At 42.0% G+C, this 72089-nt stretch overlaps 2 pseudogenes; one reads left to right on the top strand and one right to left on the bottom strand.

The window, feature by feature from the left end:
- Positions 1–15663: 15663 nt before the first annotated feature.
- Positions 15664–15781, top strand: LOC124790411 (annotated as a pseudogene).
- Positions 15782–24736: 8955 nt separating this feature from the next.
- On the bottom strand, positions 24737–24854 carry LOC124790413 (annotated as a pseudogene).
- Between the last annotated feature and the right edge of the window lie 47235 nt (positions 24855–72089).

Raw genomic sequence — 72089 nt, forward strand, 5'->3', positions numbered from 1 at the left:
TCCCATTGACAGTATGATACCAAAGACTGGACGTCAGTGTCAAGATAAGAAGCGCACACCGATCACCAAACGGCACGCCAGTCGACGTGGGCAAGATTCCCTTCAACCACATTCGGTAACCAGTGCTGCTAAAGGAAAGCATAGATCGCCTTCGTGGATGTCAATTGCGTCGGCAGTATCACAGTAAGGACGTAGCTCAGTTCAAGGGAAAAGTGGCGGAAGTAAAAGAAGGGCGGCGAGACTTCCGATAGTTGGATAGTTGCTGAGAGAGAGTGTGGTGCAAGAGCCTCCAGCAATACGCTGGTAAGGCACGTAGGTCTATGGCGCCACATCGTTATGTGAGAGCCAATGACATGGGCTACCACTGAGTCAGGCACATGATACATACCTAAACCACCCATGCACCGCGGCAGAATGAGGGTTTCGTACCTCATCTTGAAACCCCAAGACTACTGGACCTGTGGTCAAATATGATAGGAGACAGTTTTTAGAATGAATTTTCTCTCTGTAGCGAAATGTGCGCTGATATAAGGCTTCGTGGCAGATTGAAACTGTGTGCTGGAGCAAAACTTGAAACAGGAACCTTTACGTTTCGCGATAAAGTATTCTATTGGTTGACCTATTCAAGAACGACACCCGACGCTCTTTCAGTGCTTTACATTCACCTGTTTGATTGTGCTACCTTCCAGATATCATCGATGTTCTGCCTGCATATCTTCCAGATCAGCTGAATAGAATGGATCGAGTCTTGAGAAGAGATAGTAAGATAAATATCAATAAAAGGAAAACCTAAGTAGTGAAGCGTAGTCGAATTAAATGTGGTAGTACGGAACAAATTAATTAGGAAGTGAAGCACAAAATGTGACAGTTGAGCTTTGCTATTTGGACATGAAAGTAGTTAACCTTGACCGAAATAAAGAGGGCATAAAATGTTGACTTCCAATAACAAGAAAGCGTATCTGCAAACTGTAACACTGTTAACAGAAAACATAAATTCAGGTGTTAGATGTTGTTCTGGACATTAGGCACATGCAGGTGAAACGTATGACGATGAGCTGTACAGACAAGTGCAGAATGGAACCTCTGAAATCGGTTGCAAAATAACCCGAAGATTAAGCGGGCAGATACAGTAACTAATAAAGAGAGACAGAGACCTTATTTGGAAATGAAATGTTGTCGATGGACAGTGCAGACAAGAACAAAATAGGCGCATTTGACATGTATGTGTTACGCAGTAATGCTGAGATCGAGTAAGTAATGATGAGGTACTACATTGATTTAGGGAGAAAATAGCTTCAAGTCAAAACCTGACTAATAGCAAGTACTGATTGATGGGGCATATCCTGACTCATCAAGGAATAATTAACTATAAGTTATGGAAAGTGTGGACCATCGATAGTAGTATTAGTAGTAGTAGTTTGCACATTTAAAGCTTACAATAGCTTTTCTGTTCATTCGATACTCCAATGAACAGATGAAGTTGTTGGAGATTTGGCCCACTATGGAAACTTCATTATTTCCAATCACATCCCAGGGAGCTTCTAGTGGAGCAGAAGATTTCCAATTGGAAATAAATGGAAGAGGCCTACACGTTCCAACATTTTCTTTACAAGGGACGCAGGTTTCTCTGTAACATTTGCTGGAATCTGGTACTTAGGACCTTTTATATATTACTTCTAGGGTTACTTTGTTCATTGTTACAATCAATAATCAAATTTGTTCTCTTTGTTTTCTTTGTAATCCACTGCACACCATACATCAGAGACGGGCGCGCTGTTGTAGAACCTTGTTATTTTCAGCCAAATATCCCAGTAGGCTGGCAATGGATCAATGCGTTTTCCATCGCGGGATATTTGAAAGGAGAATCGTTAGTTCAAAATTTTTTCTTTTAAACAAGGGAAACATTACTAAACCATTTTGTGGAACACTAGTTACTTATTATTTTTATTTTTTCACTTTCAATGGTCCACTCCAAGGGCTGGAGTGGGCTGTTAGGGATCCGGTCCATTAGAGACTCATGATTTTTTTCAGCCTCCTACCACACACTCTGGTCGTGGGGCAAACCAGTTTTCAACTGATATATTTGGGCAAATTAAAATCTTGTATGTGTGACTTTTATTTTGTGTTGCAGAGTATGACTCCATTGTAACTGACAAGGGGAGGCCGCCAATTGTGAAATTCAGATTCGATTCATACTGCGCATAATAAAAGCTCATGGCCAGATGTGTAATGTGGCAAAGCACCAAGATGCACTTCTCAGCCGTTGTCGAGAAAATCGACACTTAAAAGAAACCGTTGCGGAGTAATACTCTCTACGGATAACAATTTTCTACAGCGTCGTGGCGCAGCGGTAAGCGCTCGGGTTCATAATCTGAAAATCGCCGGATCGAATCTCGCGCCATGCAGTTTTTTTTATTATTAGTTTCTTGTAATTCATATATATATATATATATATATATATATATATATATATATATATATGTATATATATATACACTCCTGGAATTGAAATAAGAACACCGTGAATTCATTGTCCCAGGAAGGGGAAACTTTATTGACACATTCCTGGGGTCAGATACATCACATGATCACACTGACAGAACCACAGGCACATAGACACAGGCAACAGAGCATGCACAATGTCGGCACTAGTACAGTGTATATCCACCTTTCGCAGCAATGCAGGCTGCTATTCTCCCATGGAGACGATCGTAGAGATGCTGGATGTAGTCCTGTGGAACGGCTTGCCATGCCATTTCCACCTGGCGCCTCAGTTGGACCAGCGTTCGTGCTGGACGTGCAGACCGCGTGAGACGACGCTTCATCCAGTCCCAAACATGCTCAATGGGGGACAGATCCGGAGATCTTGCTGGCCAGGGTAGTTGACTTACACCTTCTAGAGCACGTTGGGTGGCACGGGATACATGCGGACGTGCATTGTCCTTTTGGAACAGCAAGTTCCCTTGCCGGTCTAGGAATGGTAGAACGATGGGTTCGATGACGGTTTGGACGTACCGTGCACTATTCAGTGTCCCCTCGACGATCACCAGTGGTGTACGGCCAGTGTAGGAGATCGCTCCCCACACCATGATGCCGGGTGTTGGCCCTGTGTGCCTCGGTCGTATGCAGTCCTGATTGTGGCGCTCACCTGCACGGCGCCAAACACGCATACGACCATCATTGGCACCAAGGCAGAAGTGACTCTCATCGCTGAAGACGACACCTCTCTATTCGTCCCTCCATTCACGCCTGTCGCGACACCACTGGAGGCGGGCTGCACGATGTTGGGGCGTGAGCGGAAGACGGCCTAACGGTGTGCGGGACCGTAGCCCAGCTTCATGGAGACGGTTGCGAATGGTCCTCGCCGATACCCCAGGAGCAACAGTGTCCCTAATTTGCTGGGAAGTGGCGGTGCGGTCCCCTACGGCACTGCGTAGGATCCTACGGTCTTGGCGTGCATCCGTACGTCGCTGCGGTCCGGTCCCAGGTCGACGGGCACGTGCACCTTCCGCTGACCACTGGCGACAACATCGATGTACTGTGGAGACCTCACGCCCCACGTGTTGAGCAATTCGGCGGTACGTCCACCCGGCCTCCCGCATGCCCACTAAACGCCCTCGCTCAAAGTATGTCAACTGCACATACGGTTCACGTCCACGCTGTCGCGGCATGCTACCAGTGTTAAAGACTGCGATGGAGCTCCGTATGCCACGGCAAACTGGCTGACACTGACGGCGGCGGTGCACAAATGCTGCGCAGCTAGCGCCATTCGACGGCCAACACCGCGGTTCCTGGTGTGTCCGCTGTGCCGTGCGTGTGATCATTGCTTGTACAGCCCTCTCGCAGTGTCCGGAGCAAGTATGGTGGGTCGGACACACCGGTGTCAATGTGTTCTTTTTTCCATTTCCAGGAGTGTATATATATATATATATATATATATATATATATATATATATATATATATATATATATATACTGTTAATGAATTGCTTATGCATCTTGGTGAAGGCGGATCGCTCTCCAATTGTACCGCCTCCATTTTTCCGTTTGTTTAACAGGTGTACCAAAGCTCTCACGTCCGCACTGATTATATATATATATATATATATATATAATTCCCGGCAATCAGTTGCAACAATTATGAATATAATAAGTTGTTGAAAGTCGTTTGTCGTGGAAAAACTGGCGACTTCGAACATCATTATGTTTTCCGCAAACAAAGTTGTATTTCACAAATGTTATTAATTGTCTTCATAATGTTAACCACGTATAGTTAACGGAAGACGTAGAAACGATATTCCGAAACGAATACGTATAGCGTAAGTCAAACATTCGAATTAGAATATAGACCCCACGAACACAAATTTGCTGTGGCAGGTATGAAATATAAACTCCGTTACTCGCTCGTTACAGTTGAAGGATAGATGTTGAATGGGCCGAAACGAGCCGCCGCATAACAGCGTAGTTGCCTGCTAACTTCGAAAGAAGGTAGATGCGGTTCCTAGCGCAACTTATAACATCGTCGAAAATCAGTGCGGACGCGAGAGCTTTGGTACACCCTGTTAAACAAACGGAAAAATGGAGGCGGTACAATTGGAGAGCGATCCGCCTTCACCAACATGCATAAGCAATTCATTAAGATTGAATTACGAAAAACTAATAATAAAAAAAATTGCATGGCGCAAGATTTGATCCAGCGACTTTCGGATTACGAACCCGACCGCTTACCGCTGCGCCACGACACTGTAGAAAATTATTAATCGTAGAGAGTATTTCACCGAAACGGTTTCTTTTAACTGTCGATTTTCTCGACAACGGCTGAGAAGTGCATCTTGGTGCTTTGCCACATTACACCTCTGACCATGAGCTTTTATTTTGAGCAGTATGAATCGAATCTGAATTTCACAATTGGCGGCCTCCCCTTGTGAGTTGCAAAAAGAATCATATATGCACTAGAAACACCTGGAAGAAGCAATACTTAGGGATTTATTTTCTCTTGAGCTCGCAGCATGCTATATGTCCTGTAATGACACAATAAAATAAAAGACGGTAATGTTTCATCCCAGGGAGCTTCTTGTGGAGCAGAAGATTTCCAATTGGAAATAAATGGAAGAGGCCTACACGTTCCAACATTTTCTTTACAACGGACAAAGTCATCGAGAAGGTTGTATATTCAAGGTTACTGGAGCATTTAAATTCACATTATTTGCAGTCAAATGTACAGTTTGGTTTTAGAAATGGTTTAACAACTGAAAATGCTGTATTCTCTTTCCTCTGTACGGTTTTGGACAGATAAAATAAAAGGTTGCGAACGCTAGGTGTTTTCTTTGATTTAACGAAGCCTTTTCACTGTGTTGGCCACAAAATATTACTGCAGAAGTTGGACCATTATGGAGTAAGGGGAGTAGCTTACGATTGCTTCGTCTCGCTTTAAGAACAGAAAGCAGAAGGTAATTCTCCACAGTATTGAGAGTGGTAGTGATGTTCAGTCCCAATGGGGCACTGTTAAGTGGGGCGTTCCTTAAGGGTCGGTGCTGGGGCACTGCTGTTTCTTATTTATATAAATGATATGGCTTCTAGTATTACAGGTGATTCAGAAATATTTCTGTTTGCTGATGACATCAGCATGGTAGTGAAGGATCTTGTGTGTAATATTGAAACAGTATCAAATAATGTAGTTCATGAAATAAGTCCGTGGCTTGTGGAAAATAATTTGATGCTAAATCACAGTAAGACTCAGTTTTTACAATTCCTAACTCACAATTCGACAAGAACCGACATTTTGATCAGACAGAATGGGCATATTATAAGCGAGACGGAACAGTTCAAGTTCCCAGGCGTTCGGATAGATAGTAAGCTGTCATGGAAAGCCCAGGTCCAGGATCTTGTTGAGAAACTAAATACTGCTCTATTTACCATTAGAACAGTATCTGAAATAAGTGACAGTTCAACACGAAAAGTAGTCTACTTCGCATATTTTCATACGCTTATGTCGTATGGTATTATTTTTTGGGGTAATTCTTCTGATTCAAAAAGGGTATTTTTGGCTCAAATCGGCTGTTCGAGCCACATGTGGTGTAAGTTCGAGAACCTCTTGTCGACCCCTATTCAATAGTCTGGGAATTCTGACATTGCCCTCACAGTATATATTTTCTTTAATGTCGTTTGTTGTTAGCAATATTAGCCTATTCCCAAGAGTTAGCAGCTTCACTCAGTTAATACTAGGCAGAAATCAAATCAGCATGTGGAATGCACTTCCTTGACTCTTGTGCAGAAAGGAGTTCATTATTCTGCTGCATCCATTTTCAATAAGCTACCACAAGAACTCAAAAATCTTAGCAGTAGCCCAAACTCTTTTAAGTCCAAACTGAAGAGTTTCCTCATGGCTCACTCCTTCTATTCTGTCGAGGAGTTCCTGGAAAAGATAAAAAATTAGGCAAATTCCAGTGATACATTGTTGATTTCCTTTATTTAAACTTAAGACTTATCGCCTGAATATGTTTTTTATATTTCATTTTATCTGTTTCTACTATCGTGTTATTATTCCATGTATTGACTCGTTCCATGACCATGGAGACTTCTCCTTAATTTGGTCCCACGGAACAATAAATAAATAATAAATAGGTTAATTGCTAGACGTTTCACATTAGCATTATAGCCATCTTCAGGCTATCTACAACCAGTTACGCTTCGTTAAAATATCTAAAATTGTAACTAATAATAAATTTGTTTTACTTTGTGTTAGTGCTTATTTCCATAGTGCATCGTGGCGCTGTTGCTGTCTTATAATCTTACTCTGCATAGGTAGTTTCCAGCTGCAGCCAAGTTTTTAAGTATTTATCTTAATCTCCATTAACTGCTGTTGTTCGCACATGTAAGCTAGGTCTCATATCGCTTGTACATGTTTCTGTGGTTTTGACAGCTACGATTGACAGCTAATCAAGCGATGCTGTATGGTTACAATTTGTTTATTCATTTGTCTATGATTAATCGTTGTCTATTGGGTAGTATTACTTTTTCATATTGTGTAACATACCTGCAGGTTTTTATTTTATTACGTAACAAATAAAAACACAGATATATACATACTACAAAAACACAACAAAGAATATAATACTATGTCATAGGTAACCGCGTTACAAAAAAATGCCACGCGGGATAGCCCATTAACTGCTGTCGTTTGCACATGTAAGCTAGGTCTTATATCGCTTGTATATTTTCTGTGGTTTTCACAGCTATGATTGACAGATAATCCAGCGATGCCGTATGGTTACAACTTGGTTATTCGTTTGTCTATGATTCATCGTTATCTATGGCGTGGTATTATATTTTTTGTCATTTTTTCATAGTGTGTACCATACCTGCATGTTTTTATTTTATTACGTAACAAATAAAAACACAGATATATACATACTACAAAAACACAACAAAGAATATAATACTACGCTGTAGGTAACCGCGATACAATGAAATGCCGTGCGGGGTAGCCGAGCTGTCTAGGACGCCTTGTCATGGTTTGCGAGGCTTCTCCCGTCTGAGGTTCGAGTTCTCCCTCGGGCATGGGTGTGTGTGTGTGTGTGTTGTCCTTAGCGTAAGTTGGGTTAAGTTAGATTAAGTAGTGCACAAGCTTAGGGATCGATGACCTCAGCAGTTTGTTCCCATAAGAACCTACCACAACTTTCCAAATTGACAAAGAAATATGGATAAACAAATAGTAACCATACAGCATCAGTGGATTAGCTTTCAATTGTGGCTGTAAACAGCACAACAATATATACAAACGATAAAAAACGTAGCTTACATCTGCAAACAACAGAAATTGATATAGATTAAGATAAATATTTAAAAACTTGGCTGTAGTTGGAATCGACCTATCCAATGGTAAGATTATAAGATAGCAACAGCGCCACGATGCAGTACAGAAACAAGTACAAGTATAATATAAATCAAAATTATTATTTGTTACAATGTTACAACTTTTAACAAAGCGGATTTGGTTGGAGATAGCCCGAAGAAAGCAATAATGCCGAAATAGATCTATTGATAATGTAAAACTCTAGCACTTAACAATTATAGGAGCATTCTGGTACATTACCGTATTTTGCTTTATTTGATAATGGGGGAGATGATAAGGAAGATTCACTGAAGTACAGCTTCAGGCAAAGGCAATGTGAGAAACGGCGGTTTATACACTAGAGATAGATATCTGTGATCCTTACTAAAAGTTACTCAAATCTGTCTAATCCATATGATACTGAAGTAACAAACGGTTTGTACGAAATGTAACACACATATGTGACTGGTGAGACAGTGTAACAGAAAAGCTGAAAAACCTTAGATTCGAAGAAAGTCACAGTATTTTGGCATAAACCAGCAAGAATAAAGATTTAAGGGGAAAACGACATAAAGCACTCTTTCACGCAGGAAAATTCCCAGATGTTTACTATTTCCAGTGGTGTAAGAAATAGCGTTAGTTTCCTTGGTAACACCTGCACCGTCTTGATCTATATATTGATTCGTATTTAAATTCAATGATCCGTTATTCTCAGTAACTCCTAGTACTGTGACAGTTTCATGTATTTGTACTCCGTGTTACAGTTTGTCGTGTAGCGTCCTACATCTTGTTTCGTCTTTTCTTAGAAACTTTCCTAACTCTCTTATATTATATATTATATATATTTTGCTATACTAGATTTTAGGTTCATACAACATCTCATTCTCTCTATACATACATCTTCTAGTTTTTTGCATTCATTTCTTCTGGTAGGTGTTATTGACTTGACTCAAGTTCTTAGTTAAATTCAGTATCAGACATTACCACGTTTTCGTGCACTACTATGATCTTTTTTTTTCTGTGTATCTTCATACAGACAGTAATTCTAAACCCATAATTTTGTGTGATGTCAGTGCTGGCCATGAAAGCTTACACTGTATGGGCATAGTTTTATCCTTTCAAATGTCCGCCTGCTTCACGCATTCGTCTTGGCACCTCTCTTCCTTTCTTTCAACGGTTTTGCTTTATCTTTATCACTTAGAGTTTGATTCATCTACAACAAATGAGATAAATTAAATACATTATAAATATGAGGAAATCTATCAAGAACGATGCTTCGTGGAGACATTACACACAGCGCATTCGTATACGCTCGCTTTCTGCTACAGCTTGTCAGCATAAAGAATGTTAACATTAACTATGTACACATTTTCTATAAACTGACTCGTTCCGCATCATTTCGGTAAAAGAATTATTGAAATGATCTAGGGAATATGTAACTAACCACTCGATCTACGAAGAATCGCTAGGACATCATTTTCGTTTCTGTTCGTAGCATCATGGTTGTGACTTCAATAGTAAGTGTCACAATTTCCCAAATTGCTATTCTACTGGAATTCTCATTAGGATTCAATTAATAAACGTTGATTAGGTCTGCTCCTCCTCATGTATCTTCTGCGGCGGTACGGCATGGCTGTGTGCTCCGTGCGGCTGCCTCGAGTCGAATGAGCCTGCAGCTGCCTCAGAACAGGATGTATTTCCTGCCCCCACTAGCGCGAACAGCGCCAGCGCGCCTTATCAGTGTTGCGCAATCTTGATTTCCCATCAACACGGGCCTAGTAATACTAGGGCCCGTGTTGCGCGGCTGCCTCGTCCAGCGGCTAAGTCCCGCTCAAGGTCACCCGCCTTACACGGCGGCATACAAAGAGTGGTAATTACTGGCAGCGCGAAAGGTGCAATCGCTTTTCAATGAACACAAAAGTTTTAATGCATTTTACTTGAAAGCCGGCCGAGATGGCCGAGCGGTTCTAGGCGCTGCAGTCTGGAACCGTGCGACCGCTACGGTCGCAGGTTCGAATCCTGCCTCGGGCATGGATGTGTGTGATGTCCTTCGGTTAGTTCAAAGTTCTAGACGACTGATGACCTGAGACGTTAAGTCCCATAATGCTCAGAGCCATTTGAAAAATTTGTTTTTCATTTGAAAAATTACTGCACGATAACTAAATGGCGTCAGAAGGAGGTAAAGACGCTTCATTGCATTTGTGGACTTGTTTCCGATTGTATAGAGCGAGATCTTGGAAATCTATATGTAAAGAAATTGAATTTCGTGGATGATGAGCGGTATGGTATATTCGATCAAAACAAGTGCTGCTAGCTAATTCGTAATTAGATAAACGACTAGTTTATGTCAATAAGGGATTTAGCCAGGGCAGTAGACTATTAACGCTGGTGTTCGGTTTCGAGGAAAAAACAGTAAATGAGTTGGAAGAGATGAGTAGGAGCAAACACATAAGTCTGCCTATACCATCACTAAAGTCGGCAGTCAGTACAGCCATTCTGACTGTAGTGTAGGGATAGCGTAATATAGAAGTTGGATTAAAAATAAATGTATCTAAAATGAAACTGCTGAAGAGCACTCTAAAGGACACAAGTGGCTGCTTAATAGCAAATTCTGAAAACAAAGAATTGCAGAGGGAGGTATAAATTGTATTATCTAGATAGCAAGATAAGGCTAAATGGCCTTAACCAGAGAGATATCGTCAAACAAATGGTGATGAAAAATAGAATTTTCTTCAATAAACAGTGTGTCTATGAAATTGAGAGATGAGCTGTTGAAAAACCATGGACTAAGTAACTGGTATTTGAAAGAAAAGCTGTCACTAGAGATTTAATAATAAATTGGACAGAAAAGTACCGAAGGATTTTTGAGAAAGGTGAACTCAGGAGTTTCTTACCAGAAGATATGACTGGTTATTGTATGTAAGATACCCAAGAATAGTTAACCTGGTACAATTAGGGGCGTTATAAACAGTAAAAATAGGGGAAGACAATATTAGAATTCATATAGGTCAATTCCATTACTGAGAGTACATGTCTAACAACAAGAAAAACTATCAACAGAAGGGTGATTTATAAATAAAATAAACGTCATCTATGCTGTAATGGACAAATTACTATTTGACTGCTACAGACCTCCGAGATTACGTCCCAGGTGAGGTGACAGAGAGCATTCTGCACATCTAGAGGTACAACACCAATGATAGATGATGGTGACGAAATAATAAATGCAGCCGAAGCCTCAAAATCCTTAGGTGTCCATATTGATGAGAATTTACCCTGGGAAAAGAAAATTTTGGAACTCCTAAAACAACTTCGTTCAGACAAATTTGCACTTCGAGTTATTGCAAATCTTAGGGAGAGACAAATCAATAATTTGACACATTTTACACAATTTCATTCAACAATGTCATGCGGAATAATGTTCAGGGGGAAATTATATTTAAGAAAGAAAATCTTCATTGCTCAAAAATGTTATCTAAGGCTAATATGTGGTGCACACCCATGACCATTTTGTAGACATGTGTTTGAGGAGATAGATATTCTGATTATTGCTTCACAGTATATTTATTCCCTCATGAAGTTTGTTGTAAGTAATCCGCTGCCATTCAAAACGAACAGTGAAGTACATAATTAAATTACGCAGCATAAAGGTTGTCTTTAGCGCAAAAAGGGTTGCACAATACTGGAACCAAAATTTTTGATACTTACCCAGTGATATAAATGTCTTACAGCGAAATAAAATTTGAAAACATACTGTAAAATTGTCTCCTTGACAATTCCTTCTATTCCACAAAAGAATTTCTAATACTGTTATTTACAAAAGGTGGTGGATATTAATTACTAACTCACATTTGTATATTTAAAATAGAAGACCTCATATAAATATTCAGCATGTAGTTAAAGTTAATTTGTGATGTATATCTAAAATGACCGGTTCCATATCATTAGAATTTACCGAGAAAATTATCTGCGGAACATGAAAGTAACTACGTTGAGGACGGGGTTAGGGCAAAGGAATGAAAGATTTTTACGGTCATCCTGTTACAAAGACATTGGGAAATAAAATGATAATGTGAAACATATGTTATAAATCGTACCAAAGTGAAGAATTAAGACAGATTTTGTGAAGAAATGTAAATGGGTTCGTGTATAGATGATTACTTTCAATTAGACTAAGTTGTGTGTTATATTATAAAACATAATAATTTGGTAGGACCAAGAGATTTTCCCTACCATCAGAGCGAGCCTTGTTACCTAGTGAGAGTTATGGGACGGATAAGAGTAGATCGTCCTTCCACGTAACAGGAAAAAGTGGCTTTTCTTCAAGCTCAGGAGAGAAATTTCATGAATAAGGAACGACGATGCGGCAGTAAAGAAAGTCGTTGTAGGCAGAAAGAGGTACCTGAGATAAAGGTCCATCATGCTTTGAACAGAAAATAAACCGATGTGTCAGCTGCGGACGTTGTGCGTTACAGAGACAAATTCCCGGAAAACAGTCTCAGGTGTTTAAACACAGAACTAGTATCCCTAATAATGTATCTGAGATTCTTCTAAGCGACTGAGTCTCGTGAGAGAGCACACAGATCAGTGGCAGAAAGGAGAGATTTTAACTACCTGTAGAAGTCAAATCATCGAAGACGAAAATTTTGCATGATTGGTGCATGGATGAGAAAGAGATTCTGATGTGGCTTTGTTCGACATAAGGGTGAGTTAAACCTGTCGAATGCAAATCCAGAGTGTTAAAACAGTATGGAATCTTGCTCGATAGTATTAATAGATTTATAATTGAAACGTCATTTTGTCGAGAAACCATCATGAAGGGCATTCAACTTAGCTGAATATAAGAGCCACTTAATAAATGGATGTATTTTTCACGAAGTGAGGAACAGTTCTTTTTCTAATGGAAACGGAAGAAAAACAGTTCGCAATACTGCGGTTATTTTGCATCGTTTAGCATAACGTGAGACCTGACTTTGGAATTAATACTGCTGTTTGGTTACAACAATTTATGTGAAGTAAAATATAGTAATAAGGTGTTGCGAATTTAAAAATGTTGCTGTTGGCTTATGTTCTTATCCATTTCCGAGTTTTAACGTACTTTTGTCCTTTCTCTTGTGTTCATAATTGTTCTTGGGCTCTATCTAATTTGATTGAAGTTTAATCCTCAATTAATAAATAGATATGTATACAGGTTTTTCTGAAGGAAGTTTCACATTTTCATTTTCTATTTTGTTTATGAGAGAGAGAGAGACGGTAGACAACTACCACATGTAACTGGGAGATCTGGAATGTAAAATAGTGTATGTAAACACGTGAATGTTAATTCAAAATATGAAACATAAAATTCAATCGATGAATGTGTCTATGAGTGGGTCTAACAAATAGAACAATAAATAAATGTCCAAATACTCGGTGAAAAAACACCGGTAAGTGTGAAATAGGAGTATATGCAACATTCTCAACATAGATAGGCTATAAATAATGTAGTCTCATTTCCATGGTTTAAAAGTGCTGCTGCAGCAATAGTTATTATCCGAGTAACTCATGCAACCAACGTTCTCAGTTCTTTGTCTCACCACACAATTTTTGCTGAATAGGCCTTCTTGTAGTACCGTGACATTAATTCCTTTTTAAGATCAGTGTTATCATCCACTCTTTTCTTCTTCTCAATGTTTCCCAGATAGTTCTCTCCTCGCACATACTGCGGATAGCCTCCTGATTTCTTATATTAGCATTCCATCCGATTTCCAAGGTATATTGGATATAGTCATAAATCAGTTTTATTTCATTGTATGACACTGGTGCACTCTGAAAAGGTCCAGAGACACCACTGTGACAGGACGGCTTGTCTGGCTTAGTGTGGACTAGGATTCTCCGCTGACAAAGGATGTTGTGCAACTGAAGAAGGATCGACGTTGGTTACAGTGACTTCTGTACTGAGGATCGATAAGAATCATTTGCGGCGTCGTGGAGACTCCGGTTGCTGACTGCGAGTTCTGCTGCTGTCGTTAGATTCCTGCGTTCGCTGGTGGGAGTGAGTGCGGCTGACGTCTATGGCGACGTCGGACCGCGGCGCTCTCCGAGCTCAGAGTGTAGTGACATCCTGTTGGTATCCCTGCGAGGGCAGAGACTGCTGCATCATCTCATCGTTCTCCCAGACTGCAGCCAAGTGCAGGGCTGCCCCTGGCACCCAGATGCTTAGGAGGTAGGCAGTGGCTCGTGTCCCGGCACACGTAGAAGCATCTGCGTCGTAGGTATGACGCGGAGTAGCAGAGGCTCGATGTCACATCACTGACCAGCTGGACGAAAACGACGAGCTGGTTTGCATGTCTTTAAACGCTGCTTTCCGTGATGCTCTCTGCTTCTTACAACGGGCAGAGTGTAGCGCCGAACCGTCTGGAACGTGTCGGTTACACCCCAGCTGTCGTAACTGGACTCCAACAACATTGCAGGCAGCTTCAGGCGTCGGCGGCAAGTGCAGCCTGTTGTCACAGATACGTTGCGATGTCGCTGACACCGCAGTCTCCTTGTCGGCTTCGGCCTAGTTTCATCGTGGTGCTTCTCTGTTGTTTCCAAGTTTCTTTTACAACTTTATCCGATTGCAGTTTGGTGTAGTTTTGTAGCGAGTTGTACGAATCCCGGCTTTCCCGAGTGTGGTCAGTTGTTTACTGTAGAGCTTTTTAAACAAGACACGAGACTGATACAAATTTGCGGTAGCATTTGGATACAGTAATATTAGAAATCACTATGTCTTGTGTCTCAGCTGGTCGTAAGCAGCTGATCAAACCGCTATAACGATATTACATGATACACTCAAGTGAGATGGTAGATAAGTGAGCATATCTTTTTCACCGCGTTTTTTGACGCTAATAAAATTCACTTGTTGTTAAAATTTTATTGATAGTAAAACCAGTTGTAGATAGCTGATATTAATTTAATTTGCTGCGCGATAATGTTAAAACTAATGCCAGGGGCATATGCCACATTAAAATCAGCATCAACTTAAAAGTAGGGTTGCTGTAGCAATCCGCTATCATGGAATGGAATATTTTTTAAAACTCTGTTTGCGAGTTTCGCGCATAGCCCATCATCATGTCGACTGTGACCAAAACGCATAAGAAAATGAAGTTTTAACAACTAGCTGCTGTTATTAGCGATCAAATGCATAAGAAGTGAAAAAGACGTGCTCAGTACTTACATAATTATCACCTATCTCCTGCACGACTTTATGTGGCATATTAAACTAATAACAGATTAAGTAGTTATCATGTCATCAATTACAAAAGGGAGTTTTTCGGAAACAGTGAAGTCACAGAAGAAAACCAATTCATAAAATAAGTTCGATACCTACTTCCATAGTTCGACATTCAGTTTTGTAATATAATATTCATGATAAGGAGGCATGAAGTCTCATAAAATCGTCTTTCGAAAACGGATGGAAGTCATGTGCTACGGTATACCTAAATTCTGCTGAGACAAATTTCAATAACACTATAAAGCAACGATATGATTCCTTACCCTTCCTCAAGTTTTTAAAATGAGTTCTTGGCTATTCTCATATCGAAGGCAAAACATAACTTACATTTTGAATGATGAATACACTACTGTATGAGCAAAGCATAATCTAAATCACATATCCTCTTTGCTTAAAATGGTTTCGGCTCCTTTCTACAGCTTCGTGTATAAAATATGTAGACGTTAATATCTGACGATGCGCACCACATGATGCCAGTGGTAGTTATTATCGTCTACATATTTTAAATGTAAAACTAGCTTAATGGCACCAAAACTGGCCATGGCCAGAGAATGATATACCGTGAATCTGCTTTGCCAACGGCCGTGTCTCAATGGTAACACCGGTTCCCGTTAGATCACCGAAGTTAAGAGCTGTCGGGCTGGGCTAGCACTTCGATGGGTAACCGTCCGGTCTTCCGAGTGCTGTTGGCAAGTGGGGTGCACTCAGCCCTTGTGAGGAAACCTGAGGAGCTACTTGATTGAGAAGTAGCGACTCCGGTCTCGTTAACTGACATACGGCAGGGAGAGCGGTGTGCCCAACACATGCTCCTCCATATCCGCATCCAGTGACGCCTGTGGATTGAGGGTGACACGGCGGCCAGTCGGTACCGTTGGGCCTTCCAAGGCCTGTTCGGACGGAGTTTAGTTCAGTTTTGTGAATCTGCTTTACTTATAGCTTAAAAACGTATAACTTTTCTGTGAAACACAAACTGAATTAGTGGGTCTGTGAAGAAATATGTGGACGAGAACTCGGGATGAGACAGGAAAAGTCAGCAGGTAAAAAGTGAAACAGAAGTCGTGCCTCTAGCTAGGAAACATTACCAAAGAGGTATTACTATCTTTGCCGGGCAGCAGCGCCACACAATCTCAATCACAGTGCTAAAACAAAATCTTTCCAACGCTCTGTCAAAGAAATAACTGAAGAAAAACAAATTAGAATAAAAGGTACAGCTGAAAACTGTAATTTCCATTGTCTTTATCGTTTGAGACAAAGTCCACACTAAGCCACACGAGCCGTCCTGTCACAGTGTTGTCTCTGGACCTTTTCTTCTTGAAGGAAAGTGTTTGAACCATATTCATTATCTTTTAACCATCGAGCCGTGAATGTATTATTGTTTCAGAACGCCTTTTCTTTTGACGTTGGAGTTGTAAGCTCTGTTTTAGAGACAACTTCATTTCAAACAACTCTGTGGTCAGTGCTTCCGTTGCTGTGGTAATACTTTCTTCTAGCAAGAACTCCGCAAAAAGATGTATTTCGAATCGATTTTATTAAGGCACTACCGGCTTCGTGACTTATAGTCACATCATCAGGTGCATATAAATTTTAAAACATGGTAAACAACTTGGGGAAGAATACGAAAGGTTGGCTGGGCCCTCTACATTCCTCGCCACGCTGTTTATCATCTTAAAAAGTTTATATGAACTTGATGATGGGGCTATGAGCCACGACACCGGGAGTGCAGTGTCTTAATAAAATTTGTTGAAAATGCAGCTCTTTGCGGAGCTCTTGATACAAAATTTATTACTACGTCTAGCAATTCCACGCTTCAGAGTAATTTGCAACCAACCTTCATAGTTAAAACCGTAATGTCAGCAGGGCAGATAGTCAGTGACTGAGAACTTAGGTGAGGGAAAACATATGTATATACATATGAAAACTTGGCAAACAACATTCTACACCGTTTCTGTCTTCTGAATTCCAAGGTCATCATAGGATAATTCCAGCGACTGGCAGACCAGGTTGAAAATACCAGCTTTGCTCAGGGACTTTCAACGAAGGCCTAAATCTGCAGAGCCTTGTTCCGGGAACAGACCTTCGTTACCTAGTTCTCAGTCGAGTGGAAAGCTTCAACAAGAAATTGCGAAGGTTCTGTGGCTTCCTAGATTTGCGCCATGGGGTTGATCACCAAGTGGATCTGATCTACATTGCCCACCAAGATGCTGACTATATGTGTGGGCTGTCCACAAGTTTTTAGGTTAGGTGACTCTACCATTTAAGACAACGTTATTTCCAGGAGATCTTGAAGTATCGGCGTAAGATCGAAAGAAATGACCCTCACAAGCTAGAGTATTAAATTCTAGCAGTTAACTGTCGAAGTATTCGCAACAAAGTGCCAGAAGATGATGCGCTCCCTAAAAACGGTGAATCTAAGGTATCACTCGGTACAGGATGCTTGTTAAAACCCGAAGACGACAGCGGTGAGATATTGAGGGCATATTTAAGCATATATCTAAAGGATGGGGTAATTGAAAATGGAGGTGGTGTACTGTTATATTTGTCGCAGTAGACAAGAAACTTAAATCCGCTGAGATACAAACTGAAGCTTTATGTGAGATGGGGAAGACTCGGTATCGGGGGTGTGGGCGGGGGGGGGGGGGGTTGTAATTAGATCCTTCTAGGAGGTACTAAGCTTACCTCCTAATGAAAGCGAAAACATTAGGAAAAAAATCAGTTTATTACCACGTTACGTTCCAAAATCAAACCGTATTCATCAGAGGTAACTCCAATGATCCAACAATCGATTGGGTTATTTGCAGTTCTGTGAAAGATTGCTAAATGCCTTGTCTGAAAACTACCTAGAGCGGACTTTCGTGATGGACATAGAATAGACCTGATCTCTCTGAGGATGTCCGAATCGAAGTTGCTATTAGCGTTCAAGAGGCAGTTGTAAAAACACTAAGTAGTAAGGTACAGTGAGGAACTACGACATGTATAAGATTTATATGTTTATCAAACTAGATACAGAAGCAGGAGCGTCATATCTCAGTGAGGAGCTCGAAGCTTTTAGCTGAGGACAGGAGCTCAAGTTTAAAAGAATAGTTGACCAGGCGCTGGATATATATGTACCCAATAGAACAGTTCATGATGGGTGGATGTCTACATGGTAAACAGGCACTGTAAAAAATTTAGTAAAGAAACAGAGGCATGGCATAACTGACGTAAAAAAGCATGCAGGTACATAGATGTGATGAATGAAACATACGCTCTGAGACATAAAAAAACGATGCACCACCAGGGAATTAGCGGAAAGGGACGTAATCGGTAGATCTGATATACATGTACAGACAAAAAAATGATTACAATATCAGAATAATTGGATGATTTGTTAACCAGAAAGAAATTCACAAACTGAGCAAGTCAGTAGCGCATTGGTACCACCTCCGGCCTTACCCAAGCAGTTATTCGGTTTGGCATTGATTGAAAGAATTTTTGGATGTCCCCCTGAGAGATATCGTGTCAAATTCTGTCCAACTGGCGCTTTAGGTCGTCAAAATCTGGAGGTGGTAGGATGGCCTCTCCATTATGCTCCAAACGTTCGCAGCTGGGAAGAGATGCGGCGCCCTTGCTGGCCAAGGTAGGGTTTTGAAGTACGAAGACAAGCAGTAGAACCTCTCGCAGTGTGCGTAATGGACGTTATCTTGCTCAAATGTAGACCTCAGATTGCTTGCAATCAAGGACGACAAAACGGGGAGCAGATTATCGTGAGCGTACCGCTGTGCTGTAAGGGTGTCTTCGATGACGACCAAACGGGTCCTGCTGTGAAATGAAAAGACATCTCCGCCCATCGCTCCAGGCAGTCGGCCGTATGGCGGGCGACAGTCAGAGTGGTATCCCATCACAGTCCTGGGTGTCTGCAGACAAATCTTCCCCGGGGCTCAGTTCGAAGCGTGACTTATCGCTGAAGACTGTTCTGCTCCAGTGAACGAGATCCTATGCCGAAGGTGTGTCAGGAGACCCTCCGGATAGCGGTTAGATACCAAACTGACAGTCGCCCGTCCTTCGGTCTGTCAGTCAGGTAGGACCCCTTCGTATCCCATAAAGTTCCAGGATTGCAGCCGGATAACGTCGACCCCCCCCCCCCCCCCATGAACCATGGACCTTGCCGTTGGTGGGGAGACTTGCGTGCCTCAGCGATACAGATGGCCGTACCGTAGGTGCAACCACAACGGAAGGGCATCTGTTGAGAGGCCAGACAAACATGTGGTTTCTGAAGAGGGGCAGCAGCCTTTTCAGTAGTTGCAGGGGCAAAAGTCTGGATGATTGACTGATCTGGCCTTGTAACATTAACCAAAACGGCCTTGCTGTGCTGGTACTGCGAACGGCTGAAAGCAAGGGGAAACTACAGCCGTAGTTTTTCCCGAGGACATGCAGCTTTACTGTATGATTAAATGATGATGGCGTCCTCTTGGGTAACATATTCCGGAGGTAAAATAGTCCCCCATTCGGATCTCCGGGGGGGGGGGGGGGGAATACTCAAGAGGACGTCGATATCAGGAGAAAGAAAACTGGCGTTCTACGGATCGGAGCGTGGAATGTCAGATCACTTAATCGGGCAGGTAGGTTAGAAAATTTAAAAAGGGAAATGGATAGGTTAAAGTTAGATATAGTGGGAATTAGTGAAGTTCGCTGGCAGGAGGAACAAGACTTTTGGTCAGGTGAGTACAGGATTATAAATACAAAATCAAATAGGGGTAATGCAGGAGAAGGTTTAATAATGAATAAAAAAATAGGAGTGCGGGTTAGCTACTACAAACAGCATAGTGAACGCATTGTTGTGGCCAAGATAGACACAGAGCCCATGCCTACTACAGTAGTACTAGTTTATATGCCAACTAGCTCTGCAGATGATGAAGAAATTGATGAAATGTATGACGAGATAAAAGAAATTATTCAGGTAGTGAAGGGAGACGAAAATTTAATAGTCATGGGTGACTGGAATTCGTCAGTAGGAAAAGGGAGAGAAGGAAACATAGTAGATGAATATGGATTGGGGGGAAGAAATGAAAGAGGAAGCCGCCTTGTAGAATTTTGCACAGAGCGTAACTTAATCATAGCTAACACTTGGTTCAAGAATCATAAAAGAAGGTTGTATACCTGGAAGAATCCTGGAGATACTAAACGGTATCAGATTGATTATATAATGGTAAGACAGAGATTTAGGAACCAGGTTTTAAATTGTAAGACATTTCCAGGGGCAGATGTGGATTCTGACCACAATCTATTGGTTATGAACTGCAGATTGAAACTGAAGAAACTGCAAAAAAGTGGGAATCTAAGGAGATGGGACCTGGATAAACTAAAAGAACCAGAGGTTGTAGAGAGTTTTAGGGAGAGCATAAGGGAACAATTGACAGGAATGGGGGAAAGAAATACAGTAGAAGAAGAATGGGTAGCTCTGAGAGATGAAGTAGTGAAGGCAGCAGACGATCAAATAGGTAAAAAGGCGAGGGCTAATAGAAATCCTTGGGTAACAGAGGAAATATTGAATTTAATTGATGAAAGGGGAAAATATAAAAATGCAGTAAATGAAGCAGGGAAAAAGGAATACAAACGTCTCAAAAATGAGATCGACAGGAAGTGCAAAATGGCTCAGCAGGGATGGCTAGAGGACAAATGTAAGGATGTAGAGGCTTGTCTCACTAGGGGTAAAATAAATACTGCCTACAGGAAAATTAAAGAGATCTTTGGAGAGAAGAGAACCACTTGTATGAATATCAAGAGCTCAGATGGAAACCCAGTTCTAAGCAAAGAAGGGAAGGCAGAAGTGGAAGGAGTATATAGAGGGTTTATACAAGGGCGATGTACTTGAGGACAATATTATGGAAATGGAAGAGGATGTAGATGAAGACGAAATGGGAGATAAGATACTGCGTGAAGAGTTTGACAGAGCACTGAAAGACCTGAGTCGAAACAAGGCCCCGGGAGTAGACAACATTCCATTAGAACTACTGATGACCTTGAGAGAGCCAGTCATGACAAAACTCTACCATCTGGTGAGCAAGATGTATGAGACAGGCGAAATACCCTCAGACTTCCAGAAGAATAGAATAATTCCAATCCCAAAGAAAACAGGTGTTGACAGATGTGAAAATTACCGAACTATCAGTTTAATAAGTCACAGCTGCAAAATACTAACGCGAATTCTTTACAGACGAATGGAAAAACTGGTAGAAGCGGACCTCGGGGAAGATCAGTTTGGATTCCGTAGAAATATTGGAACACGTGAGGCAATACTAACCTTACGACTTATCTTAGAAGAAAGATTAAGAAAAGGCAAACCTACGTTTCTAGCATTTGTAGACTTAGAGAAAGCTTTTGACAATGTTAACTGGAATACTCTCTTTCAAATTCTGAAGATGGCAGGTATAAAATACAGAGGGCGAAAGGCTATTTACAATTTGTACAGAAATCAGATGGCAGTTATAAGAGTCGTGGGGCATGAAAGGGAAGCAGTGGTTGGGAAAGGAGTCAGACAGGGTTGTAGCCTCTCCCCGATGTTATTCAATCTGTATATTGAGCAAGCAGTAAAGGAAACAAAAGAAAAAATCGGAGTAGGTATTAAAATTCATGGAGAAGAAGTAAAAACTTCGAGGTTCGCCGATGACGTTGTAATTCTGTCAGAGACAGCAAAGGACTTGGAAGAGCAGTTGAACGGAATGGACAGTGTCTTGAAAGGAGGATATAAGATGAACATCAACAAAAGCAAAACGAGGATAATGGAATGTAGTCAAATTAAATCGGGTGATGCTGAGGGAATTAGATTAGGAAATCAGACACTTAAAGTAGTAAAGGAGTTTTGCTATTTAGGGATTAAAATAACTGATGATGGTCGAAGTAGAGAGGATATAATATGTAGACTGGCAATGGCAAGGAAATCGTTTCTGAAAGTATTTGTATGGAGTGTAGCCATGTATCGAAGTGAAACATGGACGATAACTGGTTTGGACAAGAAGAGAATAGAAGCTTTCGAAATGTGGTGCTACAGAAGAACGTTGAAGATAAGGTAGGTAGATCACGTAACTAATGAGGAGGTATTGAAAGGGATTGGGGAGAAGAGAAGTTTGTGGCACAACTTGACTAGAAGAAGGGATCGGTTGGTAGGACATGTTTTGAGGCATCAAGGGATCACAAATTTAGCATTGGAGGGCAGCATGGAGGATAAAAATCGTAGAGGGAGACCAAGAGATGAATACACTAAGCAGATTCAGAAGGAGGTACGTTGCAGTAGGTACTGGGAGATGAAGAAGCTTGCACAGGATAGAGTAGCATGGAGAGCTGCATGAAACCAGTCTCAGGACTGAAGACCACAACAACAACAACAACGTCGACTTATTGACACCATATTTAGGCTGACAACCATACAGACATCTTCAGATAAGTGTTTCACATTGAAGATTGCTTGTTCACTTCGCTACCTTTATACCAACAATTGGCGCGAAGACGTATGAGCAAAAGCAGCCGTTAGAAGGGCAACAGCTGTCGAGTTACACGACTTCGAATATTGCTCCATCTGCTGCGTGCAGGCGCATGTGTAACATGATTACTACATACCCGCTCTCTGTCGGAATGCACACTCGCCGAGTTAAAACGCAAATGTCAAAAATTAATGAAACTAAATCTCGGTAGGAGTTTCACAGGTTATGAAATGTTTTGTTCTTCAAGAAATTAAGAATTGACCAGGTCCCACGCCTTATGGAGTTGAAAGCCGCCATCACAGTTAATAAGAACTCGTGCCAAATGTATTTCCACCGATTCCTTAAGCGATGTGAATTAGCAGTCTCCAGTGTAAAGCACTTACCTAAAGATAGGTGAATGGCTATCAGCCGAAATATCGTGGTAAGAAGTCTACATTACTCGGTTTGCAACTTCAATAAATACTCTTTGCGCAGGAAAAATTTCAATACTCACAGGAGTCCTTTGCTTGTCATCTGCAGCCTCCATATACTGTGGTACGGCTACGATACTCTGTGTCCCATTCTATTGCCCTTCATGGCAAGTCATCCCTTTTTTTGTCATAGAATGTATATTATACAATTTCTCTAAGAATCAAAATAGCCTTTGTTTAAATAACCAAGGCTCGCGAAATCGATCTTATCTACACTGTCCATCAACGTGTTGACTGTGTATGGGGTGTACACAAGTTTTATAGGCTACAGTGCATAGTCATGTGGATACCTCTCTTGCAAACAAGTCCATTTCCTGGATTTCCAGCATGATGGCTTAATTGCTGGACAGGAACTCCTGTTAACGTTTTCAGTATTGAAACATCTAAAACTTTAAGATTCACTTTTTCTTCAAATGATGACTGACGGTTGTATTAACACGAAACTAGTCATCCAGGCGAATAAAAAGTGAGACTTGCAACTTCGGCTGTTTCTATATGGAAGTCCATTTCCGAACTCTATGTGATTTCGGCCAGAATCAGCTACTGGGTAATTCGTGTTTTATATTCGCCACGCTCCATCCGCCTCAAGTTTCGTAAACATCGCGGTGACAATGCCACCTACAGAACAACCTTGCCGTCATCGCGTTTAGTACGTATGCTAACGAACTAGTGTTACATCTACGATGACAAACTACCTGTGATACTTTGGCACTTAAATTACGGAAATGTCTCCATTCTATTTATTTTAACGTGACACTTGTCATTTTTATGAGCTGTTACAAAAAAAAAAAAAAAAAAAAAAAATGAACAAAATATTTGTCGTAATATCTACAAGTAAAAGCTAAAGGAAACAGCACAATTCGAGATCACTAAGAATAGGCGTCTCACTATGTTGTTTCACTGCAAAAACGTAATTGTACATCGCTTATTTACAAGGAATAAACAAATGAATGTCATCGTATAGTGCAAAATAAACAATTTATTGCTGTTTTTTCTTAACAAAGTAGAAGCTATAAGATATATACAAAACGTGTCAGGCAAAAGTATTCTTTAACAAATTGTTGGCCGGTTATTTATCATTGCTATGCAAAGAATGTCTGTTTACGACAATTTCTCTTAAAAAATGCAGCCCCTTTGTAGTGTGACCTTCGTTTCATCTCATCTCAACATCTGGTTATCTACTTCTTTTAGATGTATACATGGTTCTTTATCCTACTTGATCAGTTTGGGCCGGCCGGCGTGGCCGAGCGGTTCTAGGTGCTACAGTCTAAAACCGCGCGACCGCGAGGGTCGCAGGTTTGAATCCTGCCTCGGGCATGGATGTGTGTGATGTCCTTAGGTTAGTTAGGCCTCTGATGACATCAGAGGTTAAGTCCCATAGTGCTCGGAGCCATTTGAACCATTTGATCAGTTTAGTTTTTAACGAAATTGTTTAGTACTACATAACTTTAAATGTGCATACTTCGTTCCTGGATCACATATGCTGAATTAGCAGGGCAAGAATGTCCCATTAACATAAAGCACTCCGTCTACAGGCCACGAGTGGCCTACCGGGACCATCCGACCGCCGTGTCATCCCCGGTGGAGGATGCGGATAGGAGGGGCGTGGGGTCAGCACACCGCTCTCCCGGTCGTAAGATGGTATTCTTGACCGAAGTCGCTACTATTCGGTCGAGTAGCTCCTCAATTGGCATCACGGGGCGGAGTGCACCCCGAAAAATGGCAACAGCGCATGGCGGCCTGGATGGTCACCCATCCAAGTGCCGACCACGCCCGACAGCGCTTAACTTCGGTGATCTTACGGGAACCGGTGTATCTACTGCGGCAAGGCCGTTCCCTCCCATTAACATCCCAGGCAAACAATTACCTGCCAAATTCTTTAAGACTCTGCGCTGATTATCTTTTTGCTGAACTCATTGGGTAACATGTTCATCACAGCATACTGATAAGATGCAAGAAGTACCAAGTCATCATTTGGGAAACAGAGACTGCCTCTATCTCCTGCAGCTATTGAACTACATCAGGGTCGGCCACGGCGTGCCAAGCGTCAGCCAGGATGGAGCGTCTCAGCTCCGTCCGTTTCTTCCCGGAAGTCCTCGGTACAGCGCGGTATTTCATTTAGCTTTGCGGTGGGGCCTGTTTCAGTCGGATCGACCCCCTTCAGTTCGGCAGAACCGTGGTGAGAACACCGTTCACCCTTTGCTATTTCTTCTTCTTACGACGGACGTAACAGGTCCAGTCGCCTGTTTGCATAAAAAAGAGGCTGTCTAGCGATCTGTCACCATAAATCTTCAAAAATGGATGTGAATGGCAGGAGAGGGGGATGAGTACGCTTAATATCTATTACACAGTTTATACAGTTGCGTAATCTCCCAGTACTGCAGATTTGCTTTGGAAACCACATTACAGCGGCAAGACAAGAGGAGTTATAAGACTTATTTGACAATGAAAGGACAAAGTTACAACGGTCAATATCGGGGGTTCATTGTTCTGTACATCAAGAAAAACTTTGTTCTCTATTTGCAGGCATGGAGCACTTCAACAAATTGAAGTGAATTTCTGAAGTTTCGCGCGTTATTTCGTTGTCTATTTAAAGGTTTTCAAAGGAACTGAAGGAAGAATATGGGCACTTTATACAGGGTGTTACAAAAAGGTACGCCCAAACTTCCAGGAAACATTCCTCACACCCAAAGAAAGAAAATATGTTATGTGGACATGTGTCCGGAAACGCTTACTTTCCATGTTAGAGCTCATTTTATTACTTCTCTTCAAATCACATTAATTATGGAATGGAAACACACAGCAACAGAACGTACCAGCGTGACTTCAAACACTTCGTTACAGGAAATGTTCAAAATGTCCTCCGTTAGCGAGGATACATGCATCCACCCTCCGTCGCATGGAATCCCTGATGCGCTTATGCAGCCCTGGAGAATGGCGTATTGTATCACAGCCGTCCAGAATACGAGCACGAAAAGTCTCTACATTTGGTACCGGGGTTGCGTAGACATGAGCTTTCAAATGCCCCCATAAATGAAAGTCAAGAGGGTTGAGGTCAGGAGAGCGTGGAGGCCATGGAATTGGTCCGCCTCTACCAATCCATCGGTCACCGAATCTGTTGTTGAGAAGCGTACGAACACTTCGACTGAAATGTGCAGGAGCTCCATCGTGCATGAACCACATGTTGTGTCGTACTTGTAAAGGCACATGTTCTAGCAGCACAGGTAGAGTATCCAGTATGAAATCATGATAACGTGCTCCATTGAGCGTAGGTGGATGAACATACTGACGAAACTAAAATGAGCTCTAACACGGGAATTAAGCGTTTCCGGACACATGTCCACATAACATCTTTTCTTTATTTGTGTGTGAGGAATGTTTCCTGAAAGTTTGGCCGTACCTATTTGTAACAGCCTGTATATTACTGCGAAGTACGTAAGTAAAGAGAAAGGGCAATCTTGCAACAATTTTTCGATTTAATGTGCGCTGCTGTTGAATTTATGAATAAAAAAGAGTGCAGGAACGAAAATTAGAACATCCGGAATGGATTGCGGAGTTCGCATTTTAAGTGGACTTGACTGCACACTGCCCATAGTATTACACGCGCAAGCGAAGTTGACACTCGGCGCGTTAGCTGATGGGAGCGACCATAAAGGCATGTCCCATTTACAGTCGCTCCCATCAGCCACCGAGCCGAATGTCAACTTTGTCTGCGCAAGTAATAAGACACTGCAGAGCGAGAAAAAACTTATTTCTTATTCGATGCGGATGCATTTAAAAAGAAAATTGCATCGTAGAAAACAAAATTCTGACAAAAAACGCAGTCCTGTTTCCTAAGCTGACAGGCGTTAAGGAAATCACGCGGATTCATGGTGACCGTGAAAGAACTACGAGGATAGTTTTCTAAACGTTATTGAAGACACTGCGACTCCTACATCCGTTTTCGAACTGTTTTCAAGACATCGTTTCAGCTGAAGACTCCCCTGTGCATGTCCAGATGTAACTGATTTATCTGGAGTATGATTCCTGTGTTTTACTTCAAAACTGTCCAGGATGTACTCATTGTTTTCCTGAGGAAAATAAATAAGCTACGATTACGTGGGTACCTCAGTGAGAAAATCTGTCTGCCAACAGTTTGTACCAGATAAAAATTTTATTGTGCCTTAAGCGTGCCAAAAATAATTGAGTAATAACGAAAATTTGTTTCGTTTGCGATCCGTGTTGTTGAGAAATATGAAACCATAACGCATGCAGTACGACTGCATTGCCATTTAAATATGGCGCGTTGGCCGTTTACCCCTCTTCCTCCTCAGACATCATGGCGCAGCGGTGGGGAAATGTACAGTCTCAGCGCTATGGCACGCGGCCCTGGCCACAGTACGCGAGACGAATTCTTGACCACCCATAAACCGTAGCATGACAACTTATCTCTTACATCACTCTGTACAGTAGCAAATTCTGTACAATAACTGCACATTAACCATTTGTTACACACATAGAAACACTACCTTGTTATGTAATGAACTTGAGGCCATATTTCGTCAGAAATTTCATACACATTATTTCTATTTCCTACACACGAGACAAATTCCAACACCTCTATCACACCATGATGTGCACGGCTAGAATAAATTGCAGGATCACCTATGTCTGTCAAGCTACGAAGTCTTAACTTCTTAACTAGCTCAAAATTCTGGCGAAGTGAAATACAACTTGAACTTGCAATACCAAAATCGATCCGCCAAAATTGTCTGTTTGGACTTTCTTTGGTGGGAAGAAACTGTGACCACATTCAATTAGTTAGACAGTACTCTGACATCTATATGATTTCCTCTGTTTACTGGTGAAAAGCGAAGCTAGCCTATTTCATCAGTTTGCTGGGGTATTTACAGATTAATGCTATGAATGAAGCAGTGCTGTGATAGTGATTCAGGTTGTGGTTGGGTCTAGCTTTCTTAGTGTTACTGGAATGCATGCATGAAATTTTCTTAACGCCAAAAAAAAGAAAAAAAAATGTTACATTGCTTTCAGAGGAAGAGGAACTCCACGTTTTACAAGCTGGTTTTTCTCAACTGAATGCATGCATTTTAAGGCACGGAAGATGGCTACTGTTGTTGTAGTCCATTTGAATTCTTGGAATATTAGTTCATCAGCAGAAAGATTCAGCCATGAATTTCTCACACACTTTAAAATATAGACTGACCCAATCACAAAAAAACTATTTTCTTATCCGGTATTTAGGGTATACATACCGGATCTTTACTTCTGGTGGGTCACATAAATGGGAAATTGTCTTTTTATTTACAACACTATTATCATCCACAACAGCAAGGACTGTGAATCTTATATCATTAATTCCAGTAACAATGCACTTTACCACTGACTCGGATAATTACTATCAGCATTTCCCACTGTTAATACACTGATCAGCCAGAACACTATGACCACCAATCTAACCACCTTTGACACCGATAACAGCGGCGACGCGTCATCACTTGGAACCAGTGAGGCCTCGGCAGGTCGCTGGAGGGAGTCGGCACCATATCTGCACACACAGCTCACCTAATCCCTGCAAATTCCGGGGAGGGGGCGATGAGCCTTGACGCTACGTTCAATCTTATTCTTGGTGTCTTCGATCGGGTTCAGATCCGGTGAGTTGGGGGGGGGGGGAGGGGGCGGGGCAGCACAACAACCGGAACTCGCCACTGTGTTCCTCTAACCACTCCCTCACACTTCTCGCCTTGTGACATGGCGCATTATCTTGTTGAAAAATGCCACTGCCGTCGAAAAACATGATCATCATTAAGGGGTGTCATGATACGTTGCACAAGCTGCATTGGTCCCGTGGATGCCCAGGTGAATGTTACCAAGAGCATAACGGAGCCGCCGCCAGCGTGTCTCCGCCCCGTAGTACAGTTCTCGAGGAGCTGTTCTCCTTGGAAGACGATGTATTCGCGCCCTGCCATCGACATGATGAAGAAGGTATCAGGATTCGTCAGACCATGTAACGGTTGCCACTGCGTCAACGTCCAGTGTCGATGATCACGTAGCTGCCGAGGCCGTGGTGTTATCATTGGTACGTGCATAGATATTCGGCTGCGGAAACTCGTGGGTTAGCTTGTTAGGTGCACTGTGTGTTGAGACACACTTGCAGCTTTCCCGGAATTAAAGTCGGGTGTTAGTTCCGCCACAGTTCGCCGCGTATCCTACTTTAACAGTCTGCTCAGCCTACGACATCCGACGTGTGTCATGATGGGTGGCCGCCCAACCCCACAGTCTCTGGCCATGGTTCACCTTGGTTTCACCACATGTTGAAATTCGCCACAGCACTCGTCGAATATCCGACAAGTCGTTCATCTGGGCCATTACAATCTGCCCGCGGTCAGACTCAGATATATCGCGCGCCTTCCTCATTCTTCACACGGACAGCCCTGTTACAGATACGACATGCGCCGCGCGTGTGTCTGACTAGCAGTCATTCCTTACCACATAAAGCTGCTATCGCCTGGATGGGTTTATATCGATAGTAAGTCGGTGGTAATAATGTTCTGGCTGATCAGTGTATATTGACAACATATTTCAAGAATAATACAAGTCTGAAATCGCTTATATATACAGCAGAAACTACAACACTGTCCTGCTGATAATGCATCTGTGGCTTTACATGAACTGTATCCATTAACAACAAGACTAGTTTGTCTTCTGGGCCAGAAATGGAAATTCTCTCTTTACATAATGTAGAAAATTTTCTTTCTTTTCTCTTAGAGGATCTGTGTTTAATTTCTGGTGAAAGAAGAATGAGATTACCAGAGCGCCTGATAAATTTCTGTGCACGTAGTGAAACAGAATATAACAGGGACGAAAATATGTAGTCTCCCAGCAATAGCGTGTCACAAACACCTTGATTGTTCACACTATCTGTTCGTTGAGGAATGTCAAATCATTATGTACTTGTGTCTCCAAAATGATTGAGTACATTACACGATGAACGACTGACTGCTTGCCAGGTAAGTGCTCTACGAATGAGCAGTGTATATTCTGGATTTTTTTCCTACCTCGTTCATACGCGGTGTACCACTTTAAAGGCATGCCCAATGGAAATCTAGTATTTCATGAACGTTTTACTTCCACATCATCTAAGAAACAGATAAAGTTAAATCATCATCAATATTGACGCAAAACCATATTCTTGGCTGAGATTCCTTAACTATGTAAACACCTTTTTGTTTTCTGCACAATAAACCAACGAGAGAGCGGTGTTTTGGCATTTAGTTTCGCTTTTAGTTCATTAATATCTCAAACAGCACCCTGGCGACGAGCTTCAGAAAGTGTTTCCTCACTGTTTTCAAGTGCAAAAACAAGCTGTTCATCTTATTTTTTCGTCCTTCTGTTTTCTGGACACTCCTTCCTTCTTGTAGTTTTTGATGTATACGATTGATATTTCGGATACAGTCATGTTTCAGCTCCTGTAACAACACAATATTTACAACAGTTTCTTTTGGACTATTTATAAACACTATTTATAAACAGACAAAACAGACCTAATTGATTACAGCACTAGATTCTATTGATTATTAATTTATTCTCTGTTGGAATGTTTACGAAATATCGAAGTGATTACGAATGACTGATCTAGTCTTCGGTAAGCATGCTGTTAACAGCCTTGCCGTTTTACTATAACATATATTGGCTTCTCGCTGCACATCCTGCTGCTGAAAATGGAGTTTGCAGATCTAGAAGATAAAAATGATGTGACACTATCTCGCAATACCATATACCAATACACGCCATTAAAATCAATTAATTTACTTTGGTTATCGTGACGTATTTAAAGACAATCATATCACTTGCTCTGGAGTTACTCGTTGGCTGACACTCAACTCTACAGACAGCTCGAATGCATTGTTGTCGTTCTGTTTTGGCTTCTGGGAAGGAAAGCATGTGGACTTTTAGGCCGTTTCTATAGTTCCCTATTGGATCGAGGCACTGTACATCTGTAAGAAATTTTGAATAACACCAAACGCTACATACAGTAAAACCTCTCACACATCGAAAACGTCCGCTCAAACCAACACAAACAACACAACTCTGGCAGCTCACGAATCAGCGGACTTAACGGGATGACGTCACTGACTCTTGCAGTCAGCGTAGACAGGCCTGTTCTGCAGGTGACCGTTGTGACCTGCACTCTGCTTGTGTATGAACTTCGAAGCAACGAGAGATTGCTGCCCATCGGACCGTGCCCCGGATTGCCTTTACGGATTGTGCTTACGAACAGTATAACTTCCGAGTGAGTGTTGCTGCTGGACTCTTCTTAGATCTACCACCGGGTACTGTGATTATGTCGTGCACTGTGGTAAACACGATGAAGTAAAATATTGCCCTATGGCGCTATTTGTCTGACCGATCAATGTGAACAACAAGATCGAAGAGCGATAAACCGAAGTCTAGGTAGACCGTGATACTGTTGATGTCCAATTCCAATACCTACTGATAGACTCTTCCCCTTTTTACTCGAGGCTTAATAGGATCTTCTCGTAATTAACAAGAGGTAAAATTCGGTTTTAGAATGAAATCTAATGAATAATATTGTCTTATGCAAGGTGTTTCACAATTCATGTTACACGCTTCTACAAGTTGTAGAGGGAACTTAGTAGATTAAGTTTTATACAGGAAATCATGTCCGGAAACGGCATCCAACGACATTACAGAGCGTCTAAATCATAGGAGCCAACGTCTGTAAATGTATCTACACTCCTGGAAATGGAAAAAAGAACACATTGACACCGGTGTGTCAGACCCACCATACTTGCTCCGGACACTGCGAGAGGGCTGTACAAGCAATGATCACACGCCCGGCACAGCGGACACACCAGGAACCGCGGTGTTGGCCGTCGAATGGCGCTAGCTGCGCAGCTTTTGTACACCGCCGCCGTCAGTGTCAGCCAGTTTGCCGTGGCATTCGGAGCTCCATCGCAGTTTTTAACACTGGTGGCATGCCGCGACAGCGTGGACGTGAACCGTATGTGCAGTTGACGGACTTTGAGCGAGGGCGTATAGTGGGCATGCGGGAGGCCGGGTGGACGTACCGCCGAATTGCTCAACACGTGGGGCGTGAGGTCTCCACAGTACATCGATGTTGTCGCCAGTGGTCGGCGGAAGGTGCACGTGCCCGTCGATCTGGGACCGGACCGCAGCGACGCACGGATGCACGCCAAGACCGTAGGATCCTACGCAGTGCCGTAGGGGACCGCACCGCCACTTCCCAGCAAATTAGGGACACTGTTGCTCCTGGGGTATCGGCGAGGACCATTCGCAACCGTCTCCATGAAGCTGGGCTACGGTCCCGCACACCGTTAGGCCGTCTTCCGCTCACGCCCCAACATGGTGCAGCCCGCATCCAGTGGTGTCGCGACAGGCGTGAATGGAGGGTCGAATGGAGACGTGTCGTCTTCAGCGATGAGAGTCGCTTCTGCCTTGGTGCCAATGATGGTCGTAAGCGTGTTTGGCGCCGTGCAGGTGAGCGCCACAATCAGGACTGCATGCGACCGAGGCACACAGGGCCAACACCCGGCATCATGGTGTGGGGAGCGATCTCCTACACTGGCCGTACACCACTGGTGATCGTCGAGGGGACACTGAATAGTGCACGGTACATCGAAACCGTCATCGAACCCATCGTTCTACCATTCCTAGACCGGCAAGGGAACTTGCTGTTCCAACAGGACAATGCACGTCCGCATGTATCCCGTGCCACCCAACGTGCTCTAGAAGGTGTAAGTCAACTACCCTGGCCAGCAAGATCTCCGGATCTGTCCCCCATTGAGCATGTTTGGGACTGGATGAAGCGTCGTCTCACGCGGTCTGCACGTCCAGCACGAACGCTGGTCCAACTGAGGCGCCACGTGGAAATGACATGGCAAGCCGTTCCACAGGACTACATCCAGCATCTCTACGATCGTCTCCATGGGAGAATAGCAGCCTGCATTGCTGCGAAAGGTGGATATACACTGTACTAGTGCCGACATTGTGCATGCTCTGTTGCCTGTGTCTATGTGCCTGTGGTTCTGTCAGTGTGATCATGTGATGTATCTGACCCCAGGAATGTGTCAATAAAGTTTCCCCTTCCTGGGACAATGAATTCACGGTGTTCTTATTTCAATTTCCAGGAGTGTATCTGTAGGTTAATTCCGTGACGATTTCACAAACTTTCAAGGATGATGGAGAACGATTAATGTATCAGTTTGAGGTAAGGTCCCTGTACGAGTCGAAAGATACAAGCGGAAACCGTTCTGATACCTCTGATAGTAGAATACATGTACCGGACCGTTGTTGCTAAAAACGTAAGGTACCCATCTTTCAGAGGGTTTAGTATGGAACAAGACAAAAAAAAATCTGATCTGAGCATGGCCTCTAAAATGCATAGTTGAAGAGCTATGAGCACTTATTCATCTTCGCTACTGCGAAAGGCATCTTCTCTATTGAACAAGTGTTGATCTCTCTTAGAGCCCAAGTTTACCAGCAATTTTTTCTTACTTCTACATCTACATCTACATCCATACTCCGCAAGCCACCTGACAGTGTGTGGCGGAGGGAACCCTGAATACCTCTATCGGTTCTCCCTTCTATTCAAGTCTCGTATTGTTCGTGGAAAGATGGATTGTCGGTATGCTTCTGTGTGGGCTCTAATCTCTCTGATTTTATCCTCATGGTCTCTTCGCGAGATATACGTAGGAGGGAGCAATATACTGGTTGACTCTTCGGTGAAGGTATGTTCTCGAAACTTTAACAAAAGCCCGTACCGAGCTACTGAGCGTCTCTCCTGCAGAGTCTACCACTGGAGTTTATCATCTCCGTAACGCTTTCGCGATTACTAAATGATCCTGTAACGAAGCGCGCTGCTCTCTGTTGGATCTTCTCTATCTCTTCTATCAACCCTATCTGGTACGGATCCGACACTGCTGAGCAGTATTCAAGCAGTGGGCGAACAAGCGTACTGTAACCTACTTCCTTTGTTTTCGGATTGCATTTCCTTAGGATTCTTCCAATGAATCTCAGTGTGGCATCTGCTTTACCAACGATAAACTTTATATGATCATTCCATTTTAAATCACTCCTAATGCGTACTACCAGATAATTCATGGAATTAACTCCTTCCAGTTGCTGACCTGCTATTTTGTAGCTAAATAATAAGGGATCTATCTTTCTATGTATTCGCAGCACATTACACTTGTCTACATTGAGATTGAATTGCCATTCCCTGCACCATGCGTCAATTTGCTGCATATCCTCCTGCATTTCAGTACAATTTTCCATTGTTACAACCTCTCGATACACCACAGCATCATCTGCAAAAAGCCTCAGTGAACTTTCGATGTCATCCACCAGGTCATTTATGTATATTGTGAATAGCAACGGTCCTATGACACTCCCCTGCAGCACACCTGAAATCACTCTTACTTCGGAAGACTTCTCTCCATTGAGAATGACTTGCTGCGTCCTGTTATCTAGGAACTCCTCAATCCAATCACACAATTGGTCTGATAGTCCATATGCTCTTACTTTGTTCATTAAACGACTGTGGGGAACTGTATCGAACGCCTTGCGGAAGTCAAGAAACACGGCATCTACCTGTGAACCCGTGTCTATGGCCCTCTGAGTCTCGTGGACGAATAGCGCGAGCTGGGTTTCACATGACCGTCTTTTTCGAAACCCATGCTGATTCCTACAGAGTAGATTTCTAGTCTCCAGAAAAGTCATTATACTCGAACACAATACGTGTTCCAAAATTCTACAACTGATCGACGTTAGAGATATAGGTGTATAGTTCAGCAGATCTGTTCGACGTCCCTTCTTGAAAACGGGGATGACCTGTGCCCTTTACCAATCCTTAGGAACGCTACGCTCTTCTAGAGACCTATGGTACACCGCTGCAGGAAGGGGGGCAAATTCCTTCGCGTACTCTGTGTAAAATCGAACTGGTATCCCATCAAGTCCAGCGGCCTTTCCTCTTTTGAGCGATTTTAATTGTTTCTCTATCCCTCTGTCGTCTATCTCGATATCTACAATTTTGTCATCTGTGCCACAATCTAGAGAACGAACTACAGTGCAGTCTTCCTCTGTGAAACAGCTTTGGAAAAAGACATTTAGTATTTCGGCCTTTAGTCTGTCATCGTCTGTTTCAGTACCATTTTGGTCACAGAGTGTCTGGACATTTTGTTTTGATCCACTTACCGCTTTGACAAAAGACCAAAATTTCTTAGGATTTTCTGCGAAGTCAGTATATAGAACTTTACTTTCGAAGTCATTGAACGCCTCTCGCATAGCCCTCCTCACGCTACATTTCGCTTCTCGTAATTTTTGTTTGTCTGCAAGGCTTTGGCTATGTTTATGTTTGCTGTGAAGTTCCCTTTGCTTCCGCAGCAGTTTTCTAACTCGGTTGTTGTACCACTGTTGGTTTTTCCCAGCTCTTACGATCTTGCTTGGCACATACTCATCTAACGCATATTGTACGATGGTTTTGAACTTTGTCCACTGATCCTCAACACTATCTGTACTTGAGACAAAACTTTTGTGTTGAGCCTTCAGGTACTCTGTAATCTGCTTTTTGTCACTTTTGCTAAACAGAAAAATCTTCCTACCTTTTTTAATATTTCTATTTACGGCTGAAATCATCGATGCCGTAACCGCTTTATGATCGCTGATTCCCTGTTCTGCGTTAACTGTTTCAAATAGTTCGGGTCTGTGTGTCACCAGAAGGTCTAATATGTTATCGCCACGAGTCGGTTCTCTGTTTAACTGCTCAAGGTAGTTTTCAGATAAAGCACTTAAAATAATTTCACTGGATTCTTTGTCCCTGCCACCCGTTATGAACGTTTGAGCCTCCCAGTCTATATCCGACAAATTAACATCTCCACCCAGAACTATAACATGGTGGGGAAATCTACTCGAAATATTTTCCAAATTATCCTTCAGGTGCTCAGCCACAACAGCTGCTGAGCCAGGGGGCCTATAGAGACATCCAATTACCATGTCTGAGCCTGCTTTAACCGTGACCTTCACCCAAATCATTTCACATTTCGGATCTCCGTCAATTAACTTCTATACTATTGCACTTCTTATCGCTATAAACACGCCTCCCCCTTCACTGTCCAGCCTGTCTCTGCGGTATACATTCCAATCTGAGTTTAGGATTTCATTACTGTTTACATCTGGTTTCAGCCAACTTTCTGTCCCTAGTACTATATGGGCGTTGTGACCGTTTATTAATGAGAGTAGTTCTAGGACCTTTCTATAGACGCTCCTGCAGTTTACTATTAGCACATTAATATTGTTATTCCCTGTTGCATTTTGCCTACTCCTACCTTGCCGCGTCTCAGGAGGCGTCTTGTCGGGCCTAGGGAGGGAATTCTCTAGCCTAAAAAACCCCCATGTGCACTCCACACGTACTCTGCTACCCTTGTAGCCGCTTCCGGCGTGTAGTCCACGCCTGACCTATTCAGGGGGACCCTACCTTTCTCCACCCGATAGCGGAAGTCGAGAAATTTGCACCTCAGATCTCCTCAGAATCGTCTGGTCCTCTGGTTTAAACCTTCCACTCGTCTCCAAACCAGAGGGCCGCGATCGGTTCTGGGAACGATACTACAAATAGTTAGCTCAGATTCCACCCCGCGAGCGAGGCTTTCCGCCTTCACCAGTTCCGCCAACCGCCTGTACGAACTGAGGATGACCTCTGAACCCAGACGGCAGGAGTCATTGGTGCCGACATGAGCAACAATTTGCTCTCTATCGCCGCCGGTAGGGCCTCCTCCACATCTCGGATGAGACCACCCGGCAAGCAGACAGAGTGAACACTGGCCTTCTTCCCCGACCTTTCCGTTATTTCCCTAAGGGGTCCATCACCCACCTAACGTTGGAGCTCCCAATAACTAATAAACCCCTCCCCCCCGTGTGCATGCTCAGACCTTGCTGAAGGAACAGCCACATGTCCACTCACAGGCAGAGCGGGCGATGCCACGCGGCCAGCCTCCACATTTACCCTCCGCCTCGTGCGCCGCGAACGCCGTTGAAACCGTCACTCCCCTTGGGGAGAGGGTGGCCCAACCGCGCCCTGGTACCCGCGAAGATGTCTCGACAGCAGGGACAGTGGGTGAAGCATTTAACACCTGGTGTGTACCTAGCGACGCACCAGACTCCCCACTGCCGCTACACTCCGAGGCAGCAGCCTGAAGACGGCTGACCGCGGCCATCAACACTTTCAGCTGTTCGCGAAAAGTGGCCAGCTCCTCCTGCGTCCGTACACAGCAGTCACACATCCTATCCATCCTAAGGAATCTATTTACTGAAGAGAGTTAATCAACTATTAACTAGACTGCTAATTCACTAAAGGCGGCTGATTATTGACTAAACTGTGATTGCTAGCCACTTCTTGTAGAAAGCAATGAAAGTAGCACTACCTGTCTCTGGACTGTATTGAAAACAAACACTAGTACTACTGGCACTATGGTTGACTAAAGGGACTCTCTCTGACTGTATTCAAAACAAACACGAAATCTATGGAACACTATTAATAGCACTCGACAATTAGAGCTTCCTAAAAGCAAAAACACACGGAAGAAGAAGTGACAAGTAAGAAAAATACAGTTAATACTCAAATTGAGGTAGCTCGCTGCACAGCAGACGTGAAGCAGACGGCGGTTAGGACGACACTGACTCTACTGGCACTATGGCTGACTAAAGGGACTCTCTCTGACTGTATTCAAAACAAACACGAAATCTATGGAACACTATTAATAGCACTCGACATTTAAAGCTTCCTAAAAGCAAAAACACACGCAAGAAGAAGTGACAAGTTAGAAAAATACAGTTAATACTCAAATTAAGGTAGCTCGCTGCACAGCAGACGTGAAGCAGACGGCGGTTAGGACTTCGTTCGGTACTTCTGAAAGTTACATACGCCATGTCTTTAGCAACAACAGTATTCCTTTGTCAGAAGTATCGAAACGGTTGTGGCACATAATTTTCGACTCGTTCGTTTCCGGTAAAGGGACCTTCACCTCAAATAGATAACTTTATCCTTGTCCATCATCCTGGAAACTCTGTAAAATCATCACGGAATCACCCTGTAGATAAATACTGTACCTTTCCTGGCGCCGGCGCCTATAACTTCGACACTGTGAAGCGTTGTTGGATGACATTTCCGGACATGGGTTCCTACGTAAAACTTGATCTATATGTCCTCTCTACAACCTCAAGAAGTGTGTAATACGAATTGTGAAACACCCTGTATACAGACTGGAGGTCGCGTTACGCATACAAACTTCGTGTCTTTACGCATGAATGCTAATCATTTCAATATCGGAACATTTAGTACACTTCAAGACACTTTGACGGTATTGTATGCCGCCTTCACGGTGTTCCTATTTCAATAGATAACAGTGTATCTGTTTCGAACATCAAATCGCGCGACTGCTACGGTCGCAGGTTCGAATCCTGCCTCGAGCATGGATGTGTGTGATGTCCTTAGGTTAGTTAGGTTTAAGTAGTTCTAAGTTTTAGGGGACTGATGACCTCAGATGTTAAGTCCCATAGTGCTCAGAGCCATTTGAACCATTTGAACATCAAATCGAGTGCTTTCTCACTTGTTATCACGCGCATTTTGTTAGTGTGGACAATAGAGCGCTATAGCTAAGATTATGTCCGTATGGTTGAGAAACGTGTAGTTTAAACTTATTCAGCATCATCGGGCAAAGAAAGTGACATCTGAGGATTATTCACTAGCTAAAAACAGTAATAGTTCTGCTTTTTCTGCCACTGTCTTATTACAAAGGTCAAGATCAATTTCGTCTTCTCTTTCTCGCCCATAGTACCTCTTTCTACAGAGGCGAGTTTCACCGCATGGAAGCCACACCAGCACGAACGCCTAACCGCTGAAACCCTACAGGGTGCGGCCCTGCCTCTTCAGGATGTATACCACGACCATGGCAGTGACCGTCCTGCTCTTGGCGTACTCGGTGTACGTGACCGCGCCGCGGATCACGTTCTCCAGCCCCTTCACCACAGGACTTGTCGTACACGAGACTGGAGATGTGCTTCACACAGCCCCTGGCGGCCAGACGGCGGATCGCCGGCTTCGTGACGCTCTGGATACTGTCACGCTACACCGTGCGGTGCCGCTTGGGGCCACCCTTGCCGAGCCCTTTCGTCCCATGCCGTGGCCAATCTTCTCGAAAAGTGTGCTCAACAAGGCATCCAACAGCAGTGGCTCCACGCTCCTCACCGGTCGAAAGCGAGTCCACATCACGTTTAAAGATTTCGAAGTTCGCATGAACAAGCAGATTAGCAAAAGTTTTATCCCGAGATACAGAGTTACGTTGTAAAATTATGTCTCCAACAGCAAAACAACATAAATCACAAGGGAAAATGGTCGTAAATAAACACACGTCCACAGCAGCAAGGACTTCTGGGCAGACTGCATACATTTCTTCAATATCGTTGCTCACGGTGCAACAGTGCTTGGGTTTCAATCCTATTGTGTTGCTGGAGGTAGTGGATAGGCTTCATCTTTGAGCTTACTACAGAGTAAAACATCCTGTGGCGTTAGCTGGGTCATCGCCACCATGATGGTACCACCTATATCTACGGTTTTGGGCAGAAACTTTCACTTAGAGAGACGCTAGAACATAAATATTGTACCTATATCCCATCCGTTCATATTTCTTCAATGAAATAAGGATCAGTTACGTAGTCTCGCTTTGACGGTATTAGCACTGGCCCACATTCTTCAAGTGTACCTGTGGCGGTAGCTACACTAGAGATAACAGAGCGCACATGTTCTTTTCCAAGAAAATGAAACGCCTACAGCCGTCCTTGTGACCTTATTTATTTTGTAGTTATCAGTTTCGGCCCTTCAATGCGCCATCTTCAGACCGTAGTTGATGCTGAAGGGATTAACACGATCCGTATATACACTGTATCACTAGCCAACATAACTGGTTTATGCAGACTATCTGTAAACTTCCGTGTCAGCACGCCAACAATCAACGGCCAACTGCAGTTGGTAGTTTATCATCTCAGCGCAGTTAACGACGGAAACATTCCACAAATTTACTTGTTAATACTGAAAAAATTTGTTATTTACAAAACTCAAATAATCTTATCAAAATTTTAACTTTTGTTTTAGGAAAATATTTATAACCAATTCATGTAATAATTCCACGTAATAGTTGGGATATTGATAGTTATTAGGAAAACGTGATTTTAGTACCGTTAGTTACTTCTAAACCTTTATTGTGATGAAACGTGGAGGTTAGCTTACAATAAATCAGTCTAAACTAAATTTATTTCCATTTATTACGACATTCTGGATATTGGCATCAACAGATCAAAACAGAGAATTCGTAAAACATATTGAAAGTAAGTTACAAATAAACCTATACCTAATCCGCAGTTAGGCATACGTTTTATATTAACTGGCACTGTAATATCTTTTATGAGTTCTAAGCTTTTATTTCATTATAGCACTGGGCACAGTGCCGTAATAAATTCAAATATATTGAATTTAAAAAACAAAAACAACGAACGCAGAATATTTTCAGGAGGTTATTTCCTTTATTAATAAGAAACATTAATATGGTTGAAGAACGCTTGTAGGGTCAACTGATATAAAACATACGCATAATTTATGAAGCAATTCTCGTTACAAATTACATAAACTTCATAATAAAATTAATTATGAGGTAAGAAATACACTGTAACAGAGAGAGCAGTTACGCCAAGTAGCAACTTGCGGTTTGATTTATATCAATAACGAATTGATTTAAATTCTCCTACCCTAGAGAAAATACCCAGATACATTCAAAAAATTTTAATTTACTAAAAATTAACTAAGTCGTGATAGAACGGCAATAAGAATGTCTGAGGACCCACTAAAACTGGTTAATCGCCAGAGACCTCATGAAGCCCTGAACGTTGTGAGTTCTGCGCAGAGCAGCGTTAGCGATTCATAACGATGCGTGATTTGGCGATGGTTCACGTCTAAACATCCTGTTTCTAACGTTCACGATTTTAATAGATTCTCATACTTTCTTATTAGTTTAATATAGGTATATACTAAAATAATCGATGTTATGTAGTAAGTGCATCTTCTTTGAGAACTGAGTTTGTTCGATTGGCTTAATCTAGAGGACAGCTTGCACTACTTCCTGTAAAATATTTTGCCCTTTTTCTTTTAAGTTTCGTAGTTCACGTATTGTAAAGATTCTACTAACGGGTATGAACAGTGATCAAGTTAGAATGACCATTGGATTTTACCAGAAAGAGGTATTGATGAAATAATGTTTATCTTATGTGAAGAACTATGGCAAATTTGTATCGTACTTTTTGCAATGGAACTTTTTTAAGCCTATGTCCTTATTGGCTGGACAAGATACTTTCCTCTGTGCCTTAAAACATGTACATATATATTGAAGTTTTTATTTTGACATACTTCAGATAGAACAACGTTACTACGATATGGACAATGCAGGAAATTTGCGTTTAAATACAGCTAACGTGGGAAATTTACACTCGCCGGTTTGGTAAACAGTGTGATTTACGGACTAGAGAAATCCCACAACTGCTGCTGGAGGGCGGAGCGATTGCGTACACCACGTTGGAGTACACGTACCTTATGCACAAGTCACATCGTTTCCGACCGTTCAGCAGCACGTCGAACTCGACACGCTCAACACTGACATTCGACAGCACGTTCTTGTAGATCAGTACAGTTACCTTAAGACATGGACTACCACAAATACACTACCAAGCGACCCCTCCCAAGTATATATTATAACGACAGGCACTCCAACAGATAGAGAATGTTCTGCTTTAAAAGAAAGTAATAACCTAACGGCCTCAGAAGAACCAGAAAACATCGAATCTTTTCTTTTTTTTAACTTGAAGACTTAAAACAATATTACAACTAAAACAGCGAATTCGTATCTCGCAGTGTATTTGGTGTAAGCGCAAAACTCTTCAATAATCGGCTCAGCGCTCATAACAAGTCAGCTCTGCGGAGAGACCTTGAGACAACGGTATACAGTATATACTGAAACAGATTGGCTACTATGTGAGCCTATTAGAATAGGCTCATCTCATTCAGCCATTGCTGCAAAAGCACAACATGGAATAATTTTAATTTAAGGCTGATATACCGTGATTAATCATCCATTAAACTTACATTAACGAATAAGGCCACATTAGTCGGGTTACATAGTTTAGTGCCGACATGGCAAACGAAAGCCAACCCAAATCTGAAAATTCATCCCAGTAAAATAATTTGGCACAGGACAGAATTTACGACATTACTTCATGATTCGTACCCCACACGTGTGCACGAGAATTTCAATTTGGAGTTCCTTTAAATACCAAGCTAAGTCACCAAAACACAATGAGGACATTAGACGGTACGTTAAGAATATAATAACATCCAGGACTTTGTAGCACAGTGGCCCCCTCCTTTCAAGAACACTTGATATCAATTACAGGTCAGAAAAGTAATCCAATAAGAAAATAAAATATCATATAAGGGAATATCGGAGCAAACGATCCAGTACAGAAATTGTAAGTCTCACAGAAACAAAATTTAACAGACCTTAATGTCAACTCTCTGTCTTAACCACAGGAAAGCCACTATCATCTACCACCACGGAGAGGAAAATAGTTACGAATCGAACAGTGCAGAAAAACACCCGTCCGTAGTGGTGAGCACGCCTCCGACACGCTGGTTGCTTCCTCGCAATCAATCCCACGCTCCTCTAAGAAGCCAAGCGATGAATACGAGGTTCCTTCAGGCCGCGATGGTGAGTGCCTCTTTTCCCTATTGCACCGACAGATCGGACGCCGCTAGAAAACTGGTTTTTGATTCCCCTCCACAATTCGTTCTGGCTACAACCAAACCCCCTGGTTCGCCACGGTCCCCGTAGAGGAGGCCACACTCTTTTCAAAGCCCTACGGTCGAAGATGAAGGGCCACTACCAAAGTCGATATCGCCTGATAGGCCAACACGGCTCATAAAGAAAGGTTCAAGAGTGGAATTTAGGGTGAAAGCATATCAATGATGCAATTCGCTGATGATACTGCTATTCTCAGTGAAAGTGAAGATGAATTATAGGATCTTCTGGATGGAACGATCACTCTGATGAGTACAGAATATAGATTGACAGTAAACCGAATAACGACGGAAGTAATGAGAAGTATCAGAAATGACAACAGTCAGAAAGGTAGCATCAGGATTGGTGATCACGAAGTAGTTGAAGTTAATGAATTCTGCTACTTAGGCAGCAATATAATGCATCATGGTAGGAGCAAGGAGGACATAAAAAGCGAAGTAATGCAAGCACAAAGGGCGTTCCTGACCAAGAGAAGTCTACTAGTATCAAACATAGGTCTCATTTTGAGGAAGAAATTTCTGAGAATTTACGTTTGAAGCGCAGCTTTGTGGGGGAGTCAAACATGGACTACGGGAAAACTGGAACAGAAGAGAATCGAAACATTTTATATGTGGTAGTGCAGAAGAATTCTGAATATTATGTGGGCTCTTAATGTAATGAATGAGGAAGTTGTCCGCAGAATAGCCAAGGAAAGAAATACATTGAAAACACTGACAAGAAGAAGGGACTGATGGTGAGTCATCTCTTAAGAAATCAGGGAAAACCTCCATGGTACCAAAAGGAGCTGCAAAGGGTAAAAACTGTAGAGGAAGACAGAGATTGGAACAAATCGAGCTAATAATTTAGGACGTTTGCTGCAAGTGCGAGATGAAGAGGCTGGCAAAGGAGAGGAATTCGTGATGAGCCACATCATATCTGTCAGAAGACTGATGATTAAAAAAAGTAGTAATAGTGCCGGCAAGAGCGAGAATTCTAGCTAAAAACATAATTGGCTGTTGCAATTGCAAAAAATTAGTCAAAATACTTTTATGTTTGTGTCCTGCATGTTCACTGAGAGCAATGTCAGGTTTACTGGTTCTACATTTGCAAATCTCTCTCTTGTCCAGTATCTCCGCAGTCATGCTCGCAGGATACTCACACCGCTCTAGGCCTTCGCAAGCGCTTGCAACATATGGTTGACTTACGTCAGACCCATTGGAAAGACGGTTTTGGCGTTGACTCTTTCCCTTCTCCCTCTGATGATCCATGTGCAAAAAGCAAATTGCCTTTTAACTTCGACATGGTGACTTAGTATTCATTCTAGGTACGTTCAATATTACACAAGCACACTTTTGTACTACGGGTAGCTTTTACATGGGTCTTACTGTTCAGAGATATGGTTTCGTTTTTAATTTACGATTGCACCTGAAGATTGGGCTGAGACCCAGAAACCGAGCTGTGTGAGAGTCCATTAACAAATATTTTCTACAACTATAGTGGAAGTATCAATTGCGAACAGTTGACATATTTTGTAACGCCATTTTATGTACATTATACAAAGACGCTGCTATTTCTTAAGCTTCATTCAAGAGTTGTACAGTTAGGCGATAAGCTTCTTTCAGTTGCACTGTGGTTTTCAATCGCTCTGCAGTTACATGGTGCTATTCGTATACAACATTTTTACTTTGTATACGAGAGTTGGAACTTAAATAGTGGCAACTATTTATTCACAACCGACACAAAAGAGTTACATGTTTGCACTCGTTATTGTCCTTCAAAGTAGTCACCAGCGTTATTTAAATCCGTTGCCAGCGATGTGGAAGGCGTAGTATACCGTTAGCAAAGCCTGTTCTGTTGATGGTGCGAATAGAGCGGTCTACTGCCTGTCGAATCTCTGGAACACTTCTGAAGCGAATGCCACGAAGTGGTTCCTTCATCTTCGGAATCAAGTCAAAGTCACAAGGACTTGAGTCGTGAAGTGATGGGTGAGTTGCCCAGAAAGGGTCGCCGCTTCCTTCGCATAGCTGGTCGCAGGTGATGCTCAGAAACAAACAGTAATACTGTGCATTGACAGTGTGCCGTGGAGGAGCGTAATGCGTTAGGATAACACCATCACAGCCGTACACGAGAATCAGCATAACTTTAGATCGCTCCATCCGCACCATCGACAGAACAGGCTCTGCTAATGGTATACTACACCTTCCAAATCGCTGGCAACAGGTTCTACACAACGCTGGTGACTACTCTGAAGAACGGTAGCAACTGCAAACATGTAATTCTTTTGTATCGGTTGTGAATAAATAGTTGCCACTATTTAAGTTCCAACCATCGTATTTTACTGGTTTCGTGACATTATGTCGAATACTTACTTCCATACCTCATCGTTGACGTTATAGCTGTTACACATTTCTGCGTATTGTATTCGTTGCGCTGATTGAGATGTGTATATATTGTAAACAGTAAATGTAGTTATTCAGTAATTATTAATGAAATTTTCATTTCATGTAGATCTGACAGGTTTACTTTAAGTAAAAAGTTTTGTACCGGTACATGTTTATCTTATTCATCTATGAAACTGTGTCGCGGTTACAGATTCTTTACATAGGTTTGTGTGAGTAGTCTTTGCTTGTCGTGTTATCTATTATCGTGTTCTAAAGTTTCGACGAAATTTTCAATAAAATGTTTGCTTAAGTTCAGTCTGTTCATTTAGGACTTTGTGTGGGTATTTCCGTTTGTGTCTGTCTACAGATGATTGTAATCATTCAACACCGTTGACTTCTGTCACGTAAAGCTGTTAGATTTATAAAAAAACGAAAATTCCAAGAAAAATTAATTAACAACAACGCCACAAATACAATGCGCAGAAATATGTGACACATATGATGACAACGGTGAGATATGGAAGTAAGTACTCAACACACTGCCATACACACAATGTGCAAATTGTGTATACTAATAGCACTATATACTCGCAGGTCGCTTGAAAATGGCGATGCAGCCCAAATAAACTTATCCCCTAACTGTAGAACTCTTGAATAAAGGTTCAAAAAATAGCAGCGTGCTGGTATAATGTACATCAAATGCCTTTAGAAGATATCTATTTCGCTGCAGTCCGTGATGAATACAAAATAAACATATTTGGTTTCCGGAATGCTGCACCTGAAGTGAATATTCATTTGAAACACGCACATACATACACACATTTGCTCTAATGAAAAGGTTACTTCATGAGCCACAGTGAAAAACTAGCCTTAGACAGAGTGTGGAAGTATTGCAAACGGCGCTTGCATAAAAATTGCATTAAATCCCCCTCCACGGGCTTTGGGAATATCACCAGTGACTATACACCACGGATGTTTGTAGTAGATGCCAACTGGGAGACCTGCGAAGTTTTCATTTTGTACGAAGGAACTGATACGACGATAAATGAGTAATCGAAAGTGTTGCGAGAGGCGCACTCTGTTTGGAATATTGCAAACTAACTCCAGCATTATCTGTTTACTCCCGTGGAAACGACACGGTGCTATGCTGCTCTAATTACCGAAATAGCCGCGAGCCAAAGGCTTCCCATAAATCAGCGACGGTCGAAGCGGTGACTCGCCGGAGGGAAGGGTAGGCAATTAACAGGCGCGGGTTTGGCGCATTATCGGCGGTCGGAGAGCCCGGGCACCACTTCGCGCCAGTAGTTGTCAGTCGGTAGCACGGCATTAGCTACAGGCAATTTGCCCTTCTGGAAACACTTCGATAACGATAGCAACAACAAAAAATTGCCGAAGTCAGTACTCCATCTCTTCGTAACTAGTGGTAACATTTTGTTCGTGCTAATATTTTGTCACAAGACTTCCGAGTAGTATTATAGAAATGGCAGTGTTATAGAAATGGATGAGGACGTAGATGAAGATGAGGTAGAAGAAATAATACTACGAGAAGAATTTGACAGAACACTGAAACACCTAAGTCGAAAAGAGGCCCCGGGAGTAGAAGGTATTCCGTCAAAGCTACTGATAGCCTTGGGAGAACCGACAAAATGGTTCCATATGGTGTGCAAGATGTATAGGACAGGTGAAATACCCTCACGTTCAAGAAGAATATAGTAATCATAATGCCAAAGAAAGGAGATGATGACAGGTTTGACTATTACCCAACTGTCAGTTTAATAAGTCACAGTTGCAAAATACTAAGACGAACTCTTTACATGAGAATGGATAACTAATAGGAGCTGACCTGAGGGAAGATCAGTTTGGATCCCGGAGAAATGAAGAGACACGTGAGGCGGTTCTGACCCTATGACTCCTTTTAAAAGATGGGTTAAGGAAATCAAACCTAAGTTTATAGCATTTGTAGGCTCAGAGAGAGCTTTTGACAATTACGAATGGAATACTCTCTTTGAAATACTAAAGGCAGCAGGGCTAAAATACAGGGATCGGAAAGCTACTTACACCTTGTATAGAAATCAGATGGCAGCAGGAGTCGAGAGGTATGAAAGGGAAGCAGTGGTCGATAAAGAAGTGAGACAAGTTGTAGCATATCTCGAATGTTGTTCAGTCTGTACACCGAGCAAGCACTAAAGGAAACAAAAAAATTGGAGTAGGAGTTAAAGTCCTAAGAGAAGAAAAAAAAGTTTCGCGATGATTGTAAGCCAGAGACAGCAAAGGTTTTGGAAGAGCAGTTGAACGGAGTGGACAGTGTCTTGAAAGGCGGATATAAGATGAACATCAACAAGAACAAAACGAGGATAATGAAGTGCAGTCGAATTAAATCAGGTGACGCTGACGGAATTAGGTTATGAAACGAGACAATTAAAACAGTAGATCAATGTAGCTATTTGGGTAGCAAAATAACTGTTGGTATCTGAAGTGGAGAAGGTATAAAATGTAAATTGGCAGCTGCAAGAAAATAGTTTGAGTTTCTTAAGAAGAGAAATCTGTTAACATTGAATATGGATTTAACTACCAAGACGTTTTTTCTGAAGTTACTTGTTTTCAGTGTAGGCCTGTATTAAAGTGAAATATGAACCACAACAGTTTAGAAGAGAAGAAAATAGAAGCTTTTGGAACGTAGTGCTACAGAAGAATGCTGAAGATTAGATGGTTAGGTCAAGTAACTGGTGAAAAGGTGCTGAATAGAACTGGGAAGAAAAGAAATTTGTGAAGCAGCATGACTGAAAGAAGAGATCAGTTGATAAGACACATAGCGCAACATCAAGAGATTACCATTTTAAAGTTGGAAAAATGTGTGGGAGGGGGTAAAAATCATAGAGGGAGAACAGGAAACGAATACAGTAAGCAAATTCAGAAGGATGTAAGTTACAGTAATTATTCGCAAATGAAGAGGCTAGAATAACATGGAGAGCTGAGTCAAACCAGTCTTCGGACTGAAGACAACAACAGAAACACAAGATGTGCAAAGTATAAGAATCTGGATGAGATACGTTCCTCGTATCAGGTAATATTTGCTTGTAAACGTATGTCCCAAAGAGCTTCGTTTTTGTGCTATTTTTGAAACATTTTATATGATGTTCCCGACAAAAGCAACTTGTTCATGAACTCTTCTAGTCACTGTACAGTGTGGGCTCCCGGCAATAAGACAAATCACACGGATTATGCACCTGTTTCTACGTCGGCATATACACTCCACAGACTATAGTGCAGTGGTGATGCCAGTAGCACATTTTTATCGACGACAGGCACTAAAAATAGTTTTGTAGAAGAAGACCTGTTACATCTGCTTGATTTACCCAGTTTTAAATCGTTGTGTTTTTAGCTGTGTTCGCCTCATACCTACAGTTATAACAATCATCTTGTGGTGTTGCAGTTCTTTTTATGTCCGTGCTTGCTATGAAAGTAGGACGATGAATTCCACCTTATGCAAGACACCTCTCCAGTTTCGTTTTACCCAGACATGTTCATCACTTTTTGTGCTATCTTTCGTGGGTTATTTTATTTTCTTACTGTAAAATTGTTGTTACATGTTAGCTTTTAGCGAAACTTTGGGTACAAAATATTTACATTGTGAATGAATAATCGTTGTAAACTCTTATACATCATTTATTCACAGGTCACAGTTGAGATATGTATTAACGACCTGATTCATTGTACGTTGTGTATAACACTATGTCTCAAGTCCTAGTTACAGCTTAATTGGCAAAAGAGTGGATGTATGCATTAGTTTACATACCTAACATGAAGTTCATGGACATTTATGTTTATAGCTTGTCTGCTACACAATCTACAACTTGTCATCTGCAAACGGCAAAACGTAATTTTTATTTTTCTGTTTATTATAAATTTACAAATGGAAATGAGCACGTATCACGTATTTTGTGTTACTACAGCCTCAGATCCATAAGCTACATACAAAAATCGTGATATATACTCGTTGTCGTTTGTAAATCCATAATAAACAGAAAAATAAAAATACGTTTTTCTGTTTGTAAATGACAAGTCGTAGACTGTGTAGTAGACAAGCTACCAACGTAAATATCCAACAGTTTCCTGTAAGGTATGTAAACTAATGCATACAACCACTTTTTTGCCAATTAAGCTATAACCAAAACTTTAGACATAATGTTATATACAACACACAGTGCATCAGGTCGTTATTACATATCTCAAATGTGAACTGTGAACAATTGATGTATAATATTTTACAACAATTATTCATTCACAACTGTAAATATTTTGTACCAAAAGTTTCGCTAAATGTTAATATGTAATAACAATTTTACTTTGAGAAAATAAAATAACCCACTGAAGATAGCACAAAACGTGCTGAAACAGGTCTGTAAACTAAAGAGGTGTCTTGCATAAGGCGGAATTTCTCGTCCTACAGTTATAATGTAACGGATACTCGACGGGCTGCGAAGCTTTATCAGTGTTTTATGAATGTCAGCTAGAGCTGTCGATACGGCTTGGGTTTTTAGAAGAAATGTGGAAGTCCATAATCCGATAGGTTTCTGTGCGTGTAGAAGCAAGAAGACATTCTGAATATTTCATTTGAGGTAGGGACAGTGTGAACCATTTCTATGAACTGATAACCTAAATGTGATAATGAGCCATTACATAATTGCTTAAATAGAGAAAGTTAATACACTGGGAAAGAAGTATTGGACTGGAAGGCCGACGTCCACCAAGCTCCCACAATCCTCACCCGGTCTTGGTGATTTAAAGTTTTGTTCTTTACCTAACTAACAGCTTTAGGCTACTCTCGGGATGGTTCGTTTGAAACGTGTACGGCTTGTTCTCTTCTACATTGTCTAAACCGAGCTTGTGCACTGTTTCTGATTTTCTCTTCCTCAGTGCGATGTCATAATTAGTTTCCCTACTCTCTGTAAACGATAACCAAAAAGAAAACGAAACATTGCTGTACATCTATTTACATGAAACTTTTTTATAATGTGTCATAACAATTCTCGACGCTGCTGTTTTTAGAACTCTGTTAAGAATTGCTATTGACCTTAGTCGGTGTCCTAATTTTTCTATTTTCAGACGTTGTCTTTTAGGGTATATCCTCAGTTCTACTTTACCTACCCTCTCGGTTATTGATTACTGTATGCAAGGCGAATGTGTCCTCAGTCAGGAAGGGAAAGCTGTCCTCGACGGAAGTGACCTAAAGGAAACCTATTGTGAAGACTCGAGACAGGATGCGAAATGTAAGGTATATAATATTTTGTGTACAGAAAAATGTTTTAAACATAACTCATGAAAACTGATAGAGATGGAAATGCTACGTTCTTGAAAAAATAAGTATAGCTCACTATTTTAAACGACATCCTGCTTTATCTAAATGGTCAGTCGCAGATTAAAGCTACAAACCCAAGCGATGATTAAGTTCAAACATCTACGCTAAATCAGTGTTACCTGAGCGAAATTATTTATTATATGTAATAATGCTTTTCCCAGATCATACGTCATCAGAGCCGCAGATGTCTGTAAATTGTTTCAGTACTGCATTTGAACGGTTTGACCTGACTATCAACATCCCTATAACAAGTCCATTTCATGTAGCTTCTTTTTCCTTATTTCAAAATCTCTATTACCAGCAGACCTTCGGTACAAGTACATCACTTTCTCTATCTAGGAAGTATATTGTCAGTGAACAATGCGTGTAGCAGAATGATTGCTGCCCATTCTGCCCTCGGAAGTCCTCCCCTCGGGTCTTCCTGAATAAAGATCTCACACTACGCAGAAAACTGATAGTCTATCTAGCAGAAGTTGTTTCTGCCCTGCTCTGTGGTTACAAAACCTGCAACTAGAACGCTTAAACTAACAGAAACTTAGATACTTCATGAACATCAAATGGGATGACTTCATTTCAAACACAACCGTTCCTGAGAAGACAATGATGTACCGTGTAGAAGCAACCGTTATTGGTTACGAACTCAGGTGGATTTGGTATCTCTGGCGGATGAGCAACGACAAACTTACTCGACAAATTCTGTACAGTGAAGTGAGCACAGGTAGACAGCCCCGCGGCGTTACTCTGAAACGCTGTGAGTCCGAACATTGACCCGAGTAATCTGTGCGCCGCAGCAGAAGGCCGCACTCGCTGGTGCACAACTACTTCAGCTACTCTTTCGCTTTTGGGGTAGGAGAGTCGGAAATTGCCAAATGGAAAACGTTATTCATGCAAACTTCGCCACGCCCAACTACGCCATCTCCCCTTTATTAGCAGCATGTTATTAGCAGCACGTTTCATGCCAGGATTGGTCTGCTAAGCCTTCAAAGGAATCTCAGCACATGTACTGCGATGGAACAAAGGAGAAAAATTAACACTCGAATACGAGTATCAGCCGCCAAAGCCGCCGCCGCCGCTGCTGACGACGACGACGACGACGATAACAGTGGGTATAGCCTAGTGGTATCCTGTCCTCACGAGCGTACATTTTCTACGTGTTTTATGAAGTTTGTTTTACATGTTTTGCTGAATATTATTCTTGTAAATATGTTGTTAAGCTACAAATGCTATTTGTTATTTAAGAAAGAGAATAACCATGGAATATTAGTAATTTGTAAATAGACACGCTGGCCTAGTCAGGGAAAAGCTACTGTCATAGAGTATAATAAATTGTAGATGCATTATCGCTGGGCGTGCGAACGCTGCAAAAAAGTAGCAGTTGAGAGTCGCGAGGAGACGTTGTAGTCGTCGGTTATGTGTATTCACCCGTGTGGCTACACAAAAGTGCTGAGACAAAAAGTCTGTTTCCGAAGTGCGGAGCACTGAAAACTGAAATGGTTGTTTTGGCGGATGTTTTATATGGGCAGGCTATGTGTATGGCATTTATTGGGCACAGTACCAATGCAGCAAGAGTAATTCCCATAACCTCAAGAGAACGGTGGGCCCTTGTTATTGGCTATGGTATGGCAAGAAGATCAACCTGTGCCCTATTTTACGTATAATGTAGCCGCTCGACAACCTAACGGCATCATAAAGTGAAGTAAGATCTAGACTTTTTATAACTAGAAGTTTAACAGGCTGACCAGCGTAACTGGAATTTTATTGCTTAAATAACATTGTTTTCGTGCATATTGTCACGTAAATAATTTGTCTAAGTTGTTATCCGAGTTGTATCCATCGTATCTCTATGTAAGAAATGAGATAATCAGAAAATGAACTGAAGATGAAGTGAACTTATTTGATTATCAAAAAATAATTCTTCCAACTTTTGGACAGTTACTTAATAATGAAATCTTTGGCTGTATTATGAATAATGTCAGAAATAGAATGATGCAAAAGCCAGCATTAACTCATTTGATAAAAATAGCGTAACTTCCATAATAAAAAAGAAAAATTGGTAGTAAAACTTTACGTAACTTGTACACCGAATTTCATTGTCAAAGCAGAGTTTCTAATTTATAGCTTGCGGCATAATTTTTAACTTTTATTTCAAATAAATATCAGAGTACTATTAGGTAAACAACAGTCCTTACCAATGAGTAAATTCAACCAATCTTTCTGCTTGCTACAATTACGATAGTCAGTATTACGATGAGTAACGTAACAAAAATTTTCTATCCACAGCCAGAAACAGTCTTTCTTTAATTGATGTTTGAAAATTAATATAATATGTTGTATGTGTTTGCTATTTGGTCATTAGCTGACTACTCTGATATGTGTGGTGTGTAGTACTTGAAAGTGTGCTTTAGGTACTGTTCCTACGTCATGACGCCAAAAACTATTCTAACGTAAGATTACTTATGAATATGAAGTTCAGTTTCAATTTAATTATTTTTGTTTCGGTGAGGAACTGGCGACCGCTGGTTATTTTCATTAATGACATACTTTGAAAACCTTTTTTCCAAATTTTCAACTAACTACTGTTAGTTAAAAATTAGTTTACGGAATAAAAATATATGAAGTTAACCGAACTTTGTTCCTAATCGTCATTGCTAGAGTACTGAGCAGTTGTGATTCGATTATAACTACATCTGTTTCTCTCGTTTTCGCATTATTTTTCGGAGTGACTTTAGGTACACGGTCATACAGAAAAGCCTAATTAGCCAGAAAGGTAGGAGGGTCATACATACTTGAATGATGTAATATTGCATTTACTTTACCTCGGTAAACACTAAAATAATAATGTTCAAATCTGTTAGAGCTTTGTAAACATAATGTACTGGTAAACATTTAAGTGTAACACCAATTACAACTTCAATACGGCAACAATAGACGTGTCTCGCCACTAGCCTAAAAAATTACGTATTAGATCTATTTCAGATTAGTTTCATGCGCCGCTCTAATCACAAACACCTACATAAATTCAGCTACGTGCCTCAAATTTCCTTATGATGAATCTTTGAGGATATTCTTGAGAGTCTTGTGTTAATGTCATTCTGGAAGTCTTAAAGGAAGAAGAGTGACTACGACATCACTCATTTAGGTGTTACTTTTCCTTAGGCAGTTTTCGATGGTGTTGTCCATTTAACATCGATGCGATTAGATTTTTCAAGAGAGCACGTATAATAACCATTCTATTCTGCTGCCACGAACCACTGTTGTTAAATTAAGACCTCAGAATACATTATGGTGATTTGACGCTCGTAAATTTCAAATGGATTCCTAGTGCGCATTTGCTATGAAAATATTTTTCCTAGATAAAACAGAAAGTTTCGGATCTGCTGTATTGCTTAAATTACTTCAGTAAAGCCAGTCGAATACGTTTGGTCTAAGGCTGCTATTTGTGACACTGAACATGTCGGGAATTCATAATTGGTAATTCGTTCATTAATCGCCTTCGATAAAAATTTTACGAAGAATGCTTTTTTTACTAAAATCGATTGTTTACGTTCTCGGTTAGTCTATAAGTACCTTATCAATGAATTACGGACCAGTATCCATTAAAATATTGGTAACTACAATAGGATAAATAAACCAAGAACAAAAATGTACTCTGTTTTTAATTAATTAATTTTATTCCACTTCACAAAAAATTCTCAGTATGAAGACAGTTCTGATTATTTTCGAATACAAATGCGTTGTTGTCCATTTGGATCCAGTCCAGTGGATGAAGGGATGCAGGCTGAAAGCATATAAATGTAGCGGAGCATGCAATGCACTCAGAGAGCAAATCCATTTGTATTGCAATATGACTTGTAAAACCACAGTACAAGGGAAAAAAAATGTTTTACATGCAGACTCTTCATCCGTGACCAGTGTCTGCTAAAATTTTTCACATGTTGCTAACAGACATAAGCAGAATCACTAGAAACTCACTTAAATTCCCACATTTCTATACATTATGTGAGTGTTAAAAATTCGTAGATTGAATACTAAGACAAGAAATTCGTAATGTGGACTGTCAAGAGTTTTGAATATTTTTAGAGGATATTCACTTTCACTTGCAAGTATCAGTGTACTCAAAAGAATATTAAGGAAGAGCTATTACATAAAGTCCATCTATTCGAAAGAACTGGAAGAGAGCAAATCGTTTATAAACAGCGTAATTTACTGAGACTTTTAGAATATGTAGGTGTAAAATTTGACGCACACGTAACGTGTAACAGTTATCATTGGTTACTATTTAATATAGCCTACGTAGTCGGCTTATTGCAGCTATGGATCTCTCTTCATATGGTTACTTGTTACACTTTCTTGAACGTTCTCCTCCGTGAGTTTTACGGAAGGTGATTTACGTACGAATGACTTGGAGAAGTAAAGCACCAAGTAAGAGTGACACTTTTGTCAAACAACAGAAACATTGAACTTCGTAAATTGTGAGTTCACTCGTTATGAATGACATTTATGGCCTGGAAATTATGAAACTAACTCAGTCATATCTTTGGTTTCTTACTCTATGCTAAGGGCATTATGTAAATGACAAACGTACTGATGTGAACGGGCGAGACTGTTCACGAATATTATACACACAGTCATAAAATACGTTCAAATACCTATTTATCAAGCACAAAATAATGCTTATTATAGGTACGAAGAATTAAATAAACGGTCGGTAAGTTCGCGCCGGAGCGTATTAAAAAAACGGGCTTTGCATTTCTAACATAACAATAAAAACTAATGCTAAAACTAGAGGTGCGACAGTTTCCATTTAAGGCAATCGAAATAAATGTTCAAGCTTACAGGTTATAAGACATTAACGTTATTCAGAGTTAATCACTTAGACCTAAAGCGCTTTCTAACTTGGGTGTTTACGTCTTCCAATATCAGCAGCATGCATGATTCCCTGAAACCACAGACAATAACCCAAACTTACACTGCTTTCAGAGATGAAATGTGTATGTTCCTCAGCAGAGACTCTGTGCGATTATTAATGTTATTGTCAACAGCTGCCTGATGAAACAGTATCTCCCAGTGACTGAAGAGTGTATGAGCTAACTGTTTTCCACAACGAATATTCAAAATATCAGAAAGTTTTCTCGTAGTTGTCAGAATATGCTATGTTAAACAGTGTGGATCATGCACATGTTTTTGATTTTGAATCAGGTGTCCATAAACGAATATTTTTCTCTGCTGTTTCTGAATTTTCCTTACCGGCTTATTGTTGTTAGATCGTGATTCGTATGTATAAGGTGTAATTCAACTAGGGTCTTCCGATGGTCGGAGGCACATGAGTAGGGGCCTTCCCCAGCTTCGCTGTCAAAGACTGTATTTTAGCTCAGATTTGTACCTGTGTGTCCCCATCGTCTCGTAAGTTAACGAACTATGTCCAATGTTGCACAGTGCAGCTGCGATTATGGAATGAGAGTAGAATACCCATCTATAACTACCATAATATTATCATTGGTCTCAGAACATTTTGAATCAAGTATTTATTTATGTATGGAAATAAATGAAAGTCTCAACTGGGCGAATAATGTGGAAGATCCAACAATTCATACTTAAAGATCCCTCAATTCTTCCATTTTTACAAATCAGAGGTAAGGGGGATAGAGTCTGCTTGGTTTGGAGATTTCTCTGATGAAAAACAATCCATCTTCACTTGTAATGCTTAAGGGTACAGTTAGGTTTATCGATCCTGGCTTAACGGATCGAATCTGCCCTTACTCATCTGTGCTCGAGTGGAGTAGCATCGATGACGAGAGGATGCCCCACACTATCTTCTGGCGCGTGTTTTATTTCAACCTTGGCCAGCATAGCGTCGCAGGTGCATGTGCTGTGTTTGGAATATGCTAAACAACAACGGCAATCTCTAAGTTGATCCTGATGTTGTTATTTTACCTGCGGACAAGGGCAATGCCACCGTTGTTTTAAATAAACTGGATTATGCACAAAAGATGCAACGTTTACTATCTGATTCAGCGTATCGCAGAATCTATGTTGACCCTACAAAAAGTGTTGAGAGAAAAACCAACAGCCTCCTGAAGAAAAGTGGTTTGTCGCAGGACACCATCAAGAGTCTTAACACCTATAGTGCTGTACCACCCAAGTTATATGGCCTTCCGAAGGTTCACAAGGAAGGGGTTCCTTTCCGCCCTATAGTGAGTAACATCAGCGCTCCGACATATCGTGTAGCCAGGCAACTTGTTTCTCAGTTGAGTCCACAAGTAGGTCCGTGTGAACATCATATGAGGAACTCAGCTACTTATTTACGTCGTTTGGAGGGACTGCGATTGAATGACTATGATATTTTAGTGAGTTTCGATGTGGTCTCTCTCTTCACTCGTATTCCTCTATCTGATCCGTTGCGGGTAATTGAGGTTAGGTTTGGTGCTGAATTAACTAATCTCTTTCGGCATGTGTTGACATCCACTTACTTTTTATTCAATGACCAGTATTACGAGCAGACAGATGGAGTTGCGATGGGTAGTCCGTTGTCGCCTGTGATCGCAAATTTGTTTATGGAAGACTTTGAGGAACGTGCATTGGAATCGGCGCCATTGAAACCCGCCTGTTTCTTTAGATATGTTGACGATACCTTTGTTGTTTGGCCTCATGGTATGGAGAATTTGAATACCTTTCTAGAACATCTGAACTCGATCCACACGAACATTCGTTTTACGAAGGAGGCGGAGGAGGATGGTTGCCTTCCCTTTCTTGACGTGTTGTTTAGGAGGAAAGATGATGGATCATTGGGTCATGAAATCTACGGGAAACGTGCTCACACCGACTTTTACTTACAGGCTAATAGTTGCCACAATCCGGCTCAGCGTGAAGGGGTACTTCGTACCTTGGAACACAGGGGACATGTCGTTTCTGACGCTGAGACTTTGCCAGCAGAGCTGTCCCATCTTGAAGATATATTTCGCCAAAATGGTTATGGTGATAGACGGATTGAACGTGCGTTGCGCTAGCGACCAACTGTACATCGGGTGACTGATGATAGTTCTTAGTCGACACCTAAGTCTACTGCCTGTTTGCTTTACGTAGGAAATACTTCCAATCTGATCGGTCATATTTTACAGACATACGATGTGAAATGTGTTTTCCGACCTCCATCTAAAATTAGAGCGCTTTTGAGTTATGTTAAGTATGATCGTGGTCTGCGTAAGGTGAGTGTATGTCGCATACCTTGTAGCTGCGGCATGGAGTATATAAGTCAAACTATCAGGACCGTGGAGGACCGACGAACTGAGCATAAACGGCACACACGATTACAGCAGCCTAGTAGATCTGCTATTGTCGAACATTACTTGGACACTGGTCACCCCATGTTAGGTATAATAACACCGAGATATTGGCATGCACGTCCAGCTATTGGGACAGTGTTATTAAGGAGGCAGTTGAGATTAAGTTAGCGAGCAACCTCGTTAACAGGGATGAATGTTTTTGTTTAAACTCTGTCTGGAATCCGGCTCTCTCCCTTGTCTAAAAACAAGAGACGGAGTCAATGCTTGGTTCAAATGGCTCTGAGCACTATGGGACTTAATAGCTATGCTCAAAAGTCCCCTAGAACTTAGAACTACTTAAACCTAACTAACCTAAGGACAGCACACAACACCCAGTCATCACGAGGCAGAGAAAATCCCTGACCCCGCCGGAAATCGAACCCGGGAACCCGGGGGAGTCAATGCTACCTCAGCTGAGAGTTCGTAGTCTCACTATCGATAGCTCTGACTTTGGTCATCTTTGGTGGCACTAGTGTTCAGTGTGTGTGTTATCTAACCCGCATCAGTCCGAGAAACGAGGTTTTAAATTTGCGTGAACGTCGCCTGTCCGTTGTAGTTTGCCTTGAAAATGCCGGAGTGTTCTCCCTCCGAAATATCGGCGGTCGCTGAAAGTGTTACCTGGCTGAATTCCCGGAACTTATTTGAAAATGTAGCTGCTGTCATTTCCCTCCTGCTGTGTACTTAAGCGCCATGCAGCCGATCACAAACTGCTTGCCTCAGAGTTCTAGACCGTAGCACGTACATTTCGTCATCGCCTCCTGCGACCACGCTGTAGATAACCAGAGACTTCGTACTTCTCGGAAACCCCGATTTATATACCAGTTAAATTGATCGGCTATTTATATTGAAGGAGAAGTTGGGAGAAAGGAAAGGTAAGCGGACAACTGATTCGAGCTGCGTCAGGACTTTGTGCGGCATCAGCGGCGACGGGTGAAAATGTGTGCCGGACCGGGATTCGAGCTCTGGATTGCCTGCTTACTTGTCAGTTGCGTTGACCACTGCGCCAACTAGACACTGTGATTATCACAACTGCGCGGATTATCTCGGCTCGCCTCTCAGGGGTCCCTTATTCCCGTATTCGGGAGGACGACGGTTCAATCCCGCGTCCGGCCATCCTGATTTAGGTTTTCCGTTATTTCCCTAAATCGCTCCAGGCAAATGCCGGGATGGTTCCTTTCAAAGGGCACGGCCGACTACCTTCCCCGTCCTTCCCTAATCCAATGAGACCGATGACCTCGCTGTCTGGTCTCCTTCCCCGAAATAACCAACCAACCATCCCTTATTCCCATCTAGCGCCACCTATCCGCAGTCTCTGTCCATGTGCTCCATGCTCGCTACTTCGAGATTCCAGAAGGAAATCGGACGGAATGATGCATCCACACTGAATGTGGTGGTTCCATTGCCCATCGAGGCGAATCAGTTATATGAATGCGTGATGTCTCTTCTTTCGGACATGTTCAAAAAAACAGACACCACGCATTCATGTAGATGTACTTCAGTCAAAAGAATGTCCGATCACTCTACCACTTCCGGACTCCGACTGTTCGTCGGCTGCTACGGCTGTGCCAGAGATGACCGCAGGCAGCGACAAGCAGTAACCGGAAGCTCCGATCAGGAGATTGGCTGTGGAAACGCTGCGAGTGTAGGTGGAAGTTTGCAGTGTCCCGAAATATTTGATATCGAAATTATTATCCACTGAATTATATGTTCGGGTAGGTGAATTGTCCGCCTAAATCCTCTTTCTTTCTTTTTCACCATGATGAAATCTGCCAAATAATTCTCATTCAAGCCTTTCATGATCACTGGGACATATGAGTCCCACCAGTTTTTTTAGGGTGGTTTATGGAGTACATTGTGTAATAGCTCCGCTATTATACCATCTTCTTTCTGGGAGTGAAGCTTTTTTATATTTATTACGTTTTTGCTGCTTATACATTGTTTATGATAAATTACTTTGGAAAATTTCATATTGTTTTACCTTTCATCTTTCAGCAATTTATTTGTATTTCAAATTACAACTTTATCGTCTATGTCGTATGTGTTCTAGGAACTTATTATTCCTCTGTTCAAAATGCATGTAGAGGTTACTAGATTGTGGCATCATTTTATGCCAAGTAGTCTCTTCGGCACTTCAAAATGGAATATTTTCATTAAGTGAAATTGCAATACACTTGGTCAGAGTCACACAGTATATTTTCACCTTGCTCTTGCTCCTTACTTTCTCATCAACTGCAATTTCTGAAACCCTGGAAATGGCATCAAGACAAGAGAGAGGCCTTTTGTTTCGTTCGATGGTAACTTGGGACGTATCCATAAAACCTCTTTTTCAGATTCAACCACAGGAGGTCCAGAAGCTTGTATTTACTCCAGATTCCTGTATTTACGCTCAGCTGGGCTTCATTATGTACATGATATTCTGAAACTCCACAACTAATAACTTGTTTTCAAATCAATACGGTTTGATTCAAATGCACATCAATAATTGCCATTCTTTCTGTTGCTTACTGAGACAATTCTCCCTTCTATTTAACAGCAATCTCGCCTAGAGAAGCCTGTGTTCCAAGCAGCGACCTTCAATTTGTCCATTGCATGAAGACGATTTCTTAATTCGAAAATTCTGTTCAGAAAAAATGTTTCTGCGGGAAAAAGGCAGTCTTGTGCGTGTTTTCCAATCCATATGTAATCTAGGAAATCTGAATGTACCCATCAAAATATAAACTTCCGTCACTGACACTCCGTTTAAAGGTTTACATGTTTTAGAAATAGCTAAAACCAGTCGCCTTTCGTGGTGATTCAGTTTTTGATAGGCTGTGATCGGTTTTGAATCGCCTAACGACTCGAAATTACCTATAGCACACTATCGTTGATTGTTTGGAGCATGGTGGCGCTTATGTAGTTCTGGAAAGACAGAGAAGACGAAACAAGTAAGCATCCAATCTTATGACGTAACTAATTCTCAATACCTCATGACATTCTGTGCTTACCTGTTTTTTTTTTTTTTTTTCTTTTGTACAGGACTCCCACAATGCTCCTAATAAGCAATAAAGGTACCATCTGGAGATGAGTCACTAAGCTATTAGACATCGGTCATGGCATAACAAAAATAGAACCATTTCAGAAAGCAGTTGGTTGTGGTTATTTCTGAAAACGCTTATTCAATACAGACGCTGTGTTCTACATCCAAAATGGACAAAACTTGTACAATTTTTTTTTTTTTGCGTCTATAAGAAGTCCATAAAATTGATGTTGAAGTATTCTGAATTCTTTTGTGCGGTGCCGGCCGCGGTGGTCTAGCGGTTCTAGGCGCTCAGTCCGGAGCCGCGCGACTACTACGGTCGCAGTTTCGAATCCTGCTTCGGACATGGATGTGTGTGATGTCCTGAGGTTAGTTAGGTTTAAGTAGTTCTAAGTTCTAGGGGACTGATGACCACAGCAGTTGAGTCCCATAGTGCTCAGAGCCATTTTTTTGTGCGGTACTTTTAGGATAGTGAAGAGGGAAAGGCAATTTTTTCTCGCATATTTATATGTTGTCACTTCACACTATCGTGACTGAACACGAACAAGAGCAATAAACATTTTAGCTATATTTTGTGTACACTTTTGATTTTCATTTAAAATAAGCGTGATGTGCTTCTTATCATGTGTTTAATTCCAAAGCTATTTAATTTTGCTCCTAAGACTTATTCAATATTTTTACACCTCAGATAGCTTATCTCAGTAAAAATACATAATGGGTTAGTGGTATTCCATGTACGGCTCTAGATGGAAGAAAAGAATTTTCCAGTAAAGAGCACAAAAATTCTAAGCTGCATACGAAAGCAAGATAAAGAATTATTACCGGACGTTGCGTTTGTAAAATGACATTATCTGTCAGTTACTTTCATAATCTTAATTTATGAATAATTACTTTTCATTGACGCAGCATAAATGTTTAACCTCTTTCGTTTATATATCCCTGTTCCTTTCGTCGCAGAATAGTTTCCTACATTTATTTCATTGCGAATCCAGTGGGATGTATATTTTCTTTAAATAATAATAATGCAACTACAAATTGAAGAGGAATAGTACAAATATTGGTTTACAAATATGAATTGAAGGCACATTGTGACAGGAATACTTAAGGATGTGTCAAAACACAGCGAATCTATCCGTTGGTCTATAGATTCCCTTGAATGGGCTCCCGCAAATTGCATTCCTGATGAATTTACGGTTTACGAGACGGAAGGATAGGCGCCTCGAGAGCACAGGAAGAGGCATGAGTTATCTAAAACCGACATTACTCATACTCTCTGACTCCCAGAGTACCCTTCATTCTACACAACACTTGCACCCAACAGAACATTTATACATCTTCTATCATTCTGTAATCCACTTACGAGAGCAGCAGAAGCAGGCAACAGCTCATTGGTAATGTCAGTCATAATTGTTTGTTTTGGAGACCTCCTAGAATAAAACTTCAGGTATAGAATACTGAGGTGTCAAATCATGGGATAGCGATATGCACATATACCGATGGTGTGAGTACCGCGTACACAAGGTATAAAATGGCAAGGCACTGGAATCGTCATCTGTTCTCAGATGATTCATGTGAAAAAGTTTATATGTCATTGTGACCACGTGACGTCAGTTAACAGACTTTGAAGGAGTGATAGTTGGAGTTAAACGCATGGGGCACCTCATGAAGGACATCATTAGGAAATTCAATATTTCGAGATCTACGGTGTCAAGAGTGTGCTGAGGAAGCAAAACTTCAGCCAGTGCCTCTCACCACGGACAACGCAGTGGCTGACAGCCTTCACTTAGCGACAGATGGTTCACATGGCTCTGAGCACTATGGGACTTAACATCTATGGTCATCACTCCCCTAGAACTTAGAACTACTTAAACGTAACTAACCTAAGGACATCACACAACACCCAGTCATCACTTAGCGACGGAGAACAGCGATATTTGCGTAGAGTTGTCATTGCTAACAGACAAGCAACACTGCCAGAAATAACCGTAGGATCCAGTGGGAAGTACAACGAATGTATCTGTCAGGCCGTGCGGAGAAATTTGTCATTAATGGGTTATGGCAGCTGACGACTGATACGAGTGCCTTTATTAACAGTACGACATCGCCTACAGCGCATCTCCTGGGCTCGTGACCATATCGGTTGGACCCTACACGACTGGTCTGATCAGAAGATTCCAGATTTTAGTTGGTAGCAGCCGATGGTAGGGATCTTATGTGGCGCGGACCCCACGAAACCATGGACCCCTGATGTCAACAAGGCTCCGTGCAGGTTTGTAGTCGCTCCATAATGACGTGGGCTGCTTTTACGTGGAACGTGGAGTGAAAATGGATATGCTTGGCTACTTGGAGATCTCTTGGAGTCAAAAAAATTGTTCAAATGGCTCTGAGCACTATGGGACTTAACTGCTGTGGTCATCACTTCCCTAGAACTTAGAACTACTTAAACCTAACTAACCTAAGGACATCACACTCATCCATGCCCGAGGCAGGCAACTGCATCACGACAACGCCCCAGTCGCGCGATTCCAGACTGTAGCGCCTACAAACGCTCGGCCACTTCGGCCGGCTCTCTTGGAGTCATTCTTGGTTTTCATGTTGTGAAACAACGACGGAATGTTTATGGATGAAAATGCGCCAATTCACTGAGGTACTGTAGTTCATTATTGGTCTGTAGAACATAGTGGACAAGTCGAGAATCATTTGGCCACCTCGATTCCCGGCGTAAAACCCATCGGACATTTATGGGGCATGATCGAGAGGTCATTTCATGCACAAACATGCTGCTCCGGCAACACTTTCACAATTCTGGACAGCTATAGCGACAGCACGGCTCAGTATTTCTGCAAGGGGTTCCAACATTTATTGAGTCCATGACACTTCGAGCTGCTGCACTACGCCGAGCAAGAAATTGTCCGATACGGTATTAGGAATAACCCCGTGACTTTTGGCACCTCAGTGTTACCATCGCTGTTAACGTCATGGTGAAGTGTATTGTCCTGAAACGAAACTAATTCCATGTATAAATGTAATTTATTTTTACTGTAAAATCATGGTTTTCCCCTTGCCTTGGTTTCATTTATGTACTGACACTTGTTTACATGCTGCGCTGTGTGAGTTGTCGCCGGCGGGCTTTATGTCATGTGTGTGTTCTGTCTGCCTCCAACCAGCGGTGTCCGTGTCGGTGGGCGTGTGGACGCTGGTGGCCATATCGCTAGAGCGCTACTTCGCCATCTGCCGGCCGCTCAAGTCGCGGCGCTGGCAGACGCAGTTCCACGCCTACAAGATGATCGCCGTCGTGTGGGTGGCCTCGCTCGGCTGGAGCTCCCCCGTGCTGCTCGCCTCGCGGCTCCAGCCAATGCGCGACAAGGGTGAGCCGCACTTACTGCATGCCATCGAGAATTGGTTCCTTAAATGCTGCGTATTCTGGATAAGTTGATAAAGTAGATTAAGTGAAAGTACTGAACATACGCCTACCAGTTGCACATGGTGGCATTCAAGAATAGTATCAGCGCCAGGAATAATATTGTATTATGTAAAGGGTAAAATACTGTGCAATATCATTTCTGTTTTATTTTTAAATGTGATAGGTTAGCAGGACACAGCGTGCTGGGATGGAAGGACTGAACCCATGTCGGGGATACACTAAAAACATAAACTGAGGTGACGAAAGTCACTGCATAGCAATATACGAGGCATGCCTAAAAAGTATCCGACCTTTGACCAGAAAAAATATTTCGAATGCCTGCTGGGATGGAAGGGCTGAACCCATGTCGGGGATACATTAAAACATAAACAGAGGTGACGAAAGTCACAGCATAGCAATATACGAGGCATGTATAAAAAGTATCCGACCCTTGACCAGAAAAATTATTTCGAATACCTGCTGGGATGGAAGGCCTGAACCCATGTCGGGGATACACTAAAAACATAAACTGAGGTGACGAAAGTCACTGCATTGCGATGTACGAGGCATGTCTAAAAAGTATCCGACCTTTAACCAGAAAAAATATTTCGAATACCTGACGGGGTTAGGACCCTAATCCCCTTCAAAGAAGGCCCCTTGTGCTTGCACACACTTAGCCCACCGATCCTTCCACTGCCGGAAACACCTCTGGAATTCTTTTGGAAAGGTGTTCAACTCCATCTTCGTGTTTCGCATTATCTCTTTTCTACTCTCAAAACGGGATAATTTTAGCGGCGTCTTCAAGTTTGAAAACAACCAGAAGTCGCAAGGAGGCATGTCTGGAGAGCAGGGAGGTTGGCAAACGGCTGTAATTCCATGTTTGGCCAAGAAATTTGGGATCAAGTTCGATGAATGTGCAGGGCGTTGTCGTGATGCAGTTGCCAGTTATTCGGCATTCAAATGTCTTGTCTTTTGCACCGAACTGCGTCACGGAGTCGCCGGAGAACATCTTGATAGTACTGCTTTGTCACTGTTTGTCCTTCCGGTGCGTATTCGAGATGCACAATTGCACGGACATCAAAGAAGACAGTCAGCATCACCTTGATTTTGCTTCGCATCTGCCGCACTTTCTTCGGCCTTGGAGACTCGGGATGCTTCCATTGCGACGGCTGTCTTTTTGTTTCTGGGTCGTACCCTTTCACCGATGACTCATCTCAAGATATCACGGTGTTCGGAAACCCAGGATCAGTGTTGGTGGTGTCCAGAAGGTCCTGTGCAACTTCAAAATGGATGTATTTTTGGTCAAGCGACAACAGCTTGGGCACGAATTTCGCAGCCACTCGGTGCATGTTCAGATCATCACACAAAATTTCATGTGCAGAATCCCTACTCACTCCAGCCTCTTGGGCAATCTCCCGCACGGTCAAACGAAAATCTTCCATCACCAAATTTTGCACCCTCTCAACAACAGCTGCACTCCGAGCAGTTTGGGGCCTGCCTTTTTTGAATCGGTAGCACCACTACTTAATTTGTGTTATACCCATCGGATCTTCTCCAAACACCTGCTAAATCTAACGAATTGTTTCGCTTTGAGAATCACCAAGCTTCTGACAAAATTTGCTCAACACGTTCAGTCATCTTGAGAGAATCGGTAATCTGGCAAACGCGTTGTGTATCACCTCACTCAGCGACCGACAGGTAGCGCCTGACGCGCTGGAAGGCGGGGACAAAATTCACGCATGCACATAAAGGTCTCTTCCTTTACTGTGTACAGTGGTGCCGCGCTGTCGTCTCTATTTTGCGCGGGAAAAGCAAAGGTCGGATACTTTTTAGACAGACCTCGTACAAGTACACAGATGGTGGTAATTTCGCGGTATAAAAATGCAGTGCATTGGGGGAGCTGTCATTTGCACTCAGTGATTCATGTGAAACGGTTTCCCGTGTGATTATGGCCGCACGACAGAAATTAACTGACTTTGAAAGTGGAATGTTAGTTGGGGCTAGCCGCAGGGAACATTCCATTTGGTAAGTCATTAGGGAATTCAATATTCCGACATCCACAGTATGAAGAGTGTGCCGAAAGTACCAGATTCCAGGCGTTACCTCTCACCTCAGACAACACAGTGACCGACGCCCTTCCCTTAACGACCGAGAGCAGCGTCGTTTTAGTAGAGTTATCAGCGCTATTAGACAAGCAACACTGCGTGAAATAACCGCAGAAATCAATGTGGGACGTACGATGAACGTATCTGTTTGAACAGGGTGGCGAGATCTGGCGTTAATAGGCTATGGCAGCAATCGACCGACACAAGTGACTTTTCGGACAGCACGACATCTCCATAGCTCGTGACCCTATCGACTGGAAAACTGTGGTGTGTTCGAATGAGTCCCGATTTCAGTTGGTAAGAGCTGATAGTAGGGTTCAAGTGTGGCGCACACCATACGAAGCACAAGTCCCAAGTTGTCAACAAGGCACTATCCAAGCTGGTGCCAGCTCGGTGTATTCTTTTTTTATTTGCCAAGACGCTTCGAGAAGTAATCGTGCAGTCTTTGTTTATTTCTAATGAACTGGTTCCTCTGGGACAACTGAAAGGATCATTGGCTGGTAATGTTCGACTGATTGGAAACTATTTGCAGCCATTCACGTTATTCGTGCTCCTGAACAAAAATCGAATTTTTATGAATAACAGTGCACCATATCACTGGACCACAAATATTTGTTACTGATTTGAAGAACATTATGGACAGTTCGAGTGAATGATTTGACCATCCATTGAACATTTATGGGAAAATCGGGAGGTCAGATCGTGTACAAAATCCAGAAAGGGCAACACATCCGCAAATATGGACGGTTACAGAGGTAGTACGGTTCAATATTTCTGCAGGGGACTTCCAGCAACTCGCTGAGTCCATGTCACGTCGAGTTGCTGCGCTAGCGGGGCAAACGGGTGTCCGACACGATCTTAGGAGGTGTTACGTAAATTTTATCATCTCAGTGTATTCTTTTTCTATTTGCCAAGACTCTTCGAGCAGCATACACTGGTAGCATGGACTGAACAATTAAGTACAATATTGTTTTACAGGCAAGCTCGGCAGTCTCAATCGTAAACAGAAACTCGGAACAAATGTTTAGACAGGGTTTAATTAAAGCAAAATATCACTTGACTTTAAATCTAAAAATATTAGAAAATTTTCAATGTAATTGAACTGAGAAAATTCAGGTGCTTGGAAATTTACATTCATAAAAAACCCACAACTTTACTTAGGATTCAACAACATATGGTATGTATAGCACATTTACACTACCAATCTCACAAGATTCAACTTGCCACAGAACGAAATTCCGATGTCGATTAACTATTTGCTGAATGATTAGAGGGAAGGAAATTTTCTCACAAGTTTAACAACAATGCATGATATGGTGACTACGATGGTCTTAGGCACTAGACAACGCACGGAATAACTTCAGATATATTACAGAAACAGTTTTCGCTTATCCAAACACTCCAAACAGTAATTGTCACATCATACTTTTCATTCTGCTAACCAACAATGTAGTGTGAACCAAGTGATCGAGGCTTATGTTTAACCTTAATACAGCCACTAACAAGAGCATAAAGAAGAATGTTAAAGTTTAGTTGAAGCCAATGCATTCAAAACGGAATAATTCAAACTTTAATTGATGGATTAACGCTTTTTCAGAACTTTAAACGGAGGTTCATACTAGGGAAAAATTACTGTAAACCACCTACACAGGGTGGATAAAAAAAATTTATGCTGAGTCACCTTTAAAGGTGAATAAAAATAACTTTTCATAAGTTTAAACAAATATTCACAATGGTAATATTACGAGGAACCTTCCTTTAACAGGGGAATTAAAAGTTTCACATTTTGAACAAATGCTCGCAATTGGAAAAGAGTAATGTTACACTGAGCCGCCTTTAAAGGGACGATAAAATTTTTCAAACTTTAAACAAACCTCACAATAGCAAGGTTACACTGAGCCCCCCCTCAAACAGTGAACCAAAATCTTTGAGATCGCCTACAGTTAAGGGGCAGAAGTTCCAAAATTACAATTTCAAAGTATTAATTAGCAAACAAGAAGTTCCGTAGAAAGTGACACTCTGAAGGGAGTAAGAACGTAGGCACAACCAAGCCAACTCAAATAACACAGTATACTGCGGGCACGGGAGCTTTGACAGTAACCACTAATGACGAGAACAGAACAACAGTTTCGGAACCAGTAACGTTCATCAAAAGCGGTTTCACCAATAAGGGTAGTAGCCTGAGAGCAGCTCACACGGACTCAATACTGCAAGCAGTTCGGTGCGATGCCACACATTGACCCGACGAAAGCCAGTTCAGCCATGCGACCCGCTGCTCCTGTATAGCGTTCCGACAGCAGCGGGCCGCTCCAAAGCCAGCACTGCAGGCGGGGCGCACTCCGTGCCCGCGACTCCCCGCCCAGCCCCAGTGCTGCTTCACAAATGTGGTCGTACCGCCGGCAGCCAGCCGCCCGAGTACGCCGCCTGTCCTCCAGCTCCCTCTCCAGACTCTCCACACAGCTCCCCGATCGCTCCCACTTAACACCCCACCAAACCAAAGGGCCCACTGACAGACGTATATCTGTGATGTATAATCTCTGGCCAACAATATGAGCCTTGCGAATACGGAACGCACGATGTGCGTCTTGAGCATACAGCGCCGGCCGGAGTGGCCGAGCGGTTCTAGGCGCTACAGTCTAGAACCGCGCTGCTGCTACGATCGCAGGTTCGAATCCTGCCTAGGGCATGGATGTGTGTGATGTCCTTAGGTTAGTTAGGTTTAAGTAGTTCTAAGTTCTTGGGGACTGATGATCTCAGCAGTTAAGTCCCATAGTGCTCAGAGCCATTTGAACCATTTGAGCATACAGCCTTCAAAAGAAACCCTAGGTGTTACATGCTAAATCACTCTGACAACGTGTGCTGAGTGTGGAATTATTGTCATTGTTTTGATCAATATTAAATACGCTCAAGTACTTGAATCGTCGAGATAGAAATCAAATGTCATTTTTAGGGATGAAAATGATATTTCTGTTTTCCTGCTATTTCATTAAGCAATTTCGACACCTTTGTGACTGAAGTGAAATCAAAACTCCCTATAATTCACAACAGGTTTCCGTCTGAATTTTCTTAGCCAAACGAAGGGTAGCAAATGGACAACGCTGGACTGAAACGTGGGAAAGGAAAACAACAGAAGATGCACGACGAGCTTTGAGAGATGATGTAGTGAAGGCAGCAGGGGATCACATACGTAAAAAAGACGAGGCCGAATGGAATATCACGAGATACATAATTTAATTAACGAGATGAGGAAATATTGCAGCGCGTCACAAGAAGCTGGCGAAAGGGAATACATCTAAGCATGACAAAAATTTTCCAAGTAATGTATGAGATGCATGAGAGAAGGGAAGTACCCTCAGGCTTCGGGAAGAATGTAATAATTCCAATTCCATAGGCAAGTGCTGACGGGTGTTAATACTACCAGTGGCTCAGTGCTCTATGTCTGACCACTTACGACTCACCTTCTGAAGAGAGAACCGAGCGGCTAGCGGCTGGCCTCACATGACTCTACTCGGTCACATACAAGTTTCGTGCCTCTGGCCAGGAATCCTGCTACACGAATAATCGAGCATGAAGGTCTTCGCTGGCGTCTCACCTGTCATAAATTCAACGCCTCTCTCTCTCTCTGAATATCTGTGTGTGTGTGTGTGTGTGTGTGTGTGTGTTTACCCAAAAGCAACGTTTCCAAATACATTTACATGACACAGTTAACGTCCTACACTACATGGAAAATAACTCGATATTTGAATACAGTCAGAGAAAAAAAGATTAGGTTCATTTCCAAAGAAGAGCCTTATTGTGCCTGTCAGTAACAGGAAACTCGAACGCATCAAACGAATACGATCCATGAAATTCGGTAAACGACTGTCTTTGCAAAGAAACCATCTTGAGAACATTATATATTTACAGCTGCACCTTTTCAATTCATTTGTTTGCAACAGAAGATAGACTGCAGTTACTGTTAGTCAGCAGCAGATCACTCTGGCTTCTTTTATTTACAGGGTGACGATTATTGAACTATGTGAAAAAAAAGCAAATAAATTAAAAACTACGGCGTGCACACAATTTATTCAACATGCAAACATCACTACTGATCTTAGAATTTAAGTTGTGACATGTTCGACATTCCTGCCATCATTGGCGATGATGTGGCGCTGACGAATAGCGAAATTCTGCATGACCAGTTGAAGTGTCGGAACATCGATGCTGTCGATGACCTCCTGAAGGGCTGTTTTCAGCTCAGCAATAGTTTTGTGGCTATTGCTGTACACCTTGTCTTCAATATAGCCCCTGAAAAAGGACTTACATGTGTTCACATCCGGAGAATATGAAGGGCCAATGGAGACCCACGCCATTGGCCTGTTGGTAGCCCGGAGCCACAATCCGGTCCCCAATGTGCTCCTCCAGGACATCACTCTCCTGCTTCGATGGAGTAGAGGTCTGTCTTGACTGAACTAGATCTTGTGGAAATCAGGGTCGCCTTGGACAATGGAGATGAAATCATCTTCCAAAACCTTCCCATAACGTTCGGTAATCACCGTGCCGTCAAGGAATATCTCACTGATTACTTTGTGACTGGACATTGCACATCATACAGTCACCAAGTGGGGGTAAAAAGGTAGTCGATCGTGAAATGCGGAGTCTGAGTCCCTCAAATGCACCAAATTTTGCTTATTTACGAACCCATCCGTGACATTTCCACGTGTAAATGGCCGAGAACAAGTTGCGTGTGCATGCGCATACTAACTCCCATCATGCCCCGCAGCTAAACGTGTAGTTTGAACGTTCTAACGCAAAACGTTGACAAGTTACGACGATTTTATTTCATATAGTTCAATAAGTGTCACCCTGTAACTGGCTGTGGCGATTTGTTGATAATATGTCAGCTTTAACAAAGCACCATTCACTAAGTGTACTTAGTGCTAGGATACATACATCTTGCAACTGCAACAAACCTTGACAGTTTCTTTTCAGGTCTGCTCCACCACTTTAAGATGTCATCATCATCGCCGTGGCAAATTAAAATATACAGATTTACTTAATCTGCTGCGTGGGAATTTCTCTTCCTACAGTCCCAGAAACGACCTCCCATTATCGGTAACGATGACACTGCGTAAGAAGGCACTATGTTAAAAGTTAAGAGAGGTAGTAGTAATATAGCACCAGAAGTTATGTTTTATGTCACGATATGTTATACGAATTCGTCGCTATGCACGTCTATCCGAGCCTAGACTTAGTTACCAGAAGCCATCGTGATAAATGTTCAACGTTTCTTTCCCTGTAGCCTGAGTTTTGCTGTATTCTAAGTTCTGGAACCGACAGACATAGAATCAGATCAAGTTACCTAACTGTTACTGCAGATTCTAGAGACTTAATGTATTCTCAATACCACAATAATCTGCCACATTTTCAGAGGCGTAACTCATAAGTAATTATCATAATAATTGTTGCTGACAAAAAATAGTTAAATTGTAATACATTTAAATTAAAGAATTACGGTCCTCTTCAATCATTCCACGTAACTTATTGAAATTTTATGAACCTTGCTTAACTTATGAGAAGAAGTCAATTTCGTTGAAC

The sequence above is a fragment of the Schistocerca piceifrons genome, chromosome 3 (genome assembly GCF_021461385.2).
Source record: "Schistocerca piceifrons isolate TAMUIC-IGC-003096 chromosome 3, iqSchPice1.1, whole genome shotgun sequence".
Lineage (NCBI taxonomy): Eukaryota > Metazoa > Arthropoda > Insecta > Orthoptera > Acrididae > Schistocerca > Schistocerca piceifrons.